The sequence below is a fragment of the Rattus norvegicus genome, chromosome 15 (assembly GCF_021556685.1).
Source record: "Rattus norvegicus strain SHRSP/BbbUtx chromosome 15, alternate assembly SHRSP_T2T, whole genome shotgun sequence".
NCBI lineage: Eukaryota > Metazoa > Chordata > Mammalia > Rodentia > Muridae > Rattus > Rattus norvegicus.
This window is the reverse complement of record NC_141548.1, coordinates 51,179,705-51,240,652: the sequence shown is the minus strand read 5'-3', so window position 1 is coordinate 51,240,652 and position 60,948 is coordinate 51,179,705. Positions and strand designations below refer to the sequence as shown.

Genomic DNA, 60,948 nt, shown 5'->3' with positions numbered 1-60,948 from the left:
CCTGTCTGGAATCCTGTGGGATGTGTTTATGAGCTTAATCCTATTCAGAGCTGTATGTTTGGAATATCAGATGCCTTATTTCTAGGTGGGTTTTTCATTCTTTTTCTATGCTCCTTCTAGGAGTGGCCTGATGGGGAACTGACCCTTCCTGACAGTCCAGTGCTCTTTGGAGTCTTGAGTGAATGACATAATGTCTGAAAAACACTGTAACTTTAACCAAGGCAAATATTCAGTGTTATTATAGAGTTGAAGGGACTCTGAAGGAAATTCTGCAAGAGCTATCATTACCTCAAAATTACTCAGAAAGTAAATGAGAGGACCATCACAGGCTTTTCCCCTTACTCATTGCAATACTGTAATTACAGAGGAAAGATAATTGAATTTTAGAAAAACGAAGTGGCCAGAAGAATCTGGCCTCAGTACTTTTATATCTTTTAAACTTAAGACCTTGCATATTCTAGGCAAGACATTAATTAGTTAATTTACAAAAAGAGTCTCAGATAGCTCAGGTATGGTCTCGAACTCATTACAGGGGCCCAAGGCAGACTTTAAACCTGTAATCCTTGTCTCCACTTCTCAAGTGCTGCTGAATTCCAGGTGAGCATCACCAGACCTGGTTTTGCTGGCCTGGAACTCATGGCTTTCAGCGGGCCGAGCATACACTGAACCAACAGGTACCCAGTCCCCCTTTTACCTTTTGAGAAAGGATCTCACTAAATTGCCTCAGCTGGCTTTGAACTTGAGATCCTCCCTCCTTTAGAGTAACTGAGATTGTATAGGGCTGCACCGCCAGGACTGGCTATTACCTCCCCAACCTCCAACCCCACCCTTTGGTGCAGTAGCCAGCCCTCAAAAGCAAGCTGCCATTGAGCTGAGTCCTTCCTGCCACCTGTTCTAGGGACATTGAGTTCCTTTCCTAACACTTCCTTCTTGAGGGAACTTTCCCCCAACACTTAGATGTCATCTCTCTACTGAACAATCTAGAGATACTACAGCCAACTGGACATGCTCCCTGTGTTAGAAGAGAAACCGGGTCACTCACTGGCTCCAGTGCCATTAGAGATCCTTCCATGGGGCCCTCCCAGCCCCAACTGACACCTGCTTAAGCTATAGAGGAAATAATCCTAATAGTATCCAGTTGAAAAGAACAATAAGCTGTTAGCGGGTGGTTTATTTTTCTCAAGAAATTTGCATATACCGGCCTCGCTATCCAACACAATAGACTCTTCCCTACAGCGGAAGACTCCCTCATAGGACAAACAAAACCTAAGGCTTGACCTGGCTCCTTAGGAATCTGATTACTGTGAGAAAGTGGTGCGAAAATCTGAAAAATGAATATAATCTTTTATTTGGATCGTTACAAGGCATTTTGATTCTTTTGGTTGGCCGGGGCTGGCAAAAGAAACGCAGTCTACGAGGCGCTCCATTCTGCTTACAGAACATTTTAGAATTGGAGAAAACAGAAAAGCCTCTTAGATTCATCAACAGCGTTAAAAACACAAATACCTACCAAGCTCTCTTGTAGGAGTGTGAGAGTGTGACAGGATGGAGGTCAGGCTGTGACAGTTTCCCACAAAGGGTCAAAAAAGGACAGATGGGAGGTTTCCAGAGAATAGCTGAGCCTGCTGGGCCTCCGTGAGACAAGGATGGAATTCAAGAGGAAGGGTGGATGAAGCCGAGAGAGCTAGGATGCGAGCCCGAGATGCACAACGCTGGAGGACCAGGTTGGCCAGGGTAACTGAACGGTGCTAGCTGACTGCCCCACGTGGCAGGCCCGGGGGAGTGGGGCGGGGCAGCAGGCGGGGGCGGGCCCAGCGGTGACGCGCGGGGTATAAGGCCGGGCATGCGCACGCGGCCGGGCCGGACGTAGAGGGGGCGCGTGGCTGTCGGCAGGGGCGCACCCACTCAGTAGCTGTGTCGCCGGCTGCCTGGGGGCCTGGATAGTGAGGTTGCGTGGGCCCGACTGCCGGCTGGAGGATTTCAGGTGAGGACGGACCGGGCGCACGCAGGATGGGAACTCGCGCGCCTCCGGGTTAGGGGGACACCGGGTGGGGGTTGGAGACTCCGGCTAGCCGGGGACCTGGAGTCTTCTTTCAGGAGGCCGCGTACTCCCTGAGTCCAGTCCCGGTAGCACCTGATCGCCTTGCCACGGTGGCGAGGGGAAGGAGGTCATAGCGCTGTCCCATCAGCTGCAGGGCCCGGGATGTGTGAGCCAGAGAAGGACGCCGGGGAGGTCGATAGCTGAGCGGAAAGACTGAGATGAGCTTTCTAGAGCCCCAGGACACAGAGCGCAGAGGAAGCGGAGTCGATGGGCATATCAGATGCTCTGTAGTGGCGGCTGCTCGGACGAGGTTCTGGTGTCTGGCTCTTGCATTCAAGGAACCTATGTGTCCTCCTCCCTACCCCACGTCAGGCCACCCTCAGGCAGAAGAGTGATGCCCGACTCTTCTGGTTGGGTTGAGCAGGAGAACCGCAAGGTTGGCACCGCGCTGAATTTTCTCTTGACTAACGGCAGCGATGCCTCTTGGACTCTCTTAGGTTGGGACTGACCAAATTAGGTGGTCTGGTTACCGGTTACTCCCTCTTGGAGTTTTAAGGCTATAGCTAAAGTAGCCATCCAGATTCACCTTGTGATCCTGAGGTGCATTCTAACCCGGAAAATTGCCTATCTGGGTTGTGGGTTCAGCTTTTAGAATCTTCTGTCTCCTCGGGCCTAGATTCTAACTGATCTGCCAGTCCAAATAAGTTACGTGGCTTGTGTGTTCAAGAGGACTGTGAGTTTGGTTTGGTGAGAGGTGGAGTGCTTTCCTGTGGCCTAAATGGAAGGGTAGAAGCAACTTTGGCAGACCCCTCTTGAAGTAACCTGGATATGGAAATGTAGCATTAGCCCTTTTTACCCAGCTAGCCCATCCTTTTTGGGATAGACATATTTGCTGGAGTTGTTGATTTTAGGGGATGATAGAAACTGGTTCCAGAGTGACTATCTGGTCACTGTTGTGGTTCAGGTTAGTGCTGAAGCCAGCCTGAATTGTTTATCCAAAATATGTACAGTTCCATAATCCTCATATATTAAAACAAATCTTAAACACTGAGGAGTTCCAACATGCCTGTTTAGCCAAGCAGCCAGAGGAATGTCCAGAAGTACAACTTTCAACAACTAGAATTAAAAACCATGTAGCCCCTTTCTTTCTCAACTCAGTTGAGCTCTTTGCTAGGGTTTCAAAGTCAGGAGGTGGTGTATGGGTCCTCTTTGTGTGACTGTTTTATCAGTGCGACTAGAGAAACTCAATTGACCCAGGGTGTGGGTTCTTCCTGAAGGACCCTGGAAGAACACTTCTTGCTGCTACGCCTGGTCTTTTGTTGTTCACCTGGACAGTGCAGCGGCAGGTACAGGGGTTAAAGAACCCAGAAACTGACTAAGCAGCCAACTTGAGAAGTGACAGGCTATGTAACTGACCTTTCATGTAGATAAGAGGAGAATTTGGAGGCTCCTGGAGACCCCCAAACCCATGGTTGATGCAGAAGGCCCAGGCTCCACATACAGTGTCTATTTGGTTTGTGCCCCTCAACAGCCACTGTGGTGGGTGCAGGCAGACTGTGGCAAGTGGAAATTAAGTAGCAACACAAGGGTCTCCTTGCTGGTTGGAGTAGTTTAGAGAAGGGAGCTCTGTTTGAGGTAAGGCACAGTGGCAAAGTACTTAGGGCTTTGGAGCTAGATGTCCAGATCCCAGCCCCATCATTCTCCAATAGTGAGTCTGTTCTCACTGACTGGTGGAACGTTGCGGTCATGTCTGGAATGTGGCTGACACCTCCGTGGTGCCACCATTTTTTTGTGGATTGGACTGAGAGGTTTAGAGTCCCAGCTGCTCAAGTAGGCTGGGTTGTAAGGACCGTCGGAACCCAGACATAAGGTGAATTGTCTCCTCCTTCGCAGGGTATAAAGTGTCCCTTGTCCTCCTGGGAGACTACTTTTCTGTGTCTGACCAGTAAATAGCTCATAGAGCCATTGGGCAATCTTAGAGAAGATGGGCGTTTTTCTGCTTGAGTCTAGAAGTTCTTTCTTCCAAGACTGTTCCTCCTCAAGACTTAGTGATGGCCAGGAAGGACCCCTTCTCCTCTCCATCCTCCATCCCCACCCCTGCTTGTGTAGGATACTTGTAGGATACAGGATTGTAGGATACAATGACAGGATTGGTCCTGGTTTCAAAGACTTCCTACCTCCTTCCTCTTTTCTTCCCTGCACCCAACACGTGCTCTTCCCCCACACCTCACAACCCCACCAGATGTCTTCTCTCTGGTCCATTTAATGCCCAAAGAAAGTAACACCTGCCACTTTGCAGAACCACAGGCTGCCCTGTTGTCTGGAGTGACTTAAAATGAAAGAGCCTGGGTCCAGAGAGGTTGATTGGTGTCCTCAAGTCACATTGTTTGCTAATGACAGAGATTTGTTGGTGAATACCAAAGAAGTGGCTCCCGCCCTTTGGTGAATTTACTGTTAGTCTTGTATTTTTCTTGGCACCCTGGGAAGGGGGGTCAGTTTTCGCCCAGCACTTCTGGAGTAGTTTGGGGGGGAAGCCCTTCCATTTTCTTGCAGCCTCTGGAGGAAAGAGAGGGAGGGTTCAAAATGAGCCGGGAAGGAGAAAAGGGTCATGCTGCATCCCCCTCCCGCTCGCGCACACACACACACACCTTAGAGTTTAGAGCCTTCTCTGACTTCCAGGCTGGCGGCTGACAGAATGCCAGGAGATAAGAAGTCCAGAGTCTGCTAACTCAGGACTGTTGCCAGCCAGGGCGTCATGCTTGTCCATCACAAGTACTCCAAATCCAACTGCCAGGGAGTCTCTAGAGAGGGCCCTTGGTTCATCCAGAGCAGCTGGGGAAGCAGGGCCCCCTACTGGACCTTCCAATGTATATCACACCAGAAGGCCTGGCAGGTATAGAATTCACCTGTCAGAGAAGCCCTCACCCCTAACCATGGCCACCAGAGCTCGGAGTTCCTTAGGCCCTTTAGCTTTCTGCCAGAGCAGGTCCAGGAGAGACTAGAGTTTGGTGGAATGAAGCGATGCTCCTAAATTTATTGTGGTCAACCACTAGGACATCCAATATCACTATAAAAAGATCTATTACAAGTTGTCAATTAAGAAGTGAGGGGTATTACTAATGTCAGTAGAGCACAGTGTGGAAGGAAGATAAGGCGGGAGTGTTGCTCAATGGTAGAACACTTCCTAGTCTGTACGAGGTCTGGGTTTCATCCCTTGATACCAAGGGGATTTGTTTGTTTGTTTGTTTGTTGTTGTTGTGCTTTTAAATTACATGATTTATTTGCTTGTGTGTCCTTGGGCACATGTGCTTTGTGTACAAGTGAAGGCCACAGGACAACTTACTGAGTTGTCTCACTGGTCCAATACAGAGTTTTAGGACTTTATTTTCTCCTAAAGACTTGAATGTGTAACTTTCAAAAGGGGGGTGATTGGAGTGCTGTGGGATGGCTCAGTGGATAAGTGTGTATCAGGCTCAACATTGGAATTTGAGCCCTAGGACCCACATAGTGGAAGGAGAGAACCAACTCTCAAAAATTGTCCTTTAACTGTGCACTGTTTGTACACAAGCACACAAAATAAATGTAAAGAGATAATTTAAAAAAAAACTCTAAGGGGTTGGGGATTTAGCTCAGTGGTAGAGCGCTTGCCTAGGAACAAAAAAAAAAAAAAAAAAAAAAAAAACCCTCTATGTGATTGTAATTATTTAGGTTCACTTTCTCCCAGTATGCTAGGCTAACACTTGGACATCATGACCACTTTGGGTTTAGTCCTCTGACTAGACTTGGGAATTGTCTATGAAAATCATAGCTCCATATCAACTTTGATGCCTTGTTTGTGATACTGGGGTCAGAGCCCAGGGGCTTGGGTACACTAGGCAGTGTTCTGCCTGTATGTTGCATTCCCAGCCCTCTTTGTTTGCTTGATGAAATAATTTTCACTAGACTGTATGTATAGTCATGTAGCTCAAAGATCAGAGCAGTCAAAAATGAAAGCATTCGTTGTCCTGTTTCCCTCACCGGTCCCTTTTTAAAATAAATGTTCTTGGGCAGCGTTTCAGACATTGCCTACCAAGGTTCTAACGGCTGTACTGGTACTTTGCTATTCAGGCTCCTGCATTACAGCTGTTACTCTGTTGCCCCGGTGGAATATTCCATGATAAAAGTGCTATCTGCCCTTCATCTTTTACATCTGTGTTAACCCTGGGCATTCATCATTTTCCCATTACACACCGGGCTGCAATGAATAACTTTGCACCCAAGTGGCACTCCCAAAGCATGAAGAATATGTTTTGTGAAGTGGAATTCCTATGCAAACGGTTAAAAGACAGCCTTTGCAGAAGGTGAGATGCAACCTTCTAGTTAGACATTTACAAAGTGTATTTAGAATCCTATTTCTTTTAGGTGACACCTGATTTGAATTAGTAAATCTCTGGTTTTACTTTTGTTACTTGTGTAGGTTATTCATTTTCACGCTTTACAGTTTTTCATTTTCTTTTCCTGCCTGGATGTCTATGCACCCCTTTCATGCAGTGCTCACAGAGGCCAGAAGAGGGCGTAGGGTTCCCCTGCTACTGGAGTTAGGGATGGTTGGGTCTCAGGTGTAGGTTTGCTGGCTATCATATCTTGTCCCTTTAGGCTTCACTTTAAAGTGTTACTTATTTTGAAGTTTGTTGTTGTTGTTTGTTTGTTTGTTTTTAAATCTACGAGTGTGCCTATGCAGGAGGTGGTGGAGGCCAGAGGGGGATATCACCACCTCCCAAAGCTGGAGTTACAGGCCTTTCCTTTTCTTTTCCTTCTGAGGCAGGGCCTCATCTCATACCTTAGAGTTTATACGTAGCCTGGACTGACTTTGAATTTACAGTGATCCTCCTAAGTGCTGGGATTACAGGTGAGCCACCACACCCAGCTGCTATTTTAAACTTAGGGTACTGACTTTAGACATACATGGGAGTTGTAGAAATAGGTTTGCTTACTCTGGGGTCCATTTACCAAGAGCACACAATCAAATATTGGCACAGCATCATAAGCTATAAGTCTTTTCAATATGTCACAGACCCTATACTAATACCATTTCTCTGTGTCTGGGGTCTGGTGTGCTGCCCACCTCACACTGAATTTCTCCTTAGTGTCTCCTCCCATCTCTGACAGAGGTTCCCTGGTCTTTTCTAGGATGCTGCCTTGCATTTTGAGCAAGAATGTCATCGAAGAATTGTGATTTGCCTTTTAGAGAATCATACTAAGAATTCATTGTACGTGTGCGCATGCACGCATGCATGGGTGCATGTCTCCCACAGCTTGTGGAGGTCTGAAGACCACGTCAGGATTGTCCTGTTGTCTTTCTACCTGTGCAGGCGGGGACTTCTCTTCTTTTTAATTGGATTTTTTAAATTTACATTTCAAATGTTATCTCCTTTCCCAGTTTCCCGCTTATAAGCCCCCTGTCCCATCTCTCCCTCCCTGCTTCTATGAGGGCGTTCCCCCACCCACCCCTTAGGCAGGATCTTTTTTATGTCCCTGTCCTTGCTGCATAATTCCAGGCTCGCTGTCCTGCAAGCTTCTGGGAGATTCTCCTGTCTGTGCCTCCCGTCCTATCACAGGAGTGCTAGGATTACAGATGAATGTCTTCACTCATGGTATTGGAATCTTTTGATGGGAGCTCTGGACTTGAACTCAGCTGTTAGGCTTGTGGGCTCGTGTTTTTGCTTGCTTAATAATCTTGTTTGCCCTCCAGTGAGTTATTGTGACTAGGACCATCATGCATTTAGGTTCTTCTTTACCACCTAGGAAGGACAGAGGAGGGGTGGAGTCGGGTTAGAGTGTCTCAGGAAAAGTGCCTTCTGCTCTGTGGTCATCCCAGGCTGAAGCCCAGGACGCTTCCATACAGAGTCATCAGCCCTTGTTTTGGGATTTAGACCATCAGGAATCTGGAAGAAGTCCCTACCTACAGTGTTTGCCGATTCCTTGGTTAAATTGGTGTGTGCTACAACTCCTCACTAGTTATGGCTTTCCCCTTTGTCACTGCAGCCAGTGCTTTGAGACTGTTCAGTCCTGTTTCTTTGGGTATTGTGACCCGGCAGCTGTACCATCCATCTGCAGATCTTGTTTGCACAGTAGTTACTGTGTGTTTGCCTAATGATTCTGTTTCTGGTTTCTGTCTTTCCTGCTGCATTTATTAGTTGAGATCCTGCTGAAAGGAAGAACTGACCCTTCTCTTGTGTTAGCTTTGATTCGGTGGGTTAGGATCTCATGGTCATTATTCATGACCCTCCCATTCCCTTCTGCCTCTCATGGTATCATCCATTGAAACAAGGGTTCCCATGTGCAAGGCAAGTGCTCTCCCAATGAGCTGCACCTATCCCTGCCCCTTTGAAGAGTTTCCTTGTCATCCTGTGTGCTCTTTGGATAAGCCCCTTTCTTCCTCTCCCCCAGCAGTTACTTTTTTAATGTCACAAGATAATCCTTCATCTTACCACTTCCTCCTCTGCCCCTTCTCGAGCTAGCCTGGTAGAGAGCCTAAGGCCTATTTGCTAGATGTCCCATGTCCCTTTTAGTAGGCAAAGCAGGGAATGCATAATGGTGCTAAGCTATAGCATGTACTTGTTGTGCCTCTTAGAAAAATCTTGAGCGAGTCTAATGTGGCCGGCTGGCCTTAACTTACTATGTAATTGAGGATGGCCTTGCATTTCTTTTTTTTTTTTTTTTTTTTTTTTTTGGCCTTGAATTTCTAATCCTGCTGGGATTACAGGTGTGTGGTTTACTCAGCCTTGGGCCTTTTTGTTTTGTTTTTCAAGACAAGAGTTTCTCTGTGTAGCCCTGGCTGTCCTAGTATTCAAGGTATAGACCACGCTGGCCTTGAACTCACAGAGATCTGCTTGCCTCTGCCTTCCCAGTGCTGGGACTAAAGGCGTGTGCCACTACACCCAGCCCCTCAGCCTTGGATTTTAACCAAGGGCTTCATGTGTGCTAGACCAATATGCTACAAACTGAGTTATGTCCCAGCCCCTTGGTTGATATTTTAATCCATGTCTATATTAATACTAAAAGGACTGGAATTCAGGCACAGAACACACCACAACCAAGTTCTCAGCACAGTGGAGATTTATTTGCTCCAGAGGGACAAAGGACAGGGAATAAGAGACAAAGGACAAGGAAGAAGGGAACTGGAACAAGGGAGAGGAAGTGATTCTGTCCTGAGGGACAAAGGACTGCCTCTGTGGCCGGTAGGCTGATGGCAGTTTATCTAGGTAAAGGGCTAGGATGAGTTTACTTTAATTGGGCATGTTAATTAGGGTAACCAAAGGGGGCTTTTGATTGCTGGACTTCAATACTTTGAGAGCTGGATCTTGGTAGTCAGCCTCAGCAGACGAAAGAGGCCAAATAAGGGAGTAGACTGAGGTGACTAGCTTTAGGAATGGAATCTAACAGTTTGGCAATGGGGAGAGGGGGAAAGGGCAAAACCTGTCAGTGCCCCGTTTGCCATGCCTTGACTTGCTAGAGCCCTTCAGATATCTCTAATTTCATACCATAAAGTCATTTTATTTAATTTTTTTTCGGAGCTGGGGACCGAACCCTGGGCCTTGCGCTTGCTAGGCAAGCACTCTACCACAAGTCATTTTATTTTTAAGCCCTTCCCCTGTTATTTATAGCTTCCTTCAACAGTGAAAAACTCTGAATGCTTATCATTGTTGGGGTGTAGACTGTCTGCAGGCTGTGCTCTTGTTGTCTTGATAGCAACCTAAACACACACTTGCGTGTAGACTGTAGATTTTACTTCACTGAGCTTTTTAAAATAGAAATTTATTTGGTTTTTTTTTTTTTTTTTTTTGGAGACATGATTTCTCTGTGTGGCCCATGGCTGTCCTGGAACTCTCCCTGTAGACCAGGTTGTCTTCAAATACGCAGAGATCCTCTTACCTCTGCCTCCCCAGCCCTGCGATTAAAGACACATACCACTACTGCACTGAGCTTCTTGATGATAGAATCCAGAGGTAGAGGCGGCTGTCCCTGGCTACCATTGACACTTGTATCTACAGTGTCATCAGGATATAGAGAATGGCTGCTGACATCATTCCTTCTGACTGCCCTCTTAGCTCTGCCTGCACTCCACGACACTCTGCTGTATCTGCTGTCTGTCTGTCTGTCTGTCTGTCTGTCTATCTATCTTAAAGCTCAAGGACCATTTTATTAGTTTGAAGGAAAAACAGGCCAAGTGAGTTGTAAAGCTAACACTGGCTAGAAGGAAGGGGATGAAGACAGGAAGAAGCTCAGGACATTTCAGCTATTGCAGCTGCAGGAGGAGTGTGGGGAGGGTCTTAAGAAAAACAAATAACAGCCAGAGTGTCTGGGCCAAGTCTGCTTAGAGTTTTGGCTGGTATCCACGGAAAAGAGAGAAAAGGCAAAGACACACACATACTCACACATACACACACGTATGTATGTATGTATGTATGTATGTATGTATGTATGCATGCATGCATGCATGTATGTATATCCTTTTAAATTAGAACTCAGAAAACTTAGCAGTGAAGATAACTGCTCCATCTGTCTTTAAGTTTTTTCTTTTTACATTCATGGATTGATTGTATGTGCTCTCTCACACACACACATCTGGGCAGAGGTCAGAGCACAACTGGCAAGAACTGGTTCTAGCCTGTGTGTTCTGAGGATGCAACTCTGGCCCGGCTTGGGGCTAATGCTCTTACCTGCTGAGCCATCTCTCCAGTCCACATCTTTCTTCTGAGATGGGATCTCTGTTTATCCCAGGCTGGTCTCAGTCTCATCCATCTTCTGCCTCGGTGTCCCCAGTGCTGGCTTCGTAGGCGTGTGACACTGCCTGGCTTTGCATATGTCCTAAGCAGTAGTCTTGTTAACTTTGTAGCTTCTGTATTATTGTAACTCATAGTTACATATTGTAACATACTATGTATCCTGATGTTAAAAGGCCACCTGGGTGAAAGCTAATTGACAGTAGAAACTACTATCCTGAGTGTCCTCTGACCCCTCTGCTCAGGTAGTCATGTGGGTAACATTGTCAGTAGGAAGGGTAATGGAGATCTAATTAGAGTAGGGACCTGTTCAGCTTGGGTCTGCCCTCCGTGACCAGAACTTGCCATTCATACATATTTCTAGGAAGTGGAAGTGTGTGGTGTTGTGTGTGGAAACAGGCAGGCATGTTAGTGCACCACTATAGGTTTTGTGATTACCCAGTTTTGTGATTACCCATTCCTGTGATTACCCATTCCTGCTGGCCAGTCGGGCTTTGCTGAGGGTCCTACAAAACTAAATTGAAGAGCCAAATCATCATTCTTTTCCGGAAGGGTGGCTTGCAAGGTTGGGAAGAAGTCAGCTTCTTGTTGATGTAGGATGGATTTTCCCCCTCCTCTGGTTGCTAGCCAGGGACCACATTCAGTTCCTAGAAAACCCTCTCTCCCTATTTCCTGATGTCTCTTGTTTTTGTTTCTGGGGCAGGATCTGATGAATCATAGGTGGGCCCTCAAACCTTGAACTTAAGATTCTTCCTTCACCACCACTGTTGGAATTACAGGCAGGTGGATTACAGGCAGGTGCCACCACACGATTGTGGTTAGGATTGAAGCTATGGCTTTGTTTATTTTAGGCAAGCACTCTCCTGGTGTAGGCACATGCCCAGCTCCCTCTCTCCCTTTTAATGTTTAAGGCAGGGTCTCCTGTAACCTGAGCTGACCTTGCACTCACTGTGTGGCTGAGGAAGGCCTTGAACTCCTGATTCTCTTACCTCCATCTGCATGCAGGTCAGTGCCTCCACCAGTCTTACTTCAGCCACCAGCTGCAGCCTCCTGCTCTTCAGGAGGTGTGGCACAGGAGTGCCACCTCAATTACAGGTGCTGCCCACAAACAAAGCAAGGGTCACAGGAGTCATTGGAACTATAAACATGACTAAAGCGATCCCGACTTGATTCTAGCACCAACGTATTTACCTAGTGTTCATTTTCCTGACAGGTTGCCAGAGATTGATGGCTTCATGGTTTCAAACAACCACAGTATTCTCTGTGGTTCCAGAAGCCTGAAATCAAATGTGGGTGGGACTCTGCTCCAACAGCTCTTCCGGTTAAAAAATCCTTCCTGCCATTTTTCACCATCAGGTCCAGGTGGGGGAGGTAGTTACACGATGAGGTAGGGGTGTGGCTTTTGGTACTTCCTGGCTTGTGACTACATGACTCTAGCCTCTGTTTCTGTCCTCATGCCACCTTCTTTAATTCTGTGTGTGTTTGTCCCCATGTCCTCTCCTTTGATAAAGGCAAGAGCCACTGGATTCAGGGCCCATCCAGACTCCAGAATGCTTTCCTCTTTAAGATCCTTGCCTGACTTCATCAGCAGAAGCCCCGTTTCTTATTCACATCACATCCTGAGGTTTCAGATTATGCAAGAAGATAACCTTTGTATGGAATCTGGTTCATGGACCTGTGAACAAGAGGAGGGAGGAGGATACTGCCATTCAGCCCTGTGACAGAAAGCAGGCCTGGATGCTCTGGCTGAGAGCCCAACCCTAGGCTCCCTGCTGCCCCAGCGCTGCAGATCTGAGAGTCCCTCTGGACTGATCTGACTTTCCTGATCAGATGCTCTTCAGCACTGTACGGAGGACAGAGGACTCCCAGGTGTGGTGTGTTCCTGTAAGAAGTGCAGGGCTGGGGCTGAGGGACCACTCAAGTGCTCCAGCTCTGAGCTGTATCTCCACACCTTCTTTATTTCTCTTGTTCATGTCACTCCTAGACATCTAACATTTATTGAGTGGTTTCTGTGTGGCAGGCACTATATTTCTAGTCCAGATCTCACTTTTTTCAACTATTCTGAGGGAGGAATCGTTGTAAGGTAGTTAAGTCCCATTGGCTTGTGTCTTGACCTTGGGTCCTTGAAGCTGATAATGTGGGGTCAGGGGTCAGGCTAAGGTCTGTGTGACCCAGAGCACTCTTACCTCTTATTTTTATTTAGCATTATTTTATATGTGTATGTATGATGGGGAGTGCATCTGCCATGGCACGTGTGTAGAGTTCAGAGAACACTTTTGTGGAGGATGGTCTCTCCATTTACCCATTGAAGGGGGTTCCAGGGATTGGACTCAGGTCACCAGGCTTACCGCAGGCACTATTACCCACTGAGCCATCTTGCTGGCCCCAGAGCCTCTTATAACTCCTCATCTCTGTATGCATATCATTAAACAGGTTACCTTCATTTTAGCAGTCCTTTTCGTTGTACACTGATTGCTTTTCCTTGGTAGGTTGTGATTTGTTGTTCGTTTGGGGTTAGTACCAGGGATTGAATTAGTAAGCTGGATCCTATCTCAAAGTAAAACTTCAGAAAAGAGTGGAGTGCTACATGCCTTTAATCCAGGAGGCAAAAAAAAAAAAAAAAAAAAAAAAAAGGCCTGGGGAGATGGCTCAGCGGTTAAGAGCACTGACTGCTCTTCCAGAGGTCCTGAGTTCAATTCCCAGCAACCACATGGTAGCTCACAACCATCTGTAATGGAATCTGATGCCCTCTTCTGGTGTGTCTGAAGACAGCCACAGCGTACTCACATAAAATAAATGAACCTTTTTAAAAAAAAAATCCAGGAGGCAGGTGAATCTCCATGAGTTTGAGGTCAGCCTGGCTTACATAGTGAGTTGGGGTGGGGGAGGGGCTAAGGGGCTGATGAGTAAATGAGTAAGGGGCTCAGTAAGTAAATGGCATCAAGCCTGATGACTTGAGTTTGGTTTCCAGATCCCTGAGCCTCAGGATACCTGAAGTCCACATTGAGCTTTAGAAAGGAATATATGTGCTTTAGAATAAAGAAATAATAGAAAATATGATTTAGCAACATTGGGATAACCAGCTAATTATTTAGAAAAAGAAAATTAGATTTTCTTAGGTCAAAGTAAATTCTAGGTGGATTAGAGATTCAAGTTTTTAAATGCAAGAAATTCAAATGTCTATGTCTGTAACTACAAAGTCTTTGTCATTGTTTCTTCCTTTCGACAGTCTCTGTAGCCTGTTAGCCTGAAACTCGCCGTGTGGATTGGGCTAGCCTTGACTTCATGGAGCACTTGATGCTGTCTGCTCCAGGTACTGAGTGAGGTTGCAGATGTGTACTCCCATGCCTGGCCTAGGGAAAGTGAACCCCATGCCTAGATTGGGGAAGGTTTTTCTCATCGTGCTAGTAAACGCAGAAACTTTAAGGGAAATTGTTTTGGCTTTTGTTTGAAAAATTGTGTTGCCAGGAGCTGAGAAGATGGCCCAGGCTCAGTGATTAAAAGCGCTGGCTGCTCTTGCAGAGGACCTGGGTTTGATTCTTAGCACCCACATGGCAACTGACGACTGCTTGCAGCTCCATTTTCAACAGATAGCAGCGCTCTCCTTGGGCTGCTGCATGACATGATGCACATGAGCTCATACACACTAATATATGAAATATACACACTGATACATGAAAAGAAATACATGGAAAAGAAAGACTATCATGTCACCAGTACCAGCTGAGCAAAATTAAAAAGGAAATAATTAGGGAAACATTTGAACATGTGACCAAAGCCCCCTCCCAGGGGCACAGGTTCTTTAAACATCAAGGTGGTGTGTGTATGCGCATGCATGCATCCCTGAGTGTGTATGTAAGTGGTATGTGCACTCGAGTGTCTACAGAGGCTAGCACAGATCCCCTGGGGATGGAGTTGCAGATAGTTGTGAGCCACTCAGTATGGGTTCTGGCAACCAATCACAAGTCCTGAGCCATTCCCCAGCCTCAGCAATGGACTCCTAAATAAACCACCAAGAAAAAGATGTGTGTGTTTCAGCACAAATGAGAAGAAGCAAGAAGCAGGCAATTGGGAAAACAAAAATACAACTGTTTGCAAACTTAAAAATGTTTAGTCATACTGATAATTAAATAATCAAATAAAATGCAAGGCCAGTGAGTGAGTGGGTGCTGGTGGAATAACCCAAGTTGGATCCCAGGAACTCACGGGGTGGAGGGAGAGGACTGGCTCCCATGCATACTGTGGCACAGGGATGCACACAGTTATACATAAAAATAAATAAATGTGCAGAAATGCAAAAGGCTCCAAATGCATACGCACAGTAAAGTGCTTGCCTAGCATTTGTGAAGCCAATGCCTGGAGAGATGGCTTCTCGTCATCCCAGCAGATGGAAGCAGGAGGCTACAATTTGGGCCTGTGAGACTTCTGAGTAAGTGGTACCTAACCCCTTATCCAGTATATGCTTCTGGGGCAGGCATGTAATCCACCACTTTTGTAGCAGAGGTAGGGTGATCTTACATTTTGAGGTCAGTCTGGGCAACTTGGTGAAACACTGCCTTTTTGTTTGTTTGTTTGTTTTGAGGTTTTTGTTTTGTTTTTAAATTAAAAAGAGGGGCTGGAGAGATGGTTCAGCAGTTAAGAGTGTTGGCTGCTCTTCCAGATGACCCAGGTTTGATTTCCAGTACTCACATGGCAGCCCACAACTCTCTGTAACTCCAGTTCCAGGGGATCTGACGCCCTCCCACGGACATACATGCAGGCAAAACACTGATGCACATAAAAAATAAATTACTCAAAAAGAAAAAATATTTTAGCAGTGGTGGTACATGCCTTTAATTCCAGCACTTGGAAAGCAGAGGCAGGCTGATCTCTGTGAGTTTGAGGCCAGCCTGGTCTATAGAGTAAGTTCCAGGCCAGCCAGGGCCACACGGTACAACCCAGCCTTGAAAAATCAAAAGTGAATTAATTAATAAGTAAATAAATAGAAGGCTGGGAATATAACATAGTGGTTAGTGATTGCTTGGCAGGTACAAACTGCAGCTTCAATCCTTGTTACCAAACTAAAGTAAAATATTTAAAAACAGAAATAAATAATGATTGGTTAAGTTCCTCTTGTGCTAACTTGATCCTGGACCCATTCCAGAAGACCATTTCTTTGTTTCTTATGGCTTGTGTCCACGTGTGTTGCTGGAGGTGGGGTGTGGGGACCGCCAACTCTTATACCATAGATGAAGACCTGTTAGGGACAGTGGCTGACCTAGCCAGCAGTGGGGTTTTTTTTGTTTTGTTTTGTTTTGTTTTGTTTTATTTTATTTTATTTTAACTGGAAGCCCAAGAAGGAAGTCAGAGAGGTCCTCTGCCAGTCCATAGAGACTCTTGTTTTCCTAGACCACAAGCTTGGGGTCTAGTTGCAGCCCTGGTGACCTGCCAGGAGGCTGGCTGTGTTCCCTGAAGATTGGACCCATGCTCTGCCATCCCTGGCCTGTGGGACATCACTAGCCTTTGGGGACTCCAGTGCGACTTCCTCAGTGTTAGGACACTTTGCATGTGACGGGCTGGGCTAGTTCTCAGGATACCAGGTCTCTGGAAGGTTTCCAGGGCAGCAAGCCATGACTATTCCAATCCCATTTCCCAGAAAGGTGCAAAAAAGTACAGTCACCCCACTCCCCCAGAACTGGGCAGCTAACCAAAATGCCCCACAGGACAGCCTGTCCATCCCTGGGAACAAAGTTCCCGTGTTTCTGTTTCTGTGCCCCCTCCCCCTACTGCCACCTTCTGACATCCAGAAACCCAGGACAGAGACCTTGACTGTGGGTGAGCTGCCTTCCCTGTGTGCTTGGCTCTGACCTTGACTGTTGTCCACTCCCTCTTCCGGGCAGCCACTCTAGCCCCCTCCCCCAGCAATACTGTGCAGTTGGCACATTGACTGGGGCTGTGTGCGTAATGGGAGCAAAACTCAGAGTTTCCATGAGCAGCTGAGAAGTTGTAGAAACAGCCTGGGCTTGTGGGGCTCCCCTTTACTTCCCCTACCACAGAGGAAAAGTAAGCAAAATGTTATTATTTTTGATGAGATTATCAGATATCTGCCACTTTAGGTACTTAATTCTCAGGGATGTGGGGACCTATCTCTCATCCCTTTCTTCTGATTGGCTTTGTGTTTCTGAGCCAGAGTCTCACTATGTAGCCCAGGCTGACCTTGAACTCACAGAGATCCACCCACCTCTGCCTCCCAAGTGCATAAAGGCATATGCATACCCAGCTAATGTAGTGACTGTTAAGGCCCAGCAAAAGGTTAGAATTTCAATTTAATTCTGGGGAGAAAACAGTAACTCCATTAAAGCTAAGAATACTATATCAGTAGTGCTTTGATTAAATGTAGAATTAATGTTTGTATGTATCTGTTACACTATTACACTAAGGAAAGGACTCGTGCTGGAGAGAAGGCTCGGCGGTTACAAGCACTGGCTGCTCTTCCAGAGGACCTGGGTTCAATTCCCAGCACCCACATGGCAGCTCACAACTCTCTGTAACTCCAGTTCCAGGGGACACAATTTCCTCAGACAGACATGTAGACCAAACATCAAATGTACATAAGAGTAAATAAATTGGGGGAGGGGAGAGGTCTTGATAGCTGGGTAGGTGTGGAGTAGAAGGCCAGGTCAGAGATTTTTCAGTAACCAACATGTCAACATCTCTTCTCAAATTCCTCCTGCTCCTTTGGCATTTCCAGGAAAACTGAGCTGGGTGCTTAGCCACAGACGTTTCCTGTGTAGTGTTCCAGGTTCAGACATGCTCTCCAGGTCTTACTAGAAGGGTCTCTTACAAATAGTGTCATGCGGTTAAAAGCTCCCTGTGTGCACTCTGTCACATCCAGTTCCATCCTGAGAGTCTCGTGCAGGTTTTCTACCTACCTCCTGGCTCAGGGGGCTTTGGGTTATCCACAGGCTTTTTGATGTATGGTGCTTCAGTAACTAATTGTGTATTGTATATATGTGTGTTGGTGTATGTGTTTGCATGCACTAGTGTATAGAGGCCAGAGGACTGCCTGGGGTGTTACCCAGGTGTTGCCCACTCTTTTTTGAAATGATTTCATTTATTTTAACTATGTGTACATATGTGTATGTAAGTGTGGGTGTAGGTACCCATGGAGGCCAGAAGAGGGTGCTAGACACCCTGAAGCTGGAGTGGTGAACAAGTGTTTGATCCTGACATTGGGGATCCTGGGGACAGAATTCTGTCCCTCTGCAAAATAGTATGTACTTCTAACCATTAGATCATTTCTCCAGACTCCACTTTTTCTTTTTTAGAAGGGGTCGCTCAAGTACTCTAGGCTGGGTGGCCAGTCAGCCTTCAATCTACCTGTCTCCTCCTCTGTAGCACATAACTCCACACCCAACTTCTTTTTACTCTGTTTTGGTTATTGAATTAGGTTTTTACACGTTCAAGGCAAACATTTACCACCTAGGCTGTTTTTCCAGCACTTAGAACTATCTTAATGTCTGTCTCTGTGTCTGAAAATTACCCAAATTGGAGCTAGGGTTAGAGTAAGCCTTTAAGTCTGGATAGAATGTTGATCCTTTTTAAATAGGCAAGCAGTTTGTGAGAGACTGGGGAAGGAGTGGAGATACATGCAGAAATAGCTACCCTGTTAGGGAACTCACTTTTGCGCATATGGCCTGGAGATGGCAGTGTGTCAGCAGGTTTGCTCATGTGGCCTTCATCTGTGTAGCATGTACTTACTGATCTGCAGCTCTGTGTGGGATGAACCAGAAGCCTGTGTGGCTTCGCTGTAGGAACCCATCTGTGCTTTAACTTCTCAACTTCTATGGAGGTCCAGCCAGGACTGAGGGGGGTAAATCAGGAAGATGCAGGGCCTTCACCATCTCCCTTGCCCCTTTCAACCCAGGGAGCTTCTAGAAGATGCTCCCATGCCTATTCTCTTGCTCCTCTCAGCCTTACGCAGTGCTTCCGCACAGAAGCCCTAGGCAGTACAGGAATGCCTAGGGAGGAAGCTACTCTGTCAGAAGGCCCTGCCAACCTCCTGGACTGTTCAGAAACAATCAAAGCAGTTAACCTGAAATCGAAGCCTGTCTTTCTAAGTGCCATGACATTGACACAAAGAGGAAGAAGGAAAGAATGGGTGTGTGTGTGGTGAGGCAGTGCTGGGGAGGAGAGACATTTCTGCACGGCCTCCTCGTTCCTGGATCCTCCTCACCTTAGAGATAGGGTGAGCATGTACATGGTTAGATTCCTATTAACTTCATCACACTTTTGAGCCCAGAGTGGTGGTGCAGGGGTGAAGTGGGTGGCGGCGGCGGCGGCGGCGGTGGCGGCGGCGGCGCTGGCGGCGGTGTGTGTGTGTGTGTGTGTGTGTGTGTGTGTGTGTGTGTGTGTGTTTTCTACGTAGAGCCCAGAGCCCAGGAAAACAACAATGGAAATGAAGGTGGAAGGCAAGCTAGATCCTAAAGGGGGAGAGCCCTGGCTACCAGACAGAGTGCAGAGTACCAGAGAGAAGAAGCCAGCCAGGGAAATGAGGAGGGAGTGTCCTAGTGGCTAGACTAAGGATCAGTACACTGGGTTGGGATCTTAGGAAGCAAGATGCTCTGGTTGTGGTCACACAGTGAAGAAGCAGAGGATGTGGGAAAGCCTTAGTAATCAGTGACTCACCTCACCGACGGCTGTAACCAAAGAGCATGCTGTGTAGGAGAAGATTTAGCATTGGTGGGTGTCACGTCTGTCTGTCTCTCTGCTGCCTACTTCCCCAATTTGGAAATGGGCATTTTTCTTTACTTTTTTATTAAGTAACCCTCTTTTTCATGAGTATAGGGTGTCTAGGTGCCGGGCAGCAAGCAGGGACCAGTCAGGAAGGTTAGATACTGGTAGAAAGGGCCATGCGGTCCCTTTTATTGCCCCTTTGGTTTTCAAGGAAGCAGAGTGGCAAGCCTTAGGCTTGTGCAGGAACATTGCCAGAGCCCCCAGTAAAACCCACACTCCTGGGCCAACCAGGTTTCTGGTTTGCCTGGAGATGCAGAGAATTTGCCCTTCCAGCAGGTTCTTAGGTGAACTCAAATTGTACACTTAAAGAACTACTTCCTTCGAATAATGCCCACACCAGGGTGTCTCATGGAGACTGCCCAACTTTGAGGAGGTCTTGAGCTTGAACTGGCTTGCAAGAGGACTGGAGGGTTTTGGGGAGAAGGGGTGCTGGGGCAGATAGTCTTGGCCATTCACCAAGCAGCTCAGCCAAAGGCCCTTGGGGTATGTTTTACCACAGAGCCGAGGTGCACATTTCTTAAATTGCCTGCCTGCTGCAGCAGGAACATTGAGCGAACATGTCTTAGCCTGAATTTTCGGGTGGTCTCATTTCTAATTCTGCTTGCAGAATTCTGAGGTCCGTATAATCTAGCCTGGTTTGCTGTTAAGTCTGAGTCCGACACAAAGAATTCTTGCCTGTAAGGCCAAACTGGTTCTCTGTTTTCACTTGGGTGTCTCTGAGAGCCTGCTGTTTAATCTCCTGCTCCTCAACCACCTGCCTCCCTACCCATTCTCCATGATGCAGACAAGAATGTAAATGCCAGGCCTGGTAGCTCATGCCTGTACTCCCAGCTCTTTGATAATTGGGGCAGGAGGATTGCCAGGAGTTTTAGGTTGGCCTACGCTACATAGTGAGTTCCAAGCCAACCTGAACTATAGTTTGAGGCTGCGAATAAACAAATCAATCAGTTAAACATACAAGCAGAGATAAGATAGGTAAAGGAGACAGAGCAATGGCGGCACACTTGGCTAGCATGCTTGAGACTGGGTTTGCTCTTCCCACCACTGCTGAACCATATGATTTCTTGAATCCTTCAAGGCTTGTATTTATAGCTTATAATCCTATCCCGTGTGACCTCTTGTGTATCTTAGACACTATGGATTTCAAGTAGAAGATGTTCCATCTCCAGTAGTTCCTAAGTGTGACTACAACTTCTTAGAGTGTTCCACCCCCTCCCCCACTGTGAGGCGCACCCCCTCCCCCCAGCTTATTTTGACATGTTCTAGGGGTCTGAACTTCACTTTAGGTGAGCTCTCTTGGCCACCTCTGACACCAGGTTGAGTGTTCTGTTGTTTTCCCTTATTTGTCTGTGGTGGTGGTGGTGGGGCACACATTAACTTGTCCCCTGATGTCTGTTAATGAAATTGGTAACCTACTCGTAGTGTCCTGTCTTCTGTATAATGCACTTCATTTTGCAAATAAATTATGGTTCAGCCTACCAAGGGTAGAGAAACAAAAATACACATTCCTGGGGCTGGAGAGGTGCCTCAGTGTTAACAGCACCAACTGCTCCTTCAGAGGACCTGGGTTCCACTCACAGCACCTACATACATAGTGGCTCAAAGCCTATCTGTTACTCCAGTCCCACAGCATCGGATGCCCTCTTTTGGCCTCTGCAGGCACTGTGTGCACATGGCACACACACACACACACACACACACACACACACACACACACACACACACACACACACACGCACGTGGTCTAGAAGTGTAGCTTACTGGTAGTCTCCCTTCCCCCACTTCCCAGCAGCGTCTCAGTACTAACTCCCCAGGGATCATCTTTCTTCCCAGACCCTTTGATTCACTTTTCCACAGCTCAGTGTCTCTCTGTTATGTTCTCTGGTTCCTTATGAGTACATGGTTCCAGAGTCTCTCTGTGGCCCTCATGCAGAGTGTTAACATGCATAAGGCTCTAGGTTAGCACTTAGGCATTGCACAAGAAAACAAAACCAGACTGTACTCTGACATCCTGTGCTGCTCAAATTCCCAGTGTGACGCAGACTGTGCCAGTTAGATGGACTCATTGAATCTGTAACTGTTTTGTGGGAAGAGGCTGGGCCTTCTCTTCTTCAGGATAGACCCGAGGACATCTGTCTTGTTGGAATGGTTCCCTGGCAGGGATGTCTTTATGCCACAGCTACCAGATGCCCGTGTAGCAACCCCTTACAGCATAGTTCAGCAACAGGATCTTTGGAGTAGGCCCTGGGAGCTCAGCCTTTTTTTGCTTCTCTTCCAGTGTGTCTCCAGGCTACTTAACATCCAGGGTGGAATCTCTGTTGGCTCAGTTTGACCAGGTAAACCTTGAGCTGCAAGTAGCCTTGACCTCACCGTGCTGGTAAGTTTTTTGTGTCGGGCTTGCTTTCCCTGTTCTGTGAGGGGGGGGGGGGGGTACCTGGTGTCATTTCCATCTCAGGGACTTACATTATTCTTGGTAACTGGCAGGAAGTGACATTTCTTGAATGAATGAACTCTTGGACTAAGGTAGATTTTGGTTGCCATTGCTTTTTATTTCTTTCTGATTTTCTGAGACAATCTCATGTAGCCCAGACTTGCTATACAGCCAAGGTTGAACATGGATTCATTTTTCTTCACTTCTGGGAGCTGATGTGTGCTGGGCAGGGACTGGGTTTTAGGTCTGGTAGGAATAAGCTAGCTTTCAGCTTATTTAACATAAGCAAAGTACCCAGTGTGATGGTGCCTACCCATAATCCTAGTCCTCAGTAGGAGGACTGTCATGAGTATAAGTCTAGCCTGGGCTACGTGTTCAGTATTAGGCCTTCAAGAGTTACAAAGCAAAATCTATTCTGGAAATAAAAGGCAAAACAAAAGTGTGTTTGTACATTTGTGCTGGTGTGTGTGTGTGTGTGTGTGTGTGTGTGTGTGTGTGTGTGTGTAAATTCACAATAAGAATAGTTTAGAGGAAGGAACAATATATGATCCTGATGGGTGACTTCACATGGCCTGTGGTGACATCTACAGACATAGAATGTATGTACAAGGAGTTTTTGGTCTGTAGGGGCCTTGTAGACTTTAGTAAGATGGGAAGTTAAACTTCTCATCTTTGGTCAGAAATTCTCTGCACATGGTCCCTTGTGTGAACACTGTACCAGACTTACATTGACAAAGGAGTACTAGAGGACCCTCTTTGCCTTTTAGGAACAAAAATCTAGTTAAGCAGGCTTGTTGGAAGACCAAGAAATTTAGTATCCAAAAGAGTTGGGGAGCTCAGAGTGATATGTGTGGCTCCCCAGAAGAGAATGCAATTGAGATGCCCATGAGAAAGAGCATTTATGATAAAGTTACCAGGCCTTGCTTTGTTGTTTGACTCTGAATGACAAGCTGGAAGCATTTGCTTAAGCAGTGATGTAAGTGATGGGTGTAAGTGAGCCCCACACTGCTTAGGCCACACTTGGGACACTGGTCTGGCAAACAGTCGTGAATTTAGAGGGCGACAGGCCACACTTTTGCAATCTGGGAAATGCTGATGGGTGTGGGATGAGAACAGGGGCAGTTCTCATCAAGCCTGGGTGGGAAGAGCTGGCGTCCTGCCTTGGACCACTTCCCGTCTTTCCCAGCCTGAAGACATTTGGAAGTTCTGGCTTTCTTGGGCCCAGATTCCTGGTGGGCTTGGAGCCCTGAAGTATGCTCCCCCCTCCCCCTTCCTGGTTCCAACCCTGGACTTAGATGTCATTAAACTCATTCCAGGCTCAGCTTGGGGCTAATAAGCCTTCCTGGTCAGTTTATGCTGGCTGCCCCAGGCTCTTAGCACCAGTCTCTGGCCTTCTAACCTCCTTTCCACTGTGCTGACACACAGTGGGGGAGATCAGCAGATAATTGTATGGTGAGCTCCAGGCCACCGGTTCTGATTCTGTTTCCTGCTTCTGGGCTGCCACTGACCTTTTTTTCTTTTTAATGGTCTTCCATTCTTCCTGTTTTAACAGCCTGAGATTTCTTAGGGTGAATGAGTGAGCCCCTGCCCCTCCTGTGCTTGTCTGGAAGTCGCCCACCCTGGGTGGCCTTTGGCATGCCATAGCTTGAGGTTTGGGTTCTGGGACAGAACTAGGAAAACTGTAAAGTGGTTTGGTGGGAGGGAATGAAACAATACAACAGTTGAATGCCTGGAGTGGAAAACAAGGCTGTGCTCCAGCTGTATTGTTCATTGGCTCTTGCCTTGAGTGAAGGAAGACTAAGGATAGCGTGTCTTCAGTAGGTAAGGCCTCTGGACCATGCTCATTCAATGAATGGGTAGGGACTGAGATGGGCTAGTTAATCTCTTTTTGCTAATTTCAAACAGGATCCCCCTTTGCTGCCTAGGGTTCCCTTGAACTTGAAATAATCCTCCTGCTTCAGCTTGTGGAGGGCTGAGATTACAGGTGTACACCACCTCAATAACCACCACCCCCTTCCCTTTCTTTTATTTTTTGGTTCCGGGGGTTCAGTCCTAGAACCTACATTCTTGGCCTTTTTTTGGGGGGGGGGGGAGCCAGGGCCTGTTTGGGGGAAGTGGAGGTCAGACAGGATCTCTTGTAGCCCAAGGTAGCCTCTACATGATATGACTAAGATTGGCCTAAACTCCTGCCAGTCCTACCTCTGCTTCCCAAATGCTTGGAATTACAGGTGGGTACCACTTTACCTGTATCCTGCTACAGGGTCCTTAGAAGCTGCTCAGTCTGTCTTTGAACTTACTCCTCTTGCCTCTGGCCACTTGAGTAGCTGGGATGGATCACAAATCTGCACCTCCATAGTTCTTCTTGAAGTTCTTCGGACTCCAGAGGCAGTATTTACCTGAATACTGTGTTTTAAGGCTGCTGACCGGTCTGGTGCTGTAACCTGTTGGTAGGTAGAACATTTGCTTAGCCTATTCAAGGCCCTCAGCTCCACAAAGGGAGGCAAAGAAAAGAGAGAGTACTAGCTCTCTGCACAGGTCACTGTGTCAGTGTTAGTTTGACCATAAAGATGGAAGATATTATAGTGAAATGTTTATAGAAGAACTCTTATGATCAGACGTGTCAGCAGTTGTTTCTGTGGGGTTCTAGGTGTTTCGTTTTGGTTCACTTTGGTTTGGTTTTAGTTTTTCTGAGACAGGGTTTCTCTTTTTTTTTTTTTTTTTTTTTCCAGAGCTGAGGACCGAACCCAGGGCCTTGTGCTTGCTAGGCAAGCAAGCGCTCTACCACTGAGCTAAATCCCCAACCCCCTGGGTTTCTCTTTATAGAGCTGGCTGTCCTGGAACACATTCTATAGACTAGGCTGACCACAAACTTATAGACACTTACCCACCTCTGCCTCGTAAGTGTGCCACCACTGCCCAGTGGGTTTTGGGTTTTGTGCTGTACTTAAGAAAGTTTGGGCTGAGTTGTAGCTCAGTCGACAGGAGTGCTTGCCTACTATGCCCAGGGCTCTAGGCTTGATCCCCAGAATTGCATAAACTGGTGTGACTCTGAGAATTGCAGCACTCAGGAGGCAGAGGCAGGAACATCAGGAGTTCAAAATCAGCCTCAGCTACATATAAACTTGAGGGCAGCTTAGGCTAGATGAGACTCTGTTTCAGAGGGAGGGAGGGAGAAATCAGTGATGCTGAGTCCCTGTCTTTTCTAACCTTGCTGCATGCCCACATCACAGACTGGAGTTGATTAATAGACTGAAGCAGAACAAAGCAAAACCACACCGACTCCAGGCCTCAGAATATCTATCCTTTTGCTGGGCCGTGGTGGTGCATGCTTTTAGTCCCAGCACTTGGGAGGAAGAGGCTGCCAGATCTCTGTGAGCTGAACAGCAGCCTGGTCTAGAGTGAGTTCCAGGACAGCCAAGGGCTAAGTAGAGAGACCCTGGATCAGAAAACAAACTGCAAATAAAAAATACATTGTCAGTATTCAAAAGATTCTCCCAGGCATAATCACACAGAAATGGACATTGAAAAATAGGTATAAATACTCCTGTGGAAAGGTTTGAAATTCCTTGGCCATAACAGAAGAAAAAGAAACTGTAGTAAGCGAAGGTAAAGTGTAAAGAAATGTGTTCTCTGAAGAGAGAATTTTCTACCCTGCAATGGTAAGCACTTGTGAATCCTCTGTAATTATTTCTTTTAATTTTAGACTGTGCCTGTTGACCCTTGCTCTATTTCAGAGGAAGACATTTGCCTTCACACACTGTGCTAGTCTCCCCTCCCCCACACCATGATTATGCTAATTACATTATTAGAATGCCAACTTTTTTAAAAAGGATTTCTTCTAGTCACGGTTTCTGCCTTTGTAGGTGTTCTCTCTTTAAAAGAATTTAGTTTACTATTGTTTTGTGTAGGTGGATGTGTACCATAGATCATGTGTGGAAGTCAGAGTGGGCAGAGGTTTCCTTTTACCTTGTTTCCAGGCAAGGTCTCTTAGCTATCTATGTACATTGGGTGCTCTGGTCCTCAACCTGCTAGATGATTCTCCTGCCTCACCCTCTGTCTTGAAGGCTGGGTTTGCAGATGGGCCCCGCTACAACCAACTTCCTTTAAAAATTTTTTTGTTTCTGAGTGGTTTGCCTATATAGATGTGTACCAGATGAGTGCTAGGTGTCTGTGAAGATGGGAGGAGACCTGAGGATGCCACAAATCCCCAGGAACTGGAGTTACAGATGGTTGTGAGCTACCATGTGGGTACTGGGAATAGAACCCCAGGTCCTCTGTAAGAGTAACAAGGGCTCTTAATTAAAGCACTCTCTCCAAATTCAACAAACAAGGTTTTACATTTGCTCCCCAAACTCCTCATTTCCTTCTTTGCACCACTCCCAAACTCTCTCTTTATTAGTGTGTGTGTGTGTGATGTGTGTGTGTATGTGTGAGAGAAAGGGAGGTGTTTGTGTCCGTGTGAGAGAGAGGTGTGTGTGTGTGTGTGTGTGTGTGTGTGTGAGAGAGAGAGAGAGAGAGAGAGAGAGAGAGAGAGAGAGAGAGAGAGAGGTGTGTGTGTGTGTGTTAGAGAGATACATTTCATTGTGAAGTGTTTTTCTTCTTTGGCAAGGGGATTTCTTTTATGCTTGGGAATTTCTACTTGTTAATGAGATCTTGGCAAGGGATAATACTATTTTTATTTATTTATTTTTAATTTCTAGGAATTGACCCTCGGACCTCACACTATTGCTAAGCAAACACTTAACTGCCAAATTCTATCCTCACCTTTTTTTTTTTTTAATTTTTGAAATAGGATCTCACTAAATTGGCCAAATCAACCTTGAACATACTTTGTAGGCTTTGAACTCAACTTTGTGACCCATAGGCTTTGCCTTGAATCCATAATCCTCCTGCCTCAGTCTCCTGAGTCATTGGGATTACAAACTTGGTCTTCAAGGCTCATCAAAGAATAATGTTTTTGTTTTTCCTCCAGAAAGAGTCTCCTGGTGCTCATACTGACCTCAAACTCACTATGTAACTAACGCTAGCCTTGAACTCCTAATCTGCTTGCTTTTATAACACTTTCTGAGTGCTGGGATTAGAGGTGTGCACCACCAGGCCATTCTGTCAGAGTAGTGTGCCCATTCCTGTTTATTTTCTGATGTTGGATGTTGCTATAAAGGAGATGAGAGTAGTCTGATTAATCCCCATGTAAAGAGTGTTTTGCTCAGGCGTGGTGGTGTGCATCTATACACCACTCTTGGAGGCTGAAGCAAGACAGTAGGACCATGAATTTCAAGTCTTCCTTAGCCACCTCCCATGACTGTGGCTTCCCCCATCTTAAAGATTCATTTTATATTTCTGTGTATTTGCCTGTGTGCATTTATATACATCATATAAATCTGTGTGTAAGAGCCTGTGGAAGCCAGAATAGGGATTGGATTTTCTGGCACTGAAGTTATAGATGATTGTGAGCCTCCATGTGGGTACTGGAAACCCTGTTTTTCCTTCCACATACAAAAGTTATCTCAAGCTTCCTTTGTCCGTATTTCTGATCGGAGTTGCTGGCAGAATTCGGTTCTCTGACAACTTTAATCTACTAGTGCCTCGGTGGTGCTATTTAGTTCCTCTCTTCCTGCCCTTTTGTTGTTTATCTCCTGCATGTGTGTGTCAAGCATATTTGTACACATGTCCGTGTGTGTACATGTGAGTGAATCTGCATGTGTGGGAGATATATGGAACTCAGAGGTCAGTGTTGGGCTTCTTCCTTAATGGTTCCTTTTCTTCCTTCTGTGGCGGAGTTTCCCCCTGAACCTGAAGCTTGCCTGGATGGCCAGCAAACCCCATGAGTCCTCTTGCTTCCATCTTTCCCGTGCTGACGTTACAAGCCCTGGCCTCCATAGCTGGCTCTTCCATGGGAGCTGGAGAGCGAGCGAGCTGTCTCCCCTAGGCCCTGTTTTATGATTTGCTTATTTTTGGTTTATAGATAGTGTTTAACTATTGAGACTAGGTTAGCCCAGAACTTGTGTCTCCCACCCTTGCCTCAGCCTCCCAAGTCCTATCATCTGGTGGGCTCTCTGTTCTGGCCATGGGCGGAACTGTTTTCCTTGAATCTTAGGATGCTAGTATACATGGCTTTGCCAGTGTTTGCCTAATTTTCTATTGTTGTCGTCCCCCCCCCCCCAAAAAATAGAAAAACAGCTCTCTTCCTTCCCACCAGGTAGGCTGATTTGTTCCCCACTGCCCACAGGCCTGCTAAGGATGTTCAGAGCTGTTCTCTGGGTCTGGAGAATGGGGTGTGGCAGGGACGTGGGTCTGTCCTCTGCTGTGGGACTTTTTTTGTGAATGATTCCTGTTATGCTGACATGATTCAGTCTACTATTTCGGTAGAGTAGCTCCCGTTTCTGTTGGAAGGGAATACTTAGTCTGCTGAGGCTGGCAGTTATCCTAAGGTCAGTGTGTATGCGCATGCGCAAGTGGGAGCATGTTGGAGCCTTACTGGAGAGAGTCAGCTCTCCTCCTCTTCCCCATCTCCCACAAAGAGCTTTCCCTATAACCTTCTGTTGGAAAGGACAAAGAATTGGTGGCAGTTCGTCTCTTGCTGGTCTTGGGGCCTTAGTGAGAAGTGGCCTAGCTCAGCTCATCATTTGGGTTGTCCCAGTTGGGGCTACAGAGAAAGCAGTGCTCTTTTAGTCATGATCAAGTCAGCTGGGAAGTGTGTCATTGAGCAAACACTTGGACTGTAGTGAAGTCAGAGACTGTCAGGGGAGGTCAATTGGGGCAGCCATCTTAGAACCAATTCTAGCTAGCTCTCCTGAGATGGAACTTTTGGCCCTTCAGGCATCCTGTCCTCAAAGATAAAGATTAGGTGAGGTTGAAATTCAGCTCGGTCACCTAAGAAGTGCTCCATGTGACAAGGGAGGAGAAGGGTCATAAGTACACGTTTCAGTGGCCTCAGGAACACTCTTGCCTTGGCCAAGTTCATCTTGGACCCTGTGCGAGTGTGTCTGTCTGTCTGCCTGTCTGTCTGTCTGTTGGTTTTTATGGCAGTGCTCAGAGGAATCTGTAGAGAGTAGTAGGTGAGGCCTGTCCAAGTTCCTTCAAGCTCCTATTCTGTTCTCCTTGGTGATCAAGCTTCTTGAATGAACTTCATGGCAAGTTACCACCTAGCTACCTCAGAAAAAGGAAGTGCTTTGCTTCTTTCTCTTGGTTAGGTCTAGAAAAAAAAACAACAAAAAAACAGAACTCAGTAAATAATGCAGAGAAATACCAACAGAGCCGGCAGAACCACATTTGTAGGTGCTTCTGGACATGACTGGGGTGTGTGGGGGGTGACAGTCAGCAGGACTCCAGCTTAGCCTGAGGATGGCAGGGGCCAGCACGTTGCTCTGGATTCTAGGATGAATGTCACTTTGTCCCCTGAGGCTTAGGTCTAGTGCGCAGAGACAGACCTGAGGCTTTAGAATAACTTACTTTTGACCCTGAGCCCAGTGGTAAGAGGGGTGGGAAACTCCAGCAGCTCTTTAATGGGCAGGGCCTGTACCAAGTAGCCACACACTGGAGCCTTGTCTCTGCCCCAGTCTGACTAACACTTTAGGTTCGGCTCCCTGGGAGGACAAGAGCTCCTGTACACCACTGAGGGAAGAACTCTGGTAAGACCTGTGTGTGGTTTCTCTGCCTCTTTCTTTGTTTCCTCCAGGGAATCTGGGTTTTGTTGTTGTTTGCTTGCTTGTTTGCCGAGTACTGTCTATCTGCCTGTGTGCTCTCTCGAGTTTTCCTGCGTAGCCCTGGCTGGCCTGGAGCTTACTTTATGTGGATCCAATAGCCATCACCCTGCTTCTTCTGCCTCCCAAGCCCTCAGATTACAAACGTGAGCCACCATGCCTGGCTAACTGCAGAGAGCCTTTTATAAACATCCCCCACCCCCACCCCCACCCCCAGGAATAACTAGTTAAGGGAGCAAATCTCTGCCCGAGCACAACTCTCCCTTCCCGATCCCAAAGGCCAGGGCTACTGAGTTCATAGCGCCGAGGCCTTGGAGCAAGGATTCCTAACCGCCCCAGCTGCCTTACTCTTTTGTGGGACGAGCTCAAGGGCTGATCCAGGTGACAGAGCTCTGCTCACTCACTGGGTCTTCTCATTGGCAAGGACTGGTTTACACTTCAGAGCCACTGCCGCCACCTCCGCCACCACCACCTGTCTTTGTAAACCCTGGCAGTCATGAGGTATGCTGAAAGAGGTTTCCTGAAGAAGCACAGGTAGCCCTAGACTTGTGTTACGCGGCATGGCCAGGAGACACTTCTCTAATGTTCCAGGCTGCCCTAAAAGCCATGCGAGGGACCACAGGGCCACCAGGCCTCCGTAGAACCAACCCATCATAAATGCCAACCTCTATCTGAATGTCCACCCAGGTAGAGCGGTCAAGGTAAAATCAGCCACAGTGCCCACATGCAGGGCATTTGTTTCCTTTTTCGTAGGATTTTGATGTTGCTGAAGGGAAATTTGAGAAAGGTATTTGAAATAGGAACAGTGCTTTGTTCTAGGATTCTACAGCAGGAGCACTGTAAGACTGCCCAGCCCCCACAGCACCCCTAGCTGTCCCACCTCCCAGATCTTCAGGGTATCCCTAGCCTGAATATAGGGTCCCCACTGGTGCTGAGAGAAACCGACAGATCTCGGTGCAGAGGCCTGCAGAGTTAGTTTCGTGGTTCTCCACAGCATCCAGGGAACATGTTTTCTCTCTTCATGCTGAGCCTATGGTGGATGCCAGGGCTTAGACGTCATTCAGACCTGACTTCAGTTCATAAAAAATTCAGTTTGCCTTGAGATCTCATTTCTTGGCCTCAGATCCCAGCTTCCTTATCTATTAAGTAGGTGTACCTTTCCCAGATTCTCCTTAAGGGAAGAATGAATGGATGCCAGGGTCATAGGAAGAGCTGCCCTTGGAAAAGGCATCAGCATCTCTCTTAACTAAATCTACTTAGACCCCAGCCCTCTCTTTGAGGAAAATATAGACAGCTGGAAACTGGCTAGCTGGATAGCCAACTTACCTCCCTCCCTCCCTCCCTCCCTCCCTCACCTCTCTCCCTCCCTCTGTCCTTCCTTTTTTCTCTCTCCCTTCTCCTCTCTCCCTCCCTCCCTTCCTCTCTCTCTCTCCTCTCCCTCCCTCCCCCCTCCCTTCCTTCATTTCTCTTTTTTGAGACAGGGTCTCATATAGCCCAGGCTGACCTTAACTCCTCATCCTGCTTTCATCTCCCAAGTTCTGGGAGATGAATATGTGCATATGCTACCATGCCAGGCAAACTACTTCCTTTGAACAGTGGGTTTCAGTGTAATTTTGTCCAAGATCCATTCCACAAAGCATAGATTAATCTGGTTCTTGGTGACGACTTTATAGTTGCAAAATAACAATTTTGCAGACTGCCTTTTTTTTTTGCCCTGTACGGTCCTTCTAGTTGTGTGGCTGAAAGTATATCCAACCGAAGAGCAACCCTGAAAATTTTTTTTTCTTTTTCTTTTTTTTTTCCGGAGCTGGGGACCGAACCCAGGGCCTTGCGCTTGCTAGGCAAGCGCTCTACCACTGAGCTAAATCCCCAACCCCACAACCCTGAAAATTATTATTTACTTACTCACTCACTTACTGACTTCAGAAGGTCTTCTGTGTAGTCCATGCTGGCCTGGAACTTGCTAAGTAGACCGGGCTGGTCTTAAAAATCAGAGAAAGCCATCTGCTTCTGCCTCCTGAGTGAAGAATGAGGTTTTTTTTTTTTTTTTTTCCGGAGCTGGGGACCGAACCCATGGCCTTGCGCTTCCTAGGCAAGCGCTCTACCACTGAGCTAAATCCCCAACCCCAAGAATGAGGTTTTTTTGTCCCCAGCTTTTGTGTCCCATACATGGGATCTAAAGCCTGTCTACGCTCAGGTGTGCTGTGACTGGCAGGGTGCAGGAGTTGAGTCTTAGTTGAATGTAGTCAGTTACAGGGTCTTATGACAGTATGTTAACAGCTTCCTGTTTTGTCTGGAAGTCAAACTTTGGAAAGCAATCTTGTCTTTGAATGATTATAGCCAGATTTCAGATTCTTGATCTCTGGCTGCCTAGTTTTTGTTTTTCTCTTCTTTCATTCTAGCCCTTCTTTTCTCTTCTGTTATCTCTTTCTCGTGTTATTGTTGTTGTTATTTTTTTTTCTTTTTTTTTTTTTTTTGAGTACTACTTGCTGTGGCTATCCTGGAACTCACTATATAGATCAGATTGGTCTCAAGCTCACAGAGATCCATTTACGTCTGCCTCCCAAGGGATTAAGGGCTTGTGTGTGCCACCACGCCTAGGCCAGTGTTAGAGATCACATGTGCTGCTTGTGTACATGTGAGTCCCATACTCACTCTATGACTGAGCTGTAGTCCTGAGCCTTTTTTCAAGGGAGTGTCGTTTTCCTTCCTTCCTTTCCAACCCATCAACACTCTCTCACTTCCTTTTTCCTTTTTCCTCACTATGTACCACAGACCAGTCTCAACTGGTAGAAGTCGAGTACCTCAATTCAAGTAGTTAGCAGCTAGGGCCTCCCCATCACTTTGGTTGCTAAATTCTGACAGCCACCCCATGAGCTGGGTACCACCTTTACAGATGAGAAGAGGGTGGTAGTTGACGCCGTGCAGCTTGCCCAGTTCCTCCCCCCAATCCCCCCCCACAGTGGTGCAGAAGTTCAAGCCTTGTGTTTGATGCTAATGGCTATGGTGGTCTGCCCTGGATTGTCCTATGATGTTACCCACTAAATACCTTACCCAAGATCACATTGTCTGTCAGCAGCAGGGGCAGGCAGGGGTCAGTAGGTCCTGTTTCTTGGCCATGAGGATGCTGTGCTGCTCTGGATAGGTAGAGCAGTATGTGCTGAGGCCCCTGTGCTGGAGTGCCTCCTCGTGCTTGCTGATGTCACTAATGAAATTATAACTGTACTAAGAGAAGTGAGTGATTAACAGAGGAATCAAGGCCAGCTCTCGCTCTTTTCTGTTCCTTCTCGGTTCTTAACTATGTGATACAATTCTGCTTTTATATTGGACACGTTTTTCCTTTTGTTTTTCTTTTAAGGCCTCTTATTAGGGGCTGGACAGATAGCTCAGTGGTTAAGAGCACTGACTGCTTTTGCAGAGCACCCGGGTTCGATCCCCGGTACCCACATAGTGGCTTACAAGTGTCCATAACTCCAGTTGCAGTATGATGCCCTGCTCCGGTCTCTGAGAATACCTAGGGATGTGTGTGGTACGGAGACATAGATACAGCCAAAACACCCATATACATAAAATAATAATACATATTTATTATTATTTTATTAGCATAATGAAATCCCTTACACACAGTTTTGGTTTCATTAGGACCTTTTTATGTTTGTATATCGTGCATGCTGACTTTATTCACTCTCCAGTACCCTCTCGTCCCATTCCTGCTGATTCCCCCTCTCTTCCCATTGGAGGGGAAGGGGAGAGGGTGTGTGTGTGTGTGTGCATGCGTGTGTGCATGCGTTAAAGTTAGTTTTGATTCAGTGAGTTTCTTTAGGATTTCTTACAACAGCATGGGCACCTGACACAGGCTTTTCAGCCCTCCTTCTCCTTTTAGGTGGAACAGGTTCCTACATATCCCAAGCTCTCTGTGTGGCTAAAACTGGCCTTGAACTCCTAATCCTCCTATCTTTTTCCTAGGGGTTAGGAGGCATGTACCCAGTGACTAGCACGTCCTTTTTTTCTGGTTATCTTACCCCTTCGGAAGAAGGATTCCTCCAAAGTCAAGTAGAGCTGGTAGAGACAGGCTCAGAGTCTGATGGGAGGGTGAGCCCTTGCCCTTGGCATGAGGGCAGTGAGTTGGCCATTGCTTGAGTGTGGGTGGAGAGATATAGAGCCCTTACCTTCACCTGACTTTATGTTCTAGGTATACATGGTCACCATGGAGCGGCTACACCCAGCCTTCCCTAGCTACCTCCTGTTGGTGCTGTTTGGTATATGGAGAACTGTCCCCCAGATTCATGCCTCATCTACTGGCCTGCTGCCCCTCAGTGCCACCTCTTTCCTGGAAGAGCTTATGAAACGCTACGGAGAGAATGACAGCCTTACCTTGCCACAGCTGAAGACTCTGCTCAACAGCGTGGGCGTGGGCCGGGATAATGTTTCCCTGCCCAAAGAAGCACACAGGAACCTCTCCACGGTAAGGCAATAGTCCGTCAACACTGCTGGACACACAGTGGCCCAGCATCTTGGTCAGAGGGGGCAGGTAGACCCTGGTGGCAGTCAGCTCCCAACCTTTGTTAAGGTCAGCACATTCTGCATCTCCAGTGAGGCTTCCCAACTACCCACATGGTGTTTTGTGATCTTACAAAGGGTTAAGAAGAGGGTCCTTGGTCCCCAAACGGTTTGCAGCTATACCTGGGTCACTGCTGGTGAACCATGGCTCTCGGGACAGCATGTCCAGTAAAGTTTACTATTCTCACACCATGCCAGATGGGCCTCATAATCCCCTCAGATGCAGGAAGAATTATTTTTCTGGGGAGTGGTTTCACAGGGGTTCATGGGATAGGGGCCAAGACTCTAGTCTTGGGGTTTTACTAGTCCACTCTCTAGTTTTATCAGAAATGTTCTTCCATATCATCTCAGCTACTCGAGTCTGGAGCTGTTTGTGGCAGGCCAGTAGAGGTCAGCCAGCAGAGTCCTTCTGTTCTGCTTTGCCCCTTATACTGAGTATCGTGGGAAGTGGAGAAACAGGGTTAGGGACCTCAGTGGTTAAGAAGCTGCTCTTGAGGAAGACCATATACCAACATTGAGCTGAGGGGCTCAGCTAACGGGGGCCGGGGATGAAAATTAAGTACCTTGTTTTGTGGGGTGCACTGTAATTATGGGGTTCCCCTATGAAAGAGGGAAGTTGAGGGTCATGTGCATGAGGCATGCTGAAGCCACACACTGAAGGATGAAGAGGCTGGGGCTAAAAGGAGAAGGTGGATGGGGCACTGGGCATTGCATACACGCAGAGCTGTTTAATTGTGACAAGTGTCACAGCATCACTGGGGAGGCCGAATGTGCCACATGGGCAATGGGTGAGTGACAGGCTTGCGTTCAAAGGACTTAGATATGGGCCTTAGGGCCTGCAGCACTATTCTGAGTCAGCAGATCTAAAAACTTATATTGTCAGCAGTCCCAGGGGGACTAAAACACAATCAGAAGAATATGGGCTAAGGAGATGTCTCAGCGATAAGAGCCCTTGCTTTGAAAGCTTGAGGACCCAAGTCTGAATCCTTAGCGCCCATGTAAATGCAGGGCAGCCATGCATATCTCTAATCCCAGTGCTGTGTTTTGCTGGCTGCAGGCCTAGTTCCAGGTACAATGAGAGATGTGTCAAAGGAATAAGGCAGGGAGAGTAGTAGAACAGGACACCCAGTGTCCTCTTGTGGTCTCGTGAATGTGCATACATCATACACGTGCATGCCCTTGCAGAGAGCTCTCAATTTGAATTCCCATAATATGCAAGACTTCCTGAGGTCACAAGTGCCTGTGTCTGCTAACCTACACAGGTCCAGACTCCAGCACAGGCCTCTATAATTTACATTTTAGTAGAATAGTTCCCTGGGTTTTTATAGATGAAATCCCTTATCTCTGAAAGCACACCCTGGTCACATGACTGGAATCCTGTCGTCCACTGCCACCCCACTCCCTGTAGCAGTGGACCTATGCCTTCCTGGGGCATGTCCAGCACTCCTTTTACTGTATTCTTTTCAAACTTGGAGATGGGGTGTGTGCGGGAGGGAGGGGTGCCGGGGAGAGGGGGTGTCTCACTGAGCTATGCAGTCTGGGTTTGAATGTGCAGCTCAGGCATTCTTTGAGGCTGCAGTCTTCCTGCCTTGGCTACCCAAGTAGCTGAGATGAAGGTCCCCCTTGGAATCTGATTGTTCTCCAAACCTCTTTCTACAACCAGATTATAGTTGTGTGCACTAAGCACTCGCCGTGGCCAGTCTGAGATCCAAACCAGGCTTTTCCTTACCCTCATCCCTCAGAGATGAGTCTCCAGATTCTCTGTAGTTTGGCTGTGCCTGTTTTCTCTTTGCTTCTCAGAGGGTTGAGTTCCTTGCAGAGTCAAGCCATGTAGGGCAGGGCGGGAGTTTTGGATTCTAAGAACCCTTCCGCCCCTCCTGGTTTCAGTGCTTTAGCTCTGGAGATCTCTTTGCGGCCCACAACTTCAGTGAGCGATCTCGTATTGGGAAGAGTGAATTCCAGGAGTTCTGCCCCACCATTCTCCAGCAGTTGGATTCCCGGGCTTGCACCCCAGAAAACCAGGAGAATAAGGAAAATGAGCAGACAGAGGAGGGGAAGCCAAGCGCCATTGAAGGTAAGCAAGGACTGGGGTGGGGCAATGGTGGCTGTTGATGACATGCACCCAGATTGTTACATTGTATCACCAGACCCTGGGTGGGCTGACTGGTGAACACCGGGTGTATTGGAACCCGGCCAGCTTATGAATGTGTGTTTTTTTTTAACTCACCCTTTGTTTTCATTAAACTGTAAGAGTGCCAATCTTTATGACCTCCTTTGACTACTTCATTTCCACCCCACCCATGCCCCCATCGCCCACACCTCCCCACCCCCTCCCCCTGCCTCTTAGTATCTCCCCTCTAGCTAGAGGGGGCTCAGCCTTTCTAAAGTCATAGAGCCATCAGAGGCTACCAGACCTAAGTGGTGTCACCATCATAAATACACATACTATCTAACTAACTCATGGTACTCTGTCTGTCATGTCCAGTCATCTCCAGTCTCTTCCTCCGAAGGGTAAGCCACTCAGATTGCAACCTTGACCTTGTTTTCCTAAGGCTTCCCTAGCTAGAGCTGGAGTCAGCAGACATGTCCTGAGGGCTGCTGGATCTTTGTGTGCCTAGAACACTGTCAGCAGCATTACTCCCTCAGTAATGGAGGCCCTCGTCTGTTCTTGTTCCTCCACAGTGTGGGGCTTTGGGTTCCTCAGTGTCTCACTGATTAACCTGGCCTCGCTCCTGGGAGTCCTGGTCCTGCCATGCACGGAGAAAGCGTTTTTCAGCCGTGTGCTCACTTACTTCATCGCCTTGTCCATTGGAACGCTGCTCTCTAACGCACTTTTCCAGCTCATCCCAGAGGTGTAGTAGAACAGATGCGCGTTCACTTTTCCTGGGCCGGCCCAGCCCAGCCCCCCTTGGGCTGACATTCTCCCTCTGTGTTCTAAGAACCCCAACAATTGCCACCCGAAAAATGAATTGACTCTTCGTATTGGGAGGGGGTGTACAATAACTTCTCTCATGCTTCTGTTTACTCAGGTTGACCTCTGGCCTCTTCAGGTGACATCAGATGCAAGGTTGTTAAACATTTGTACCCCCTTTTGAGGATCTCTTTTGGCTCCATTCCAGAGCCTCCAAAGCAAAGTTGCAGTTTTGTGGGCTTGATGTGCCAGACAGGACCTGACTTTTAAGAGAAATCTTGGGGGTGCTTATGTGTGGACTCCAGTTGATCCTCAATGAGGAAGGAGGGAGGTTACCAGGGCATCTATGGAGAACTGGTCTCAATGGTGTGATCCTGTTTTTAATTAAGGCAGCTGTGGCAGCTTCATGCCTAAAGTCGCAGCACTTGAAAATCTGAGGCAGGAGGATCACAGCTTAGCCAACCTAGCAAATAGGTTGTTCCCACAAAAACAAACAAACAAACAAACCAAATGCAGTACAAGAGAAGCTCATTCGTTTGTACCTTGCATTCTGATCTTTTCCTGGTAGGTCTGACTTCCTGGTACACTCATCTGACTGTTTTTAAATGTTCGGTAATTTTGTTTTTAATCATCATCATTGAGGAGCTGTAAAAATAAGACCCAAGTTGAGAGTCTGCCCCACTATTCAGCTCAGGCACATGCCACTGATGAAGAAAAAATTGATTGACCACTTCTGTGCCAAGAAAGCTTATATAAAAACTCACATCATTGGCTTTTTGAACCTCCTCAACCAAGAGGCTAACTGAGGAAAGCCTCTCTCTGAAGTGCCATGCCTCACTTTCTCCCTTCTTCATCATGAGGGAAGAACTGAATTAAGGTTAGCTCCCTTAACAGTTTCAGTTACAGCTGGATCTAGAAAGTTCTTCCTGAGGGAGGCCTCACCTTGGGCTATTTTTTCAGCTCCAACCATTGAATTTACTAAATTTTTTTAAGGATTTGAAATGAAATGTTTTTTTGCCTATTTGACTGGGACTGCTGCCATTGTCTGTGTCCTGCCCTTTGGGTCACACAAGGGTTGTCATCTTGGTACAGCTCTGTACTGTCCCCTCCAGAGGGCTGTACTTAAAACCCAGAGTGTGTCACTTTGGAAAATGAATTTGAAATTAATTTTTATAATGAGTTGGTCTTGGAACTCTGCTTTCTACATCTGGTCCCTCAAAGCAAACAGGCACAAACATAGCTGCTCAGAAACCAAATCTGATAGGCAGTGAGTCTTGCCTGTTCTATGTTTTTCCTCCCTCTACACAACTTTGTGGTTGTATCTTGCACAAACCAAATGGTCCTTGGGTGGTGTTACATTCGCCACTGTGTGTGGTTTAAATATGCACAAGTAGAGCTGGTAACACCAAACCTTTCCTTCCCACTTGCTCTGATGTCCTGTTAAAAGACCTTGAGTCCAAAGTCTTTGCCCAGCCTGAGCATGCACAGCATATGGGTATGCAATGAGACAGTAGCCTGCCCCCTTTGCCAGTCACACCAGCTGGCAAGTCTGACCCAGGCCTCTTCAGTAGCAGGGGCAGTAGTCACAGGGTTCTGAGACCACCTCAAATTCCTCCTCATACCTCCTGCACTGATTGAAGGAAATTGCATCAGACCTGAATCACTAACAAATTTCCTATTTCTTTCTCTCTCTCCCTCCCTCCCTCCCTCCCTCCCTCCCTCCCTCCTTCCCTCCCTCCCGCCTTCCTTGTCTCTGGTTTTTGCTTTTGGGTTCCTTCATTAATACCCACAATTGTCTCCACCTCCTTTCTCTCATGGTGGTTTCCTTGCTCCCTGTCCTGGGTGGGCTGGCAGTATGGGGGTACGGTCTCCTCTGCGTTACCGTCATCTCCCTCTGCTCCCTCATGGGGGCCAGCGTGGTGCCCTTCATGAAGAAGACATTTTACAAGAGACTGCTGCTCTACTTCATAGCCTTGGCGATTGGAACCCTCTACTCCAATGCCCTCTTCCAGCTCATCCCAGAGGTATGACAAAGCAGCAACCCTCACACCAGAGCAGCCCTGTCAGCTCAGGGACAATAGGCACAGCAGGAGGAGCCTGTTTACAGGGAAGGCACAGGGACTGGCCCCCAAGGTCCTTTGTTTGGAAAGGAAAGCTTGGACGAAGGCAGGAGCAAGGCGAGGTTCAAGGGCTAGGTTGAAATCCCACCCTTAGCAAACTGCACATCTAGACCAGCTGCCCACCTCTCTGTTCTTTGTATAGGATGGTAAGCTATAGGATGACTTTCAAAGGCATCTGAGGACCTCCAAACGGCTGGGACTGTCGAGTGAAATGCCAGCATAACTGGCACTGAAGAGTGGCTCAGCTGTAAAGTTGCTCTGGTTCCATTCTCAGCACCCACACGGAGCTCACAAAGTCTAACTCCAGTTCCAGATGGTCTGATGACCTCCTCTGGCCTCTGCAGGCACCAGGCACACATGTGGTACACATATGTGCATGCAGGCAAAACACAAACACATATGTGGAAAACAAGCAAGCTAGCTAGTGTATGTAGCTCTGACTCTCAACGTGGGGCTTTAGTTTAGAGAAACAAAACACAGTGAAATCCACAGTTCTCAGTAAAAACTCTTTGGTTGGGAGCTTAAGGGCAGAGGAAATCCAAAGGAAACAGTACATCTGTGGCACCTTCTCGTGGGTGATCTTCCACAGAAGAGAAGGGAGACAGTGTTTTGAAGCCTGAGTAGTCAGCTTTGGGAAAGGCCCATGTGATTTAGTGAGGTACCTTCCCTAGACATGCTAATTATAATAAGCTCAGTGCATTTCCCTGCAGGTGGTCTGACAGGCCCAAGCAAAGGCAAGAGCTGATTTCACATGCTGAGAGCACTGTTTTCTACAGTATTGTTTTGTGTTCTTGGTGGAGCACTTGTGATGTCTGTCAAATGAATGAATCATGGTTTGCCTGCCCCCCCCCCCCCCCACCACAGAGTCTGACCTACATGAGAGGCCACTGCTTTAACTAAGCTCAGGTCTAATGAGTCCTGTGCTCTTGAATCACACCTCGCCGACTGGGTCCTTTCCTTCCTTCACTTTTTCCCAGGGCGCATCTTTTCTCAGGAGGGCTGACCTGAATGCAGGCTTCTTTAGCATCTGACTTCCAGGTCTCATAGCAGCTGATGCTACGGGCCTGTGAGCGGCTTCCTTAAATACCTGGAGGAGAAGCGTTTGCCTTTGAAGTGACTTGAGGTTCTCCTTCTGTCTCTGTTCTGTTCCCAAGAGACCTGGAGTTTATTCTTTGAAACAGTCTCACCACATGGTCTCAAACTTGCTGTCTTCCTGCCTCAGCCTCCCGAGTGCTGGGAATCGAGCCTGTTTTCTGTTAGAAATTGGACACTTGGTACCATAAACCAGGAGCCAGACTTAGGACAGCTCCCTGGCTACTCCTGTCCTCTGCGTCCTTGAATCCTTCTTCCCTTCCTTACTTAAGAAGTGAATTTGCAGAAAGAATGCAAAGCAGCATATGCCCACTCCATTGTTTTTACAAACGTTCTTATTGTGTCCTGAAGGGACAGGATCTTTGTTGGGCAAGCTGGGCTCAGGGTCCTGGGCTCCTCCTACCTCATCCTCCTAAGCTTTGGGAACTGCAGGCCTGTGGAACTAGGCCTGGCTTTAATCTACCCCAAGATGCCTGCAGGGACACAGCTTGCTTTTTTAGTTTGTGGTCCTTTCAAGATTCTGTGGTCAGGAAGATGCTGCAATTCTTGCCGTGGAACTGGGATGGATTTTCTCCTTTTAGCTATTGTAACTAAACCACTTCCCGTTGTATCGGGCAGACCAACCAGGGACAGTGGATGAGGCAAAAATAAACACAAGTGGCCTCCCTTTAAACGTAGGATTTGCTGACTGAGTGCTAGTATGACTAAGTACTAACAGAGATTAAGACAGTATCCTCATTAAAAGGAGAAAACCAGCTTTCAATCCCCAGAGCTTGGGAGGTAGAGGCAGGCTGACCTCTGTGAGTTTGAGAACAGCTTGGTCTATGCAGTGAGACCTAGTCAGGGGAAAGAAAGCCAAGTTGGCCATGGTAGTTCCTGCTCATTGTGTAGTCCAGAATGCCTGCTGCTCTTTCTGAGGACCAGAGTTTGGTCCCAGCATGCACATGGCTCACAGCTGCCTACAGCTCCAGGTTCAGGTAAACTGACACCCTCTTCTGGCCTCCTCGGGCACCCATACTCACATTCGCAAATACACATTCACATACACATAAATAAAAATAAAGTGAGTGTAAAACACATATAATAAAACCTTAAGGACTAGAGATGTAGCTGAGTGGTAGGGTGATTGCCTAGCAAACATAATGTCCTGGCTCCAAACCCCAGGATCAGAAAACCCTAAAGACTGCCTGTCTTTTGTATTAAAAGAGAATACGCAAGCACCCAGGCTGGTGCCAGCGAGTCCAGGGAATGTCGAGGCTAGATTTTTGCTGGCAAGAGAATGGGCAGACAGCAGAGTGCTTCTTTTCCAGAGTGGAGAGAGTGGTAAGCAGATGAGAGGAGCTGATGAAGGCTTATTTACTCATTCCGTTTTCCTGTGCCCACAGGCTTTTGGTTTCAACCCTCAGGACAATTATGTCTCCAAGTCTGCTGTGGTCTTTGGGGGTTTCTACCTTTTCTTTTTCACAGAAAAGATCCTGAAGATGCTCCTGAAGCAGAAAAACGAGGTGAGACCTATCTAGGGGAAAACGGTTAACTTCAAAATAAAAAAACAAAAACAAAAACATGCTGACTTGGGTCAGTGAGGTATGGCAGCACTTGCAGGGCAAGCCTGGGACTCTCTCTGTAAAAGAGAGTAAAGAGGTTTGGTTACGTACATCCAGGAACAGCTCTGACTAGTGTGGCTCCAATAAGAGGCCTCCTGTAGCTGGCATGAGGTCACTGTCTGCCAGAGTCGAATGAAGTGGCCATTTTAAAGGAGCAACCTAAAGTACTTAGAGTAGGGGTCACCTCCCTGGATTGGGCAACAGCAGGAGACTTCTTTGTCTAGTAGAAAGTCTCTGTCTTTGTATGTGTTGCCACTGGCTATAACAGTTTCTCTACATCCCTATGTGTGACCTGCTCAGTTTCCTCAGATGTAGGAATAAGATCTTCCCCAACCTTGGCATGCTTCCCTTAAGTGGGTGTAGCGTTGGGCGGTTTTGGTCTGTAACACTGATCGCCTTTCCTTCCCTAGCACCATCACGGACATAACCATTTTACCTCCGAAACGCTTCCTTCCAAGAAGGACCAGGAGGAGGGTGTCACGGAGAAGCTACAGAATGGGGACCTGGATCATATGATTCCTCAGCACTGCAACAATGATCTGGATGGCAAGGCACCCAGCACAGACGAGAAGGTCATCGTAGGCTCCATGTCTGTGCAGGTCAGCAGCCCTGGGGGAGCCTTTAAGAAACCATGGCCTTCATGAGTCAGGCTTACCTAAAGTCACTCTGTAATCTAAATTCCACTGGCTTGTCCTTTCTTGCAGGACCTGCAGGCATCCCAGAGTGCTTGCTACTGGCTCAAAGGGGTTCGATATTCTGATATTGGTACCTTGGCCTGGATGATCACCCTGAGCGATGGTCTCCACAATTTCATCGATGGCCTGGCTATCGGTGCCTCCTTCACTGTGTCTGTCTTCCAAGGCATTAGCACGTCGGTGGCCATTCTCTGTGAGGAATTTCCTCACGAGCTGGGTGAGTGCACAATCCCTATCCCTGAGCTCCAGTTCTCTCAGTTTTTTTCTGAGACATCCGTCTTGTGTCTTGACCCCTGCTGCCCCTCCCTCCTCCTCCACACCTCATTGAATTAACACACTGTCTCTCCCTTTAACTCTTGAATTACAACAGTTGAATGGAACAGTGTGGAGATAATTATCCCATGAGCCCTGTGTCCTGTCACTTAATTTTCCCACCTCTGTAGTGTGATTAATAACTGTACCTGCCTTTTAGAATCATCAAGGGGATTATAGGCAACTAAATGCGGAAAAGGACTTGCCAGGTGCCACACAATATTCTGTATACTCAGTAAAGATTCCCCTCCTATGTCCTACATCCTGCGGTAGCTGGAAGTCCTGTCAAAGTGTCATGTGACTGAAGTAGAAAAGCCAGAGCTTAAGAATGTGTGGAGTTTTATCAAGGGAACCTAAGAAGCCACGACTCAGGGCCCAGTGACAGCCCAGGGTCCTAACTTTGGTATTTATTGGCTTGTGGACTAACTTCTCCCTCTCTTGAGTTTGATCCTGAATGTACCATCCATTAGGAGAGAGGGAACTATTTTTATTTCACCAGTCAAAAAAGAAACGAGGCTGGTTTGGTTATCTACATTTAAAGTCCTGTGAATTATTCTCAGCCTCTAGGTGGGGAGCATTAGGCCAGTGCTGGTTACTTACGCACTTCCATACATAAGTTATTTGCAGCATCTATGCTGGGAGGCCACGGCAAGAATTGGAAGATGGAGGTGCCTTTAGCCCAATACCATCTCTGAGTCTGGGATTTTAATCCACATGTGCTCTGTCCACAGTCCAATCCATTCATTCGTGTTTTGCATCCTGACTTCCTGTTCTCATGCCTGTTGCAGGAGACTTCGTTATCCTGCTCAATGCTGGTATGAGTATCCAGCAGGCCCTCTTCTTCAACTTCCTCTCTGCTTGCTGCTGCTATGTGGGTCTGGCCTTTGGTATCCTGGCTGGCAGTCACTTCTCTGCAAACTGGATTTTTGCACTGGCTGGAGGAATGTTCTTGTATATTGCTCTAGCCGATATGGTAAGTTCTGTGGCTTGTGATTGCCTCTCAGACAGGAGGGCAGCTAAAATGGCACAAGTTAGGGTATTTGTATGGATGTGTGTTCATTCTCATGGAAAACAACTTGTGGCAGTTGGTTCTCTTTATCTCATGGGTTCCTGAGACTGAACTAGGGTCCTCAGTCTTGGCACCTAGTGCTCTGTCACACGGAGTCATCTCGCTAGCCCATGATTTTGTTTTTAATATTGGCTTTATTGAAGTTTCTTTCCACACCACCCAATTCACTGATTTAAGAAGTAACAATTTGGGGTTAGAGAGATGGCTCAGCTGTTAAGAGCACTGGCTGCTCCTGAAGAGAACCCCAGGTTAATTCTCAGCTACAGTTCCAGGGGATCCTACTTCTTCTGCTCCACAAGGGCCCAAGCATGCACAAGGTACAGACACACAGGCAGTTACATACATCATACAGACATCAAACAATCTAAAATGATATAGTCTGACATTTTCGCCGCAGCATTAGGGGGTTTTTGTTTGTGATTGTTTGAGACAAGAGTCTCACTCTTTAGCCCAGGCTGGCCTCAAAGTCATTGCAGCCCTGCCCCCTCCTGGCAGGTGCTGGGCAGACAGGCAGCAAGTCATCAGGTTTTAAAGGGAGAACTTTGGAGTCTCGGTCAGCATTTCATAAATTGACCATACTCAGTCTAGGGTCCTTATTTAAATCTGATAGAAAAGGTATTAGTTAGACTCTGCCTACCACAAATTAATGGTAGCCTTATGTCTGTCTTTTTAAGTTTTAACTTTGAGAAGTTCATATATGAGTGCTGTATTTACCTCATTTACCCACTTTACCCCCCCCAACTCTTTCTGTGTCCCCCGCCCTGCCCTGCTCCCTCTCAAATCCATAGACTCTCTCTCTCTAATTGAGATATATATAATGTATACTATACATACATACAAACTGCCAAGTCCCGTTTGGTGTTGCTTGTCTGTACATGTATACTAGATATCCAATCAGAGGGCTCATCCCTGGGGAAGACTGGTTTCTCCGAGTCTGAGTAGTCATTAGTTGATTATCTATAACTCTTCATCTAGGGGCGGGGCTTTGTGAGGTTTCCCCAGCCTGTGCTGGCACATCACTGGTGTCTGCATTTGTTCAGGTGCTCTTTTGGCAGCCATATTCTTTGGCCACAGGGAGTGGCCAAAGATAATGTCCCCAATGACCTCCTTACCCTGTGGAAATCTCCAGACCTTCCAAAGACTTGGAAGTGCCCACCACTTGAGAATCAGACACCATTGTGATTGGGACAATGACAACAGAATCTGTAACTGATTTTTCTCTTCTTTCTCAGTTCCCTGAGATGAATGAGGTGTGCCAGGAGGATGAGAAGAAGGACAGCTTTTTGGTCCCCTTCGTCATCCAGAATCTTGGCCTCCTAACTGGCTTCTCCATCATGCTGGTTCTCACCATGTATTCAGGGCAGATTCAGATCGGGTAGGACCCTGCCAATGGGGAGCCAGTGGCATTGGACATGGGGCTCTGCGGCCCCCTTCTGGCCCCTGGCCCAAGGACTCAGCATCCACGAAGCATCATGGAGGAGGCAGCTCTTTAAAAACTGGCACAGACTGCCTGCCTGCATTCAGATGTCAGCTGTTTCAAAATGCTTTGTCCTAGGAAGAAGCTGCCCTGGAATCTCTAGGTAGTGCCTCAAACCATTGTCTCCTGACCCTTCCCACTGATGATTCTGGAACTGAAACGCCACACATAGGACATGCTTCTCTTTTCCTTCTGGTTACCCTCGCCCCTTTCTCTTGGAAGAAGCACTGAGAGATATGGAATCTTTTACAATGTAAAAATGAAGCCATTAGTCATGGTTTGGTTAGAAATACCAGTGTGGCTTCCAACTTTGGACCCTGTGATTCTAAATGTGTGTACCCTGGATTTCAGGTCGGTCCATCTTGGCATGAGTTCTCATGTTTTTACACAGAAGAGGGCAGAAGACAAGAATCCTGGTTTCTTTGGTCTATTAATTATTCTCTAAAAAGGCTGACTTTCCAAGCAAATGAGTCAGGCAGGCAGAGAGACAGGGGATCGTCTGAGGTAGAAGGATGTAGAACTAGTGATGGATGTCCTATCCCCTTGCTGCTTGGTTTCCATCAGGATGCTGCCTGCTGGTTGTACACAGCACCTGAAATCACGCATCAGCTAGGTGAGCCACTGTGGATGTTCTCTGAGGTGGCAAGAAGTCTGCGCTAAATCAGTTGGTTTTGCCCTGATTCTCACACCTTCCTCTTGGCTTCCTTTTTCTAGATACTTTGTAGATGCCTCCCTCACTAGGAGCACAGCCAGAGCACATTTAAAGATGTTTGCATTAGGAGGGAAATTGTACAAATTAATCTCCCCTGGTCAAGACCTCTGCCCAGTAGAATCTGACTCATAAAATTAGGACACAGTTGTTTATGCCTTTTTGTGACCAAGGTAATAAGCAATGGAGTCATTGCCGGCCAAACTTAGGACTTGCTAATTGCAAAAATAGTAGTTGAATATCATAGAACTCTGGACCTTGAGGTCAGGACTGCAGACATCATTGCTGCCAGTGGGTTTTAAAGGGCACTGTCTTAGCTACCACTTCCTCCCTGATCCCAGACAACAAGATTGAATACTGAATTGAATTGAATGTAAATTGCTTTCATTTGGTCCAGAAAAAAAATGGATGTTTAACATTTCATACCACAAGTCAGCCTCAGGTGCTGGGCAGCCCCCTTCTCAGAACTCTGGCTTCCAGGGGAGCTAATCTCCAGGTTCACTAAGTGAATTAATTTATTATTATCATATTGATACATGGATTCCTTAGCCACTTTGGGGAGCCAGTCTCTCCCGGAGCCTTTCTTAGTGGTGCCCACAGTCACAACCCAGGAGCTGTTGTTTGCATGACTTATAGTACTGAATCATGCCTGAGTCTTTCTGTTCTTACCACAGGAAAACTGTCCATTAAAAGCAGCAATATATATATATATATATATATATATATATATATATATATATATATATACACACACACACACACACACACACACACACACATACACATATATGTGCGTGTGTGTGTGTGTTCATTCTTGTTCTTCTTGGGGAAACATGCTTGAAACGAAGAATCCTGATAACTGGGGAAACAGAGATTTGCTCACTTTCTCTCCCCACTCTTGCCTCTTGCCTTTGAGAAGAGGTAGAAGGAAGAGGAAACTTTAGCAATCAAGGTACTAGATTGAATGTCAGGACCAGGTCCTGGTAGGCTTAGGGTCCAGTTTTACCAAAGAATCAGTTCGTTTGATGTTAGATTCTAAGCTTTTATGTTATGGTCATGGTTGTCATTATTGTTTAAAGCCGAGCCTCATCTTTTCTGTTTTATTTTTCCTACAACTGCTTCAGGCACTAGCAGATGTAAGGCTGAGCAGGATGCGGTGACTCACACCTGTAATCTCAGCCCTTAGGAGGCAGAGTCAGCAGGCTTGAGTTTTACACCAGCTTGGACTTCCCAGTGAATTGCAGGCCAGTCTGGGCTATGTAGCAAGCTCCTGTGTCAGCAAGACAAAATGAAGATAAGAACGTCAAATTTAAGATTGTAGGTCTGAGGGTTTGGCTCCAATGTGTATGTGACCCCCCCTGAATTTCATTCCCAGCACCACTGCAGCGCCCCCCCCCAAAGATGGAAAGATTCTGCTTTAGCTCATATTTTCTTATAACATTTGTATTCTATTTTTAACTTTAGAATCTCCCCTAGAGCCTGTTCTTCTTTAAACACCCTTTATGCTGGAGTAGGATGATGGCTGAGTTTCTTTAAAAGAGCTTAAATATAGAGTCACAAACATGAGATAGATGCCTGCCGCCCACTCTTTCCACAAACTCGAGAACCTCTTTGTGCACGCAGCTGCCATGGAAGGAAATCCTGGGGCTTCTTTAGAGCAGAAGGCCAGCAGATTCAGGTGGGGGCGTGGGGGCCATGCTCCCGTCATCCAACTGTTGCCATTGCTGTTGGTGACAGATTCGCCCCTGAGTCGGAAATACAGCCATTGACCTTTTTTTGACTTTTAAATGTCGGACTTGCTGTTTTAAGCATCTGTACATATTAGAGGTCTCAGGGGCAGTGAGTTGCTTAGCAGACATTTCTCCTCTGGCCTTAGTGCCCTTAGCTTCTGTCCCCTGTTAACACTAGCAAGGAAAGCGCTTGTCACATGGAGGAGCCCTTAGCCAGGCCTTGGGTTCTGTCACTAAGCACCTCATCTCTGACCTCACCTTCAGTCCTCCATGGCTGCCCTCCAGTATTTAGTGTCAGCCGGGGGAGCATTCTCCAGTACCTTTCATCTGGGTTTTAAAGGACTTCTCTCTGCCTGGACCACCTAGGATCCAGTTTTAGCAACCCTTCTTCCAAAGACATGCAGATAAGCAGGGTGAGTTTTGCAAAAAGAAAGGATTTTAGTCAGAGTTCCCTTTACAGTTCCATCACAGTATATTTTTAAATAACTCAGGTGTCATTAGAAGAATTAGAAAACAAAATAACTTATGTCATGTGAACTGTAAATGTTTATTTGTAAGATTCTATAAATAAAGCTATGTTCTGTAATTGGTGAGAGTCCCAAGTGCGGTCTTGCTTCGGCCTTAAGGTCTGTTGTAACGAATCTTAAGCACAAGGTGGCGCTCATGTGTTGCTGATTTACAAAAGGTTTGGCTATGGGGATTTAGAAGGGACTTCCTATATCCTATAATGGACTTACTTTATAATGACTCGCTTTAGGCTCAGTGTGTAGTTCAGGAGCAAAGCACTTAGGCATGGATGACGCCTTGGAAACAGAAAAGACTGTAGAGTTCTGAATAGAACTTCACCTATGTTGCTTTTCCTCTACTTTCTTACGTTTATTGTGTGTGTTGGAGTGGACGTGTTCATGCATGTCAGGATATGTGTACAGGTCGGAGGACAACTTTCAGGTGCTGGTTCTGGGGATCAAACTCAGATCATCAGGCTTGGTGACAAACAACCTTCCCCACTGAGCCATCTTGCCCCCTTTTAAAAATAAGCTTGTTCTTTGTTGTTATTTTGTTTGTTTGTTTTATAATTACTCTGTCAGTCATAAGATGAAGGTGCTTAAATGCATATTGGTTTAGCCTTTATTAGAGGAACACCTACAGGGGACTCATGTTGATGGTCACAGATATCCTATAGTTTACAGAGGAATAAATCTTAACAGTGTGAAGAGGCCAGATGGTGCAGTGGTTAAGAGCACTTGCTCTGGGTTGGGGATTTAGCTCAGTGGTAGAGCGCTTGCCTAGCAAGCGTAAGGCCCTGGGTTCGGTCCCCAGCTCTGAAAAGAAAGAAAAGAAAAAAAGAAAAAAAAAAGAAAGAAAGAAAGAGCACTTGCTCTTCCAGAGGATGCAGGTTTGATTCCCAGCACTCATGTGACGGCTCACAACTATCTGTAATTCCAGTTCCAGGCCTCTAAAATCCTGACACAGACATACATGGCAGGCAAAACACAAGTGTACCCAAAATAAAATTAAATAATTTTTAAAAACGCTGTGAATTGTCAAGAGTTAGAAGCAGTATCCTGAGTATCAGAGTCTGTTCCTTAACGAGTGGAACCTTCTGAAATAGTATACTGACACCCTAAGATTTCAGCCAGAGCTTGTTAAGGTCTATTCTGGTCTTACTGGGATGTAGTTATGGACTTACTTAATGAGGCAAAACAGTAGTTTTCTGAGCTTAGAATAGCTCTGCAAAACCACCTATCCTGGGACAGCATCCACAAATCATACTGGTCTTTAATTGTGTCTCTGTGTGTGTGTGTGTGTGTGTGTGTGTGTGTGTGTGTCTGTGTTTTATAGAATTTACAAGTGTGTACCACTTGCATGCCTAGTACTAGAGAAAGCCAGAAGATAGCATCAGATTCCCTGGGACCCGGTTAGCAGAGGGTTATGAGCCACCAACATTTGAGCTGGGAATCAAACCTGCATCTTCGGGGCTGGAGAGATGGCTCAGCGGTTAAGAGCATTGATTGTTCTTCCAGAGGTCCTGAGTTCAATTCCCAGCAACCACGTGGTGACTCACAACCATCTGTAATGAGATCTGACACTCTCTTCTGGTGTGTCTGAAGACAGCTACAGTATACTCATGAATAAATAAATCTTAAAAAAAAAAACAAAAAAACAAAAAAAACCCTGCATCTTCTGGAAGAATAGCTGGTGCTATTAACCACTGAGCCACATCTCACTTTGGCCTTTTTTAAATTTGCACTAATTCATTCCATGTTTGCTGGTGTTGTCAAAAGGATGTTGGCCGTGGCATTGGCATCTACTTCTCTCCGACTCTTCCTATACCCGCTCACGGCTTTCCTAGGCTGGGTGTGGTTTTCCCTTTGCAATAACTCATTTCCAAGACTGGCATTCTGAACTGATGTTTTCACACTAAACTTGTGGCTGGAGGCTTCGGTTGCTTTCTGACACAGCAGCAGCTGCTCTGCAGACAGAGTGAATGAGAAGGCTTAGGTGACACGCCTGCGTGCTTGTTGGCTGCCAAACCTTTTCTTACGTGTGTTCCCGAGGGATGGCTTTGCTTTCTGCTTTTCATCTGGCCCGTGTTTGTTTAGAAACACATCCTTGAACAAGACAAAAGTCTGACCCACACAACACAGAAGTAAACAGGCGTTTAAGATGATTCAAACAGTCACTGCAGACATCTCTTGGTAATACTCTTAGCCAGCTAAGCCCTTGAGGGCATGGGTGAAATGCACTAAAACTAGAAATGTCTTCTGCAGTAATTAGGTGTCTGCCCTCATTGCTCCTCTTCTTTTCTAGTCAGGGATGCTTAGATCTGATTGGAGAGAAATCTATTCTGATAGCAAAGATACTCTTGGTGGACACAGGCCATAACACTGGAAAAACAAATGCCTGCCTATTTTAAAGGCTGTATACTTCATGGTCTAGCATGGGTTACACATACATACTCCTGGAGACTGATAGGTAAACCTATCAATCTTTTTTTTTTTTTTTTTTCAGAGCTGGGGACCGAACCCAGGGCCTTGCGGTTGCTAGGCAAGCGCTCTACCTCTGAGCCAAATCCCCAACCCCAAACCTATCAATCTTTACCCAGGCAACACCCACTGAAGGTGATCACACACACACACCTTGGTGGGTGTGTGCCAGCGAGATGACTCAGAAGGTAAAGGGCAATGCCTCCACACCTGATAACCTGGTATAACCCTGGCACCCAACCGTGGAAGAGCTCTGCAAGTATCCTCTGACCTCCACAACTCCTTACACTCAATGAATAGCAGTTTAGGGCATCTAAAGAGATGGCTCATCGATTGCCGGCACTGACTGCTCTTCCAGAGGTTCTGAGTTTAATTCCCACAACCACATTGGTGGCTCACAACCATCTGTGATGGGATGTGATGCCCTCTTCTGGTGTGTCTGAAGAGAGTGACAGTGTACTGTCATACATAAAATAAATAAGAATTTTAGAATATTTTTATTTTTAATTATGAGTCGGGGGTGGGGTGGTGCTCATGTGAGTGCAGGTGCTCTCAGAGGCCACAAGAGGGCATCAGATGCCCTGGAGCTGGAGTTAGATGGTTGTGAGCTTTTGGAAACTGAACTCAGGTCCTTTCTATGCAGTCCTCTTAAGCACTAATCTGTCTCTCCAGCCCCTAGGCCCCCCCCCCCAATGTGTGTGTGTACATGTATGTGCATGTATATATACATATATACACACAAGTTTGTGTTTGGAAAGACAGCAGCCTGAGGTGAGATTCAAATCTTCTGAGCCTTCAGCTAAGTATGTCACATTACCTACTCCACTTCCATGTGTTTTCTTTCAACACCATACCTTTTCTCACCAATTGTTTTCTCAAGATTCATTTGAGAGGAAGTGAGTTAACACTCTCTTCTGGTACAATAGCAGTCTTTGACCTTGGCAGCAGGTAGTGGGTCAGGCTGCTTGTAACATCAATTAAGGAATAGTTAGAAGTTCTCCGGCCTGGTAATCATAAGGCAAGAAGTACTTCTTCATGAGGCTCTGGGGTTTACTTTCTGCCTGTGGTTTGCTCATAGATACTCTAAACACTGAGGTTTTGAACAAATAAATTAGGTCCACCCAGTCCGCCTGCATTTTCACAAACTCATAAGGTCATATGTCAGTAGAGAACCCCCATGGATCCTTTGCTGAGGTATTGTAAATAAGGTCTTTTAAAATGTGTGTTTGTCTATCGGGGTGTGTTGCACAGCACTGCAGCACTTGAGAAGTGGAGGCAAGAAGGGCCAGGAATTCAAGACCAGGAGCAGGGAGAGTGTTTATAGATGCTAGTAAAGAAGAAACAAATATTTTTGGTCATTTCTTCTCAAAGTGAGAGATTCTTCCAAGTGCCCACAACTGTCTTTTTAAATTATCTCATTGTATGAAGTAGTGGGTTTCATGGAGACACTTTGATGCACATATATACTGTGCTTTGATCATATATGTCCTCTCCTGCTCCTATAACTGGAAGAAGTTCACAAGTCGACTCTTTTAAGCTGTGGTCTGATGGTGTTCTGTACACAAGCCCCAAGTCACAGTTTCTAATAGAAGGCCAAGTAATGCATGCTCAGAGATTGGTTTTACTTAGCTTTAGTTGGTTCTTGCCCCTTATTTTGAAAATGAGTGAACATTGAAAGACTGGAATTTAAATTTTTCTTTCCTAGGAATGATGATGGCCTATTTATTTGTGATTTTTTTTTTAGGGGGCACTCATGCGTGCATGCATGGTGCATGTTTATAAGAATACTTACACAAGTACAGAAGCCAGAAGAGAACATCACAATTTATTTTATTGAGACAGAGGTCCATTCTGGAGCCTGGTGCCTAGAGCTGGGCTCCACCCCAACCCCACTGCTGAGGTTACAGGACAAATTGCAACTCTGGCCTTTTATGTGGGTGGTGGGTATCAGAGAAGGGCCCAAAACAGAGGTCATTTGATTTGAGTTGTGGCTCTGGAGTCTAGGAGAAGAAGAATGTTCCAAGCTAAAGGACCACCAAAGCAAGAGGTAGGGCAGGTGTAAGCGTGGTGTGCTTGAGGCCAGGATGTATGAGAGGACCAGGCTGCCCCAACTATAACAGCCTCAGAGGGAAGGCCCTGCTAAGTTTGGAGAAGCAGATGGGAGTCAGAGTGTGTCAGGAAGGGGCAGTTGGCATCTGAGAACTTTGAAGCCATAAAGGCAAATCTGCTTTGTGCTCTTAGAAATATCTGCAATGCATAAAAATGGACTGTTGCAGGAGCCAGTTGACAGGATATAGTAATAAAGGAAACAGGGAAGAGGGACCTCAGTTTAGTAATTACCTCCATCAGATTGGCCTGTGGACATGCCTCTGGGGCATTTTCTTGATTTCTAAATGACCTAGTCCATGGGCAGTGCCACTCTGGGCCTGTAGATCTGGCCCATATAAGAAGAGTAGCTGAGAAAGCCAGAGGAAGCAAGTCAGTAAGCAACATCCTCTATGGCCATCTAAATCAATTTTTGTTTATGATGTAGCCCAAGCTGGTCTCAAACTCACTAACATTTGCCTTCAGTCTACCAAGTGCTGGAATTACTGGCATGGGCTATGCTCACTGGGGATTGCTGCCAACCAGCCCAATTCCAGGTTCAATAATGAACTCCATCTCAGAAAAATAAGGTAGATTGTGATGTCCTTTACTTAGGGCATGCCCCACCACCACCACCACCACACATGCTTCTCTTTTTTTGTTTTTTCAAATAAACATTTTTAAGATGTATTTATTTTGAGGGTTGGGGATTTAGCTCAGTGGTAGAGCGCTTGCCTAGGAAGCACAAGGCCCTGGGTTCGGTCCCCAGCTCCCGAAAAAAAGACCCCCCCCCCAAAAAAAAAAGATGTATTTATTTTACTTATATGAGTACACTGTTGCTGTCTTCAGACACACCAGAAGACGGCATCGGATCCCATTACAGATGGTTGTGAGCTACCATGTGGGTGCTGGGAATTGAACTCAGGACCTCTGGAAGATCAATCAGTGCTCTTAACCTCTGAGCCATTTCTCCAGCCCCACACACGTTTTTCTAATTGCAAAGAATTTTAACATGGCCTGGTGACACAGACTTATGATCCCAGCTACTTGGGAGGCCAAGACAGTCATGGTCGGAAGTGTAAGGCCGACTTGGGCTACAAGGTAAAGGTGTATTTGAGGAACCAGAGCTCTGGGGACGACACCTATCTCACACAGGAGACAGAGGAGTCTACCCTGAGCCCAATCAGGGGAAGGTATTTATAGGGAAAATTACATAGGCAGTTGGCAACAGTCACACAAAGCAATTTCATTGGTTTGTAACTTGGGCTCAGTTCAACTCTAGGCCACCCTGCTTCTGGGGCAAGCTGACCCTAGTTCTTGTTTTTCTCAGGACTGTTGAGTCAGGCCTTATCGAGGCCAGATGGTTTGTGGTGCCTATAGCCAGGCTACATCCCCAAAACATGTTACGTTATTCTTTGCTGTAAGGTGCACTTGTCCTCACAGCAGGATCAGTGGGGGATAGTTTAAAATCTTTACTCTTTCAGTCCCATTCTTTTTTTTTTTTTTTTTTTTTTTTGGTTCTTTTCGGAGCTGGGGACTGAACCCAGGGCTCAGTCCCATTCTTAAATCTTATCATCTTATGTATTTTTATTCCTTGTTTCTGTGCAGTGTGTGTATGCACGTGCCTGTGTACATGGGAATGTATACATGTAGGTGCCAAAGGAAGCTATTTGGTATCTTCCTATATTGATCCTTATTCTATTGTCCCCTGCTGGCTAGTGAGTTCCTAGGATCTCCTGTGTCTACCCCTCAGTGTTGAGGTTTCATGTAGCCTTCCCAGCTTTTATGTGTTAGGAATTTGAACCTGGGTTCTCATGCTTGCATGGCAAATTCTCTAACCCACTGAGCCATCTCCCCAACCCTTGATTTTTTTACTTGCTTTTTGTGGTTGTTGAAATAGGATCTCATCTCACTATGTAGCTTTGGCTGGCCTAGATCCTGCCGTGTAGATAAGCCTCAAACTTGTGGCAATCCTTCTGTCTCCAGCCCTCAAGTGCTGGGATTTTAGCCATACACCACTATGCATAAAAATGTCATGAAGTGTTTGGCTTTGGCCTTTTTTACAACTTGCCCTGCTGGGTTTTGCTTTTTTGTTGTTTGTGTTTTGGTTTTTGGTTTTTGTTTTTTTGGGGGTTTTTTCGAACAGGGTATTCTTTATGCTGACAGATGAGATGCTTTTATGCTTTTTAATTATGATTATCTTTTTCAAGTAGTCAAGCACAGTAGTGCTTTAAGTGTGTGTGTGTGTGTGTGTGTGTGTGTGTGTGTGTGTGTGTAGTGAATCTAGAGTTTCTGCATGGTAGGTAGTAACCCCTGAGCCACATCCCTAGTTCCCGTTGTTTGTCTTTCTGGGACTAAAAGCTCCAACTTGGGGCTTTGTTATACTAATCAAATGCTCTGAGACCAACTTGTTTTGTTTTGCCATCTGAGACTGGGTCTTACCTCGCCAAGGTTGGCCTCAACCTTGTTAAGTAGCCAGAATGTCCTTGAACTACTGACTCTCTGTGCTAAGACTAGAAATGTATATCACCACATCTGACTGGACTGAGTCTATCTTGTTTTTTTTTTTTTTTTTTTTCAAGACAAGATTTTTTTCAAGGTTCTTTTCTCTGTGTAGCCCTGGCAGTCCTGGAACACTCCATGTAAACCAGGCTGGCCTAGAATTCACAGAGATCCACCTGCCTCTGCCTCCCAAGTACTGAGATTAAAGGTGTGCACCCCACTGCCTGGCTAAATTTAGTTTGAGCTGATAAATGTGCACATGAAAGGAAGAGGTATCAGCATCACTGGGGTGAGATTTTTCATGCAGGATAATTTCTTAATTTTATATAGATTTTTCTCTCCCTTGGTCTTCATGTAATCACCTCCTTGTTAAAACAAGGGCAAATTTATCATGTTAAAATTATATCTCAATATTTAAAACGACGGAAACACAAGTTTTCTTGAGGGTTGGGGAAGTAGCTCAGTCAGTGGAGCACTTAATTAACATGCACAAAGCTGGGTTTCATCCCTCAGCCACATAAAATTGGTGGTAGCATGAGAATGCTGGCACTCAGGAGGTAGAGACAGGAAAAATTGAAGGTCAGGACTTTGAGATACTCAGTGGATACATCATGTGCTAACAAGCCTGATGACGTACATTCATTTCCCAGGACTAACAGTAAGGAAAGAGAAAAACAATTCTTGCAAGTTACCCTCTGGCTTCCATATGTGTGCAGTGAAACTCGAATGTATGTGTGCATATGCAATAAATACATGTAATTCAAAATCTTAACAAAATAGATTTATAAATAAGTCCAGGGTCTGAAGAGATGGCTTGAGACTAGAGGAATGCCTAGTGGTTAAGAATGGGTATTGCTACTCAAACTAATAGAAGAAAAAGTGGGGAAGCATCTCGAACACATAGGCACTGGAGAAAATTTCCTGAACAAAACACCAATGGCTTATGCTCTAAGATCAAGAATCGACAAATGGGATCTCATAAAACTGCAAAGCTTCTGTAAGGCAAAGGACATTGTTAGGACAAAACGGCAACCAACAGATTGGGAAAAGATCTTTACCAATCCTACAACAGATAGAGGCCTTATATCCAAAATATACAAAGAACTCAAGAAGTTAGACCGCAGGGAGACAAATAACCCTATTAAAAAATGGGGTTCAGAGCTAAACAAAGAATTCACAGCTGAGGAATGCCGAATGGCTGAGAAGCACCTAAAGGAATGTTCAACATCTTTAGTCATAAGGGAAATGCAAACCAAAACAACCCTGAGATTTCACCTCACACCAGTGAGAATGGCTAAGATCAAAAACTCAGATGACAGCAGATGCTTGCGAGGATGTGGAGAAAGAGGAACACTCCTCCATTGTTGGTGGGATTGCAGACTGGTACACCCATTCTGGAAATTAGTCTGGAGGTTCCTCAGAAAATTGGACATTGAACTACCTGAGGACCCAGCTATACCTCTCTTGGGCATATACCCAAAAAATGCCCCAACATATAACAAAGACACATGCTCCACTATGTTCATAGCAGTCTTATTTATAATAGCCAGAAGCTGGAAAGAACCCAGATGCCCTTCAACAGAGGAATGGATACAGAAAATGTGGTACATCTACACAATGGAATATTACTCAGCTATCAAAAACAATGACTTTATGAAATTCATAGGCAAATGGAGGGAACTGGAAAATATCATCCTGAGTGAGGTAACCCAATCACACACATGGAAAAACGCACATGGTATGCACTCATTGATAAGTGGCTATTAGCCCAAATGTTTGAATTACCCTAGATGCACAGAACACATGAAACTCAAGACGGATGATCCAAAAAAAAAAAAAAAAAGAATGGGTATTGCTTTTGCAGAGGACCTGAATTCAATTCCTAGCACCCATGTCAAGTGGCTCTTAACTGCCCATAATTCCAGCACCAGGGGTGGTGTACAACATTTCTGGTTTCTGTAGGCGGCACAAACAAATAGTTTTTAAAATATAATAAGCCAGGCATGGTGGCACACACCTTTAGCTCCAGCAGTTGGGAAGCAGAGGCAGGCTGATGTCAGTGAGTTCGAGGCCAGCCTGGGCCAGTTACCCTCAGAAACCCTGTCTCAAAAAAACTAACTAAATAAATATGAAATAAATCTTGAAAATAAAATTATAAGGTTATCCTCAGTTACATGGTGAGTTTGAGGCCACAGTGGGATTCCTGAAGCCCTGCATCAAAACAAAAAGAAAATACAGAGGCTTTCTTGAAATAGTACTTGGTTTTTCTGTGTAAGGAACTGTATTGGATTTGGGCCTGGCCACTTTGTGACTGTATGGCCACAGTTAAGAGAACCGCCATAAAGTCATGAGACTGTTGGACAAAACCCTCTCCCTTGAATTTATGGCACTGGAAGAAAAGACCAAGTATCTCCCTAGTAAACACCCGGTGTCTCCACTGCATGACCTCTGTACCTGGGCCACACCTGGGTGGTGGTCAATTTACTTCTGCCTTTTGCTTCCTCAGCCTTTATCCTTGAGATTTAGGCTGGTCTTCTCAGATTTCTCCCTAATTAATTCAGGTCTTGTAGTTGGTCTTTTGTTACCGAAGTTACGAGCCAGGGTTTCCCACTGTGCTTCCCAGATATTTTCTACCTGGAGACTTGGGTATATAAGTGGTGAATAAAGCTACAGGAGACTCTTTCTCTCTCTTCCTCTCTCTCTCTCTCTTTTCCTCTCCTGGCTTGACACGATAACCTGTGTGTGTGTGTGTGTGTGTGTGTGTGTGTGTGTGTGTGTGTGTGTGTGTGTTTGTGTTTCTTTAATCCCACAGGCTTTCACCCGATTCTCGGTACTGTGTCGGTGCAGGCGCCGACATTTCTGCGTGACACACTCTCTGATTGTCTTAAGAGTTTCCATGCAGACACCATGACCACAGCAAGAAGAGCATTTAACTGGGGCTGGCTTACAGTTTTAGAGGTTTAGTCCATTATTGTCATAGCAGGAAGCATGGCAGCACACAGGCAAATATGGTGCTAGAGAGTAGCTGATGGCTCTACATCTGGATCCACAGGCAGCAGGAAGAGAGACACTGGGCCTGGCTTGAGTTTCTGAAACTTCAAACCTCACTCCCAGTGACACACTTCTTCCAGCAAGGCCACACTTCCTAATAGTGCCACTCCTTATCAGTCTATGGGGGCCATTTTCATTCAAATTACCCCACTGATCTATCTCATGCACTCTCTCCATATATATCTATGATATACATGTATTTTATATACATGTGTACATATATTTTATATATTTATATATTGTATAGACATATTTATAGATTTTTATATATGATATATGTTTGTATATTTTATATGACATATATTTATCTATTTTATATATGATATATATTTCTTGTGGCTTGAATATGAGGCATATTTCTTACACCTTGAACACACACATATAATGGATTCATTAGGATGTTTTTTTTTTAAATTTATTTTTTAAGATTTTATTTTATTGTATGAGTACACTGTAGCTGCCTTCAGACACACCAGAAGAGGGCATCAGATCTCATTACAGATGGTTGTGAGCCACCATGTGGTTGCTGGGATTTGAACTCAGGACCTCAGGAAGAGCAGTCGGTGCTCTTAACCACTGAGCCATCTCTCCAGCCCCTCATTAGATTGTTTTACAGGCTGTGGTCCACCTAATCTAAATGGCTGCCTGTGAATCAAAGGTCTAGTAGCTGCTCAGTTTATGAGGCTGGCTGTCTCAACTGGTCTCCAGTATACACTGGAATCCCAACGAAATAGACCCTAATGCCAGTGAAAATGGATGTACTAGTGAGAGTCAGAGCAAGCAGGCAGAGAGCAAACACTTCTTTCTTCCACGTCCTTATATAGGCTTCCAGCAGAAGGTGCTGCCCAGACTATGGTGAGGCAGAACACATGGTAGAGAGAGCTGCTAAACATTGGACAGCCAGGAAACAAGACAGAGGAGCACAATATGCCCTGCAAAGGATGCCTACCACTCTAGCTAGACTCACCTCCTAAAGTTTCCACCAGCTCTCACAAGAGTGTCAGTGTCTGGGAACTAAGCTCTGAAGATATAAGTCGTACAGAGGCAGTTCATACTCAAGCCATAAGAGATGTCTATTCATATATCACGGAATTCATAGGTTTTAATTATTTCCCTTTTAAAATATTTTACTATTATTATAAGTGTGTGTGATGTGTCTGTGTAAGTGGTGCAGGTAGCACTTGTGTGAAGGTCGGAGGTCAGCTTTCAAAAAATCAGTTTGTTCCTTCCACTTTTATATCAGTTCTGGGGATCAAATTCATGTAGTTAGGCTTTCAAAAGCAAGAAGCTTATTGGCTGAGCCACCTCGCTGGCTTTTATTTTTATCTATTCATCTATTTATCTATCATTGATCACTAGTATGGTGTGTGTGTGTATGTGTGTGTGAAGTCAGAGGACAATTTTGTGGTTCTCCCCTTGTATCTTTATGTGAAATCTGGAAACCCAATTCAGGTGCCAGGATCATGCAGCAAGCATCATTACCATTTTCTGAGCCATCTTGCCAACCCCTATTTTAAAATGTGTTTAAAGATTTATTTATTTTATGTATATGAGCACACTGTCGCTGTCTTCGGACATACCAGAAGAGGGCATCGGATCTCATTACAGATGGTTGTGAGCCACCATGTGGTTAACGGGAATTTAACTCAGGACCTCTGGAAGAGCAGTCAGTGCTCTTAACCGCTGAGCCATCTCTCCAGCCCCTCATTTTTAAGTTTTTAAAACAAAAAATGCAAGGGCAGATTGGATCCAAACTGTAGTTCTCTATGACAATATCCATTCAACACCTATGGGTTCATTTTCTTCCTCTGCAATATATTGTTGTTCCAAAAGGGTCCTTACATTTTTGCCTTTTAGCTATTTGTGCTAGCTAGTTTTATGTCAATTTGATACACGTTAGAGTCATTTCAGAAGAGGGAACTTCAATTGAGAAAATGTACCCACCAGACTGGTCAGAAGGCAACCCTATGGTGCACTTCTTAATTGGAGATTGATGTGGGCTGTACCACCCATGGGTAGGTGGTCCTAAGTTCTATAAGAAAGCAGGCTGAACAAGCCAGGAGGAGCAAGCCAGTAAGCAGCATTCCTCCATGGCCTCTGCTTCAGCTCCTGCCTCCAGGTTCCTGTTGTGAGTTCTTGGCCTTACTTTTCTTCACAAAGGACTGTGACCATGACATATAAGCTGAAATAAACTGTTTCCTCCCCAAGTTGTTTTTGGTCATGATGCTTTATTACAGCAAAGAAACACTAAACCCTAAGACAATATTTCAATTGTCCAATTATATTTCTCTCAGACTCTGTGTACAGAGCATATGAAATTATTTTAAAA

At 46.1% G+C, this 60,948-nt stretch overlaps 1 protein-coding gene across 4 annotated transcripts; it reads left to right on the top strand.

The window, feature by feature from the left end:
• The first annotated feature begins 1,858 nt into the window (after positions 1–1,858).
• On the top strand, positions 1,859–48,580 carry Slc39a14 (solute carrier family 39 member 14). Of its 4 annotated transcripts, none has more exons than XM_087585785.1 (11): positions 1,859–1,984; positions 14,036–14,119; positions 21,860–21,958; positions 33,908–34,180; positions 36,163–36,349; positions 39,041–39,210; positions 41,784–41,903; positions 42,413–42,601; positions 42,707–42,914; positions 43,798–43,982; positions 45,311–48,580. In XM_087585785.1, the coding sequence occupies exons 4-11, from the start codon at positions 33,914–33,916 to the stop codon at positions 45,455–45,457; spliced, it is 1,473 nt and encodes a 490-aa protein (XP_087441911.1). In that variant the 5' UTR covers positions 1,859–1,984; positions 14,036–14,119; positions 21,860–21,958; positions 33,908–33,913; the 3' UTR covers positions 45,458–48,580.
• Positions 48,581–60,948: the final 12,368 nt, after the last annotated feature.

Coding starts and splice junctions, on each gene's coding strand:
- Slc39a14 (XM_087585785.1), top strand. CDS start 33,914: ATGGTCACCATGGAGCGGCTACACCCAGCCTTCCCTAGCTACCTCCTG. Junction 34,181..36,162: donor CACACAGGAACCTCTCCACG/GTAAGGCAATAG, acceptor TCCTGGTTTCAG/TGCTTTAGCTCTGGAGATCT. Junction 42,915..43,797: donor GGAATTTCCTCACGAGCTGG/GTGAGTGCACAA, acceptor TGCCTGTTGCAG/GAGACTTCGTTATCCTGCTC.